Source organism: Haliotis cracherodii, unplaced genomic scaffold, assembly GCF_022045235.1.
Source record: "Haliotis cracherodii isolate W230 unplaced genomic scaffold, xgHalCrac1.p SCAF_2, whole genome shotgun sequence".
In the NCBI taxonomy this organism is placed as follows: domain Eukaryota; kingdom Metazoa; phylum Mollusca; class Gastropoda; order Lepetellida; family Haliotidae; genus Haliotis; species Haliotis cracherodii.
In genome coordinates, this window is record NW_027266275.1 from 3,432,288 (window position 1) to 3,503,407 (window position 71,120).

Sequence of the window (71,120 nt, forward strand, 5' to 3'; positions counted from 1 at the left end):
ACCACAAGACCACGGAGGCGGCAACATAGGAATTTGTTCAAAGCAGAATGAACATCCAATTACATCCAAAGTAAGAGCCAATACCAACAAGAAAACAATAAGCTTCTGTTATCTTATATACCTTATCAATAGCATTTGAAAGGCATCTAAAAGTGATACACACGAGGAACAGAATTTATGGATGTCAATTTCTGTATTTTGAGGAATATTCACCCGATGAAGGAGTGAGCATACACTCCAGAACGTTGCGTTCCTCATAATAAAGATGTTGACTCCCATGAATTTTCTTCCTTACGTTATTGATAGTGTTGCAGTACAGAAATGAAAAACGTTTCATAAAAACACAAGAGAATAGCATGTTTTAGTCAGGGACAGTTATTATAAGTCTAATATTCTCATGTATCTGACAAATGGGTATGAACGGGACTATCCATTTCATCACTTGGGTAACAAGCATTTGTTAGAGGGAGAACTCATCCGTGGAAGTTGTGACTTTAAGGTGTCTTATACATGGGGTATGATCGTTGAAACAGTTGAACAGATGCTGTTTTTCTCGTGCGTCTTGAGACAGATCACAACAACGTGTTTACGTGGCTGCCAGATGCCTAATGTCCAAGTCCACTCAGGTTCCGCATGTTACAGCTGGCACCGCATGTATCACAGCAAAGTAGTGCATGGCGCCAGGTGCGATAACTGTGAGGAATTGTATCTTAAGGGTTATTTATTGACAATAGTTTGATTAACACCTTCGATATTTCCTTACATAGAAAATATGTCACTTTCAAACTTACAAATACCAGTACTCGACTATTAACATGGATACTCCACTCAGACACAGAATACTGACCCCGCCACGACCAAATCTTTGTTTTGTCCCTTTAATTCTGAGTGCCAGACAGGGACACAACAAGTATCAACATTTAACGGTTTTTTGGTCTGAAGCGGCCGGGGACGCTCTCTCCACCGCCCCCCCCCGCTCTCTCCACTCGACCACGAGGGCGGAATCAAATATATAAATGTATGTAGTACATTATATACTACGTAGAACACGTTTACATAATCTGTATATTAGTGTATAAGTTTGATGGTACAGTTAAAACATTTGTATGTGAAGTTTTGAATATGTAATTGAACAAATTCATGTAAAGTTCCTTTGAAACGTTTTACCAGTTAAGAAGAGTACTTCTCTTTCTATGTTATATATGGGGAACTAAGGAGAAGCAAACAAGTGGATATATATACTCACACGCAAAAGAAACGCAAGTGGTTTTAAGCAAATAGGCAACAAACACGGAACAATAAATTGATACTAGTTTTAGCATGTAGTGAAGCCTGATGGTGTTATCAATATTTTTGGTTGCATTTTGGAAGCCCCGAGTAAACACGCAACATAAAAAACGAATCGCCAAAACGCACCATTTCAATGAATATGTTGGTATCATGCACCCATTTCTCGCAAAAATCGAAAATGCACAAACTGTCACGAACTGTAGTGGGTATAAAACTGTGGCCGATTCTTGGACCTACCACTCCTTGGTCAACAATGCCACGCCTAACTCAAATTCAGATAAAACCTGGCTATCGGACGTTTGGAAGCTGGAGAGTCTGTCCAAGATGCTTTCTGTCATTTCAACGTTAACATAACCACAATTTACCGTCTCCTGCATCGATACAATGCTACACAGACCACAGATGACCTTCCTCGGAGCGGTCGTCCTAGGGTCACCACACCTCGACAAGATCGGCAGATTACCCGTCAACACCAGTGACATCCGGTCCTAACTGCAAGTGAAAGTGCTCGACAGACCATAGGAACACATAATCAACACATTAGCCGGGACACTGTGATCCGACGTCTCCGTTCCAAGAACTTTAGATGTCGCCGACCAGCACGTCGTCCTGTCGTCACGGCATCGACAAGCACGACTTCAGTGGGCACAGGGTCATCACAATTGGCGTCATCGTCAGTGGAGGCGTGCTATCTTCTCTGATCAAAGTCGCTTTTGTGTCTCCCATGCAGACGGAAGAGTCAGAATTTGGCGGAGTCGAGGTGATCGTTTCGCTGACAGAAACGTTGTTGAAAGGGATCCATGGGGTGGACCTAGCGTCATGATATGGGCAGGGATTGGACTTAATGCGAGACTTGGACCCATGTGCTTTCTGAATGTTGGTCAAGGTCGGGGACACGGCGTTACTGCTCAGCGATATATCGACCAAGTGATCAGACCCCACGTTTTTCCATTTTTTGCACAACATCAACAACACATTTTCCAGCAGGACAACGCTCGTCCCCATGTTGCCAGAGCTACCATGGTCTTTCTGCAACAACCCATTATCCTTGTTCTACCGTGGCCAGCCCTCAGCCCTGATCTGAACCCCATCGAACACTTGTGGGATGAGGTTCAAAGGCGTCTGCACAATGTGCGCCCAGTCCCTACAACTGCCGATGAACTACGCACAGCTGCTCTGGGTGTGTGCAGGAGGATCCCTAGGGCCTTCTCAAATCGTCTGATTCACTCAATGTACAGGAGATGTGTGGCAGTGATCAATGCTAATGGTGGTCATACCAGGTATTGACTGACATTTTGGGTATTGACCCGAAACTGTGTAAGCAATTAACATTTGAAAAAAACAATCATGTCATCTGCCTTTTAATCCATTAAACTGTCTTCAGTCAAATTATTGTCAATCTTGCCCCATTAGTATTTCTTGTCTTTACTGTTGAAAATAAATAACATGTATACTGCAAACTCGACTTGCGTTTCTTTTGCGTGTGAGTATATATTAAAACATATATGTTTGAATTATGTTCAAAATTGTTCCTGACGAATGTACAGTTTTTTCTTTTTTTTATTCCATGAATTTTAGAGACGCGAGAGATATTGGTAGAAATTACAAATGGCTGTTATTTGTTCGTAACATACTCGATTCTACTGGATCGAACTTTCTTTGGCTGTCATGGACCTTTCTATCACCTTCTTGGTAAATGCGACTATGCTTGTCGTAAAAGGCGACTAACGGGATCGGGTGGTCAGGCTCGCTGACTTGGTTGATGCATGTCATCGATCCCAATTGCGCGGATCGATGCTTATGATGTCAATCACTGGATTGTCTGGTCCAGACTCGATTATTTACAGACCGCCGTCATATAGCTGGAATGTTGCTGAGTGCGGCGTTAAACAACAAACAAACAAACAAACATATTTAGATCTATGCATAAAGATTCAGAGTGGCAAAACACTCTCCACAAGACTGTATGACAAGAGGGATGACTTCAACTTTCCAACAGTCAACTTTCCCTTCATGTCGAGCAATATTCCAGCAGCTCCAGCCTTTGGTGTTTACATTACACAACTTTTGAGATACAATCGAGCATGCCTTTTTTACAAAGATTTTAAAGAGCGTTATACGACTCTTGGTCAAAAGTTGTTTGACCAAGGTTAAAACATTCAAGGCACCAGTAAAGCTTTCAAAAAGTTTTATTGTAGATATGTGGAGGACATTTCCAAATTTGACACATCAGTTACCAAAATTATGTCCGATGCAATTCCCTATTTTGACTTGTACCATATGTTTCCGTGTTTTTTCAGGTGAACAATTGATTTGCCTTTGCATGTGTTAATAACGGGTGCCCCTGGTGGGTCAGACTACGCTCACCTTTGCGCGAACACCTGGTATCATCACTATTTGATGGTGATTCATAAACACATGGTTATGATATAGTCGGAATCGTACAATCGACTCTGCTTTATGCAGAGACTTCTATTGGATATGGAAAGGGTTTTGTCGCTTTATTTACAGGGTATTTACTATTATGGACATAATAACACATGATAAAAGTCAGACCCATAAAACCATTTTTAGTTTAACTCTTATCAAGAAAAGACAAACAACCGCGTTGGGGAATAGGTCAATATCTAATTGACAATAAATTATTTATGTGTTAAAACAATGTAAAAGTACCTCCAAATCCCGAAAACGGTTGTCATAATTGTTATTGAGCCAAGCAACCAAGCAAGAAACCCTGGGGTTATCTTTGATTCAAACCTGACCTACGAGACACACATCAACAAAGTCTGCAAAAAAGCATTTCTTAACATCAGGAATATCAGTCAAGTGCGACGCTATCTTAACACCAAGACAGCCACTACAATTGTACAAGCGTGCGTGCTATCACACCTTGACTACTGCAATGCCCTCCTGGTAGGATTACCAAAACACCTGATCCAAAAGCTTCAGCGGGTACAAAACTGCCAGACTGATCACAAGAGCCAAACGCTGTAAGCACATCACACCGATTCTCAAAGGTCTACACTGGCTTAAAGTAGAATAGAGAATACGGTTCAAGGTTCTCGTTCTTGTGTTCAAGGCACAGCATGGTCTTTCTCTAAGCTACCTGGAGGATCTCATCATACAATAGCAGCCAACAAGAACCCTACGATCTTGTGATCAATCGTTGCTTGAAGTGCCACCATCAAGAACAATCTCATACGGGGATCGCTGCTTTGCAAGGGCTGGTCCTCTTCTTTGGAACGCCCTGCCCAAAGAACTCAGAATGCTCAGTGAACTTAACAGTTTCAAAATATCTGATAACACACTTCTTCAGCAAAATATATACAGCCAAACCAACTGTGCGAGCTTCAAGAGCGCTTTTGAGCAGTCAGTCTGGAAACTAGCGCTATATAAATACCAAGTTAATAATAATTATAATATCCTAGTCTATGTTTGATTTTATTTGTTTCGGTTTTATTACTTTAAGCTAGCTGCTACAACTAAAGCTCGTGCGAATTTACAGTGCAAGTCCTTTACAATTGTGATATAACGCTCATCATATTCCCAGCATCACACCAGGCACGTTCTCTTACTCGGTTAGTTACTCATGCTGGTGGAATTCCAATAGTTTACATCACCACCATTCACATTGTACTATTTCAACAACATACGTATTTACCGCCTGACGTGACATGTATCACGCCTTGATCATATGACGTTATATGAAACAGTTTGTCCGTCTGACCTGCCACATGAGTGAGTGAGTGAGTTTAGTGAGTGAGTTGGGTTAAACGCCGCTTTTGACAGTATGACAGTTATATCATTGCGTGTCAGCTTAATGTGGGAGGAAAGCCCGAAGTGATGCAGGTCTCAGACGTTTACCACTTCGGTGAAACCCACGAGCACACGTATGGTGCTGACAAACCTAGAAACATAATCGGGGCCAACCGGGATTCGAACCCACAATCATAGGTTTCTGGCGTGCCCAAGGGACGCAACTCAGCGAATCGCGGTGCCTTAGACGACTGTGCCACCCGTGCCCCCGAGTGAGTTTAGTAATCCGCTGTATTGTGTAGTGAGTTAGTTACTTATAAAGTCTCTTTAAACAGTATTTCTGTCAGTCCAAAGTTATGCAGGTTGGTGAAATCCCACGAGCAGGGGCTGACAAATCAAGGATCATTTCAATCCTGGGATTCTAACCCACGAATAACACATCCTGGTACAGCTAAGGGAGGCAACTGTACACAGCGAATTGCGGCGTATTTGACAGCTGGTCAAATGTGTGCCCTGTATACTCGAGTGAGTGAGTGAGTGAGTTTGATTTTACGCCGCTTTTAGCAATATTCAAGCAATGTCACGGCGGGGCTTCACACAGTGTACCCTTGTTGGGTATCGAATCCGGGTCTTCGGTGTGACGAGCGAACGATTTACCCACTAGACTGTATACTCGATGAGTAGGGCTTATGGCATAGCACAGGGAGGAGGGATATGTTTTCACCCCTCGTACGTAAATCGTTTGTAAAAAAAAATTAAATCTGCGCCCCACTGTTACAAAACGAATATATTTCTTAACATTTACCTATATTAACAGCAAACGATCTGCACTTGTACACAGCAGACGTAATTCAAAATTAACAAAGTAATGGTACTCTCGTGTCGCTGGATTTTCTGGTTCATTGATCACTTGATTGTCTGATTGGTTTACAGGCTGACGTCACGTGGCAGGAGTACTGCTGTGCTGCGTCAGGCACTAAACACATTTTGTTATGCAAATTGTTTGAATGGCGGGTGCTACTGGTAGGGCAGGACATGTACCTTTTTCGCAATCACCTGAAGTCATCACTGATTTTCGGTGGTCGATTCCCTTTCCAGAACTATTTGCCCTTTACGCCAAATAGTATCTGTTCCGGCAGAAAATCTAGTTATTGGTTATGCTCTTGCATTGACAATTTATAATTAGATATGATGCCAATATATATTTGCATTGTGCAATGCAGAGTCTGCAAATTCAATACTAGTATTTTATTGGTTTTCCTCAGGTAGTACAAAAGCTTTGATACATTATTCATCTGTAAGCTTCCACATTTGCTCTTCCGAAAAGCTTATACCGCTTATCCAGCTAAACATAGAATTGCCCATATAATTGTTGCAATGAGTTGGTAGAATGTCGCATGCAGTTTGTATTCCGCTGGAGATCAGTTGGTGTTTAGTAAGTTGGGAATAGAAATACATTGTTGGATTGTCCTATGTTTTCTATCAATTGCAAAAAACGTTTTAAAAATCTGCCATTTGAAGATGGTATCCGGGCCGGGAAGCTTTCTCTACCCAGGCTTATACGTAAAGAGAGCAGTCATTTCATTTCACTGTTTTCTTTAGGACATGGACAGCAGACTCTGGGTACAGAAAGAACTCAACTGACCCTTCAAATTTATTTACAAAACCACGCATCGACAGCATGTCATGTCGTCACGTGTTAACAATATTTACAATGAGCACTGGATGTTCATCAGTGAAGACATATCTTCAATTCAAGTCATTATAAGAGTGTTTTCATCCTGCTAGCATGATCGCTGGAACGCACAGCACTCCATACTAAGTCCACGAGCAATCTGGGTGACCTCGTGGTCATGTGACTCGTCCAAATCAGCAGCTGAAAGATCGTCGTGGTCCTCGAAGTTTTGTCTGATGAAGTTGTTGCACTGCCGGACTTGTCTCCACTTCTGTGTGGCCAGTCGTAGGTAGACCTGACGGACACCTTCAGCTACACACTTCCTGTTGAGCAGAAGTAACCCATGGCCAACATGGCCGCCATTGGCTGCATCTCTCACGATCTTCTCGGTCAGTTCCAGGATGTTGGCATCTGAAATGAGAGACAGGAGCTTATTAGTACTTTTATGTGTGTAGTCAGCTAGTTGTATAGGTTATCATGATGACAATAGCAGTTCTTTATAAATAGTATAGCTATGTTAATTTATGTGGTACGGATATGACGAAATGACCATTTTAACCAAAGAATTTCATTTAAGAAACAATTCCTTGAAATGAACACATGTACATACCTATGGCCTGGACTTGTTCGAGGAATCTATCCTGCATTTCAATGAGACTGAAGAGTTGGAAGGAGGCAGACACTGGGTCGTCCTTCAATGAGGCAGCAGCAGACGACAATTTAGTGGCAGACGGTGAACAGATCTGGTCGGCACAGGAGGATGCCATGGTCGGAAGTTAGTTTCATTTACGATTTAACCAGAAAACAGAAGATCTTGGGACTCGTAGCTTGCTTTAGTGGAGATTATGAATGGTATGCATCAGACATTCTGCCTCTATATATCTGCCTGTGTACACTGAGGCATGGAGTAGTCTGTCGGAGTAGTGGCAAGCTCAGTTCTCCCATAAATGGGTATGACAAGTATTATCCTGGCTAATCCTACCACTTTGACCAAATCTCACCGTCTCACTGAGAGTGCTGGGCAAGAAACTGTTTGATTGACAGTAAGACTAAAGTGATTTATAACATGTTGTTACAGTTATACAGCTATCCACTGTCGACACTTTGTAGTCACTGATTGTTTGATTGAATAATAAGGGTGATATGTATTGATATAATTTTTATTTCCGTATTGAAATGATTTCTATTTTCGTATTGCTTTGATTTTGATTTTCGTATTGAAAAGATTTGTTGTTATAACAAGTGTGCGTGAAAATTGGTTGTTGTATTGGGGCTTGAGGACGTTGTCTAAACATCCATCAGCAGGTAGGCTGTTTTAATGGTCGCAATGTGGGCACACAAAGTGTATAGTGATTACACAGGTGGCGATGTTGATTAACACTCCGTTAATTACCCGACATCAGGTGAAAATGGCGAAACGCTAAACAGTAATAGAGTACAAGCTGTGATTTGTTGATCGAACACAAAAGCATGAATGACAACTTCTTTGTTAACATGCAGGAAGTTATGTGCAGGTGCCTTAAATCATCGTAGTTGCACTTTACTTTCAACGAAACTGATATAATCATCATCTTTACATACTTAATCTATTTTCATTAATTCACAGCATACATTAATTCCTTTGATCAATTATATCATCATTGGTGTGATAATATCAACATATCCTAACAATCCATTTCTAATAAATCGGCAACAATTCCTTTCCTATGATAATTCGTTACATTTATTGAGGTGGTGTTATCCAATCAAACAATCAGTTACTATAAAGACTTTAGTGTCGACAGTGGATACCTGTATAACTGTAACAACATGTTATAAATCACTTTAGTCTTCCTGTCAATCAAACAGTTTCCTGCCCAGCACTCTCAGTGAGACAAGAATTGTGAGATTTGGTCAAACTGGTAGGATTAGCCAGGATAATCCTTGTCAATCCCATTTATGGGAGAACTGAGCTTGCCACTACTCCAACAGACTACTCCATGCCTCAGTGTCACACAGGCAGATATATAGAGGCAGGATGTCTGATGTATACCATTCATAATCTCCACTAAAGCAAGCAACGAGTCCTAAATTCATCTGTTTACTGGTTAAATCATAATTGAAACTTAAAACCATGGCATCCTACTGTGTCGACCAGATCTGTTCACCGTCTGCCACTAAATTGTCGTCTGCTGCTGTCCCATGGAAGGACGACCCGGTGTATGCCTCCTTCCAACTCTTCAGTCTCATTGAAATGCAGGATAGATTCCTCGAACAAGTCCAGGCCATAGGTATGTACATGTGTTCATCTAAAGCAATTCTTTCTTAAATGTAATTCTTTGATTAAGTTGGCCATTAGGTCACATCCCTAAATTAACAAAGCTTTAAGATTGATAAAGAAATGCTATTTTTAACATGATAACCTATATAGCTAGCTCATTGGCTTATGCATATATATCGCTGTCTCCATTTATGATATAGTGTGAACTATTATTTACACATACAATTTACTAATTTACAATTTACTGATAAGCCCCTGTCTCTCATTTCAGATGCCTACATCCTGGAACTGACCGAGAAAATCGTGAGAGATGCAGCCAATGGCGGCCATGTTGGCCATGGGTTACTTCTGCTCAACAGGAAGTGTGTAGCTGAAGGTGTCCGTCAGGTCTACCTACGACTGGCCACACAGAAGTGGAGACAAGTCCGGCAGTGCTACAACTTCATCAGACAAAACTTTGAGGACCACGACGATCTTTCAGCAGCTGATTTGGACGAGTCACATGACCACGAGGTCACCCAGATTGCTCGTGGACTTAGTATGGAGTGTTGTGCGTTCCAGCGATCATGCTAGCAGGATGAAAACACTCTTATAATGACTTGAATTGAAGATATGTCTTCACTGATGAACATCCAGTGCTCATTGTAAATATTGTTAGACACGTGACGTGACGATCATGCTAGCAGGATGAAAACACTATTAAACTTATGTTGAAGATTCTGTCTTCATTGTTTGAAATCTAGTGCGTTTTGTTGATATTGTTAATGCCAAGTGATGCCATGACACATGCTGTCAAGAAGCTCATCTGGAGCTTTGTAAATAAACTGCTGAACATTGAGAGTCTTGTTGTTGAGTTACAGCACCACACTTTAGTTCTCCTCAGATCCTTCAGACGATGAAGTGAAAGCCAGTCAGGACCTTTAAATAAAACAGGACGCCATACTTGAGCCATACTTGAGGCAGTCCTAGAATCTAGTCATTCAAAACCGAGATGATATGTATATCAAATGATTACAAATTCAGTCTAAAGGTTATTTTTTTAAATTTTCCTGTTATGTTACCCGGACTCTATTCAAATGAAAGTATTAAACATCAAGCCCAGAGAATAATCAGTCTCCATTATCCGCTGAACAGATTGGGCGAAAAAGGTAAAAATAGTGGTGAAACTAATCTGAAAGGATCATTGAAACATCTCGTCTGTGAAATGAAAATAATATACAGGTGAGTTCCGGTGAGTAGGAGGGAAGTGGAAGGGAATTGGCTTTTTGATTCGACATGAACGATATGTCATCATCGATACACCTGACGCTCATGTTAAACTTCTTGGCCAAGTTACCTTGTTTCGACTCTGCCAGTTCGAGGAGAAAACCTGATTTACATGCAAAAAGAAACAGATCAGCAAGAAGGGGAGCCCAATCGGTGCCCATGGGGATGCCCTGCCAGAACGTCAGTCAGTCATGAACACAAATGCCATTTAGAAAAATGTAACAAATGTTATATTTGGGATAAGACCTTCTTAGTAAAGTACAGATTCTCATACATTTTGGGGTTGAGTCCCATCCGGGATTTGAACCCACATTGCCCAGAATCAGGTACCCCTCTGAAAAGTGTAAATTGGCATGTATCCCATGGCCAAAAGCTATGAACACATGAATGCCATTGTCAGAGGGGAACACAAAGAATGTGATTTAGACTACCAGTTGTCAGACTTTCATTTTGTGGAAGTCTTGGTGGCTGAGTGGATTAGATCACTGAGTTTCTGTGCTGGCGACTAGGTGCCTCACTCTGCGCCTTACTAAGAAAGCATTATCCCAAATATAATGTGTCAGTCAGTTCTGGATAATCGGTCCCAAGGGATAAATATTGTGTCCTTCCTTGTCAGGGGTTAGGTCCACTCCCTGGCACAGTGATGACTTACCATTGTACTTTGATGCCCGTAAGTAACCCTGGGTAGAGCTGGGTTAGGTCTTGCAACACTAACTGACTTTGACTATACCAATGAATTGACAAATATTAACTCACTCACACAAGAGATCATCCATAATCCATGGAAGTTGATCCATATACGGGATGAGGAGAAAAATAAGGCACATGTTTTGAAAACAACTTGTTTAATAAAACATTAAAACAGAGGTAAATGATGAACGTCAGTCTGTCTTCACTTTGTCCTGAAACAATGGAAGGGCAAGTCGGACCCACTGATCGTGCCATCGCACCGACTGAAAAGACTTCACATTGTTTCTCAGTTTCCTCAATTCTGATTGGTTGTCTGGAAAACCCTTCAGGAGATCCTGTGAAGGGAAGATGATTATTTTTGAACATTTCAAAAAAATTTAATACCTGTAAACACAGATATTACACAGATATTTTTACTTTTATTTGCGGATGATATTGCTCTCTTTTCATCAACAATCAAAGGACTGCAGTGTCAAATTAATGAACTTGAAAGTTACTGCAATAAATGGAAGCTAACAGTTAACAGGAGTAAAACAAAAGTTTTGGTATTTAAGAATGGAGGTCATTTAGCAAGTAAAGAATATTGATCCTTCAAAGGACAAAAAATAGAAATTACAGGATTTTATAAATATCTTGGTGTTTACTTCAGTAGAAACTTGTCATGGCATAAACATTTGTATCAAGCTGCTTTACAAGCAAGAAAGGTCTTTGTAAGTATCCATAAGAGTTTGAAAGTTTTAGAAACCATTTCTGATCAATCTTTTTTTTAAATATTTGATATAGTTGATATAAAGATACTCCCTATTTTGTTGTATGGGGCAGAAGTCTGGGGTTTACAGCACTATGATGCCATAGAAAGGATTCATTTATATGTTTGCAAAAAGTATTTAGGTGTTAAAATAAACACTTCCAGCTTGGTGGTGTATGGAGAATGTGGAAGATTCCCTCTCTATGTATATTCAAATATAAAAGTTATTAAATACTGGCTGAGACTTATTGACATGCCCTCATATAGATTGCCAAAAAAGTGTTATAATATGATGATAGTTTATGATAATAATGGGAAAAGAAACTGGGTTACAGGTGTTAGAGAATTACTTTTCAGTTGTGGCTTTGGTGATATTTGGCAAAACCAAAATGTGTATTCCAAACCAATGTTTATACTTTCATTAACCCAGAGATTAAAGGATATTTATTTACAATCTTGAACTGCATCATTGACTCTAACAAACAAATGCTTTTATTACAAAATGTTTACATCAGAAATAATAATGGAAGATTATTTATCAAAAGTTAATGTTAAAAAAATTCGAACGGCTTTTTCACGTTTTAGATGTTCTTCTCACGACCTTTTAATAGAAACAGGGCGCTATGTAAACATTCCTCGTGAAGAAAGAATCTGTAATCTATGGAGTTTAAACTCAGTAGAAGATGAATTTCATTTCTTACTTGTATGTCCAGTGTATTTACACCTTAGAGAAAAATACCTGCAAGCTTATTATTACAGGTACCCTAATATTATTAAATTTGTTACATTGCTGTCAAACACAAAAAGAAGTATCTTACAAAATGTGGCCATGTTCATATATTATGCCTCTTTATACCGACAGAACCTTATGAAAGAATAATCTTAGCTGCTTGGTATTAGGAAACTATTGTGTATATACATTAAGTACATATTTATAGATATTTGCCATCTGAATAAACTACAAACAAAAGAGTTAGAAATGGTATTAAACTACTAGGCTGTCATATGATATTGTGGGACGTGATATTACAAATGGTTAAGTATAGTTATATGTATATGAAATGATATGATGTGACATGACATGATGTGATATGATATGAAGTGATGTGGTGTGATATGATGCATGAGGGGATATGATGCAATATATTATGTGTATTATAGAAATTGTGTAAATACTGTTTTTTAGTGTACATATTATATGGCTTGCGGTCTTCCAGTGTGGAATAAATGTTGATTGATTGATATGAAATAAATTGGCATGGAATGACATGGCATTATATGGTATGATATGATAAGATATGATGGGACAAGCTATGACATTGCTAATGTGTTGTGTGATATGACATGTTGAAATGTGATACAATATAGTTGTGATATATGGGACGATGGTATGTATAGTATGTTATGATAATGTTATATGAAATAAAACTATATAGTATGATCTTATAATAATGATACAATATGATATGATGTTATAGAATATGTTGTATGATATAACAAGTTGTGATATGGTAATATAGAAATTATGAAATTACAGGGTATGGTATTGTACTGAATGTGTGAAATTATGTGACTGCGTTGAAATGCGAGGTGGAATGACGTGAAGTGATCTGGTGAGATATGTACATAAATTGTATAAAACTGTATATTCTTCAACTTGTACTATATGTCTGTGGCCTCTTCAGTATGTGAAATAAAGAAATTCGCTTGTCGTAAAAGGCGACTAACGGGATCGGGTGGTCAGGCTCGCTGACTTGGTTCATGCATGTCATCGATCCCAATTGTGCGGATCGATGCTTATGATGTCAATCACTGGATTGTCTGGTCCAGACTTGATTATTTACAGACCGCCGTCATATAGCTGGGATATTGCTGATTGCGGCGTTAAACAACAAACCAATCACTCATTTAAACATTTTTTATCAAGTATATAATAATAATATTAATATAATTCACGTTAACTGAGTCACACGACATTTGAATTAATTGTTTCCAACAGGTGGAATAAATCTTCCGACTCATATGTTATACACTCAGGGGGGATCAATACAACACCCAACTATATATATTATCATGATTCCCAGCATCACACCAGGCACGTTCTCTTACTCGGTTAGTTACTCATGCTGGTGGAATTCCAATAGTTTACATCACCACCATTCACATTGTACTATTTCAACAACATACGTATTTACCGCCTGACGTGACATTTATCACGCCTTGATTAATCATATGACGTTATATAAAACATGAATACACAATGCCATTTAGAAAGTGGTCAAATGTAACTAACGTTATATTTGGGATAACACTTTCTTAGTAAAGTACAGATGCTAGTACTTTTTAGGGTCCCGTCCGAGATTCGAACCCACACCCGCCAGGGTGAGGCACCTAATCGCCAGCACACAACGTCAGCGATCTAACCCACTCAGCCACCGAGGCTCCCACAAAAATGGAAGTCCGACAACTGGTAGTCTAGATCACGTACTTTGAGTACCCCCCTGACTAGTGTAAATTGGCACGGCTCCCATGGCCGAAAGCTATGAATACACAATGCCATTTAGATAGTGGTCAAATGTAACTAACGTTATATTTGGGATAACACTTTCTTAGTAAAGTACAGATTCTAGTACTGAGTCCCATCCAGGATTCGAACCCACTCTGCCAGAGTGATGCACCTAAACTCCAGCACACAAAGTCAGCGATCTAACCCACACAAAAACGAAAGTCCAACACCTGATAGTCTAGATCACATACTTTGACAAGTGTAAACTGGCATGGCTCTAACCCACGAATAACACATCCTGGTACAGCTAAGAGAGGCAACTGTACACAGCGAATTGCGGCGTATTTGACAGCTGGTCAAATTGTGTGCCCTGTATACTCGAATGAGTGAGTGAGTGAGTTTGATTTTACGCCGCTTTTAGCAATATTCAAGCAATATCACGGCGGGGAACACCAGAAATGGGCTTCACACAGTGTACCCTTGTTGGGAATCGAATCCGGGTCTTCGGTGTGACGAGCGAACGATCCACCCACTAGACAACACCTGTATACTCGATGAGTAGGGCTTATGGCATAGCACAGGGAGGAGGGATATGTTTTCACCCCTCGTACGTAAATCGTTTGTAAAAAAAAATTAAAACTGCGCCCCACTGTTACAAAACGAATATATTTCTTAACATTTTTCTTTACCTATATTAACAGCAAAAGATCTGCACTTGTACACAGCAGACGTAATTCAAAATTAACAAAGTAATGGTACTCTCGTGTCACTGGATTTTCTGGTTCATTGATCACTTGATTGTCTGATTGGTTTACAGGCTGACGTCGCGTGGCAGGAGTACTGATGTGCTGCGTCAGGCACTAAACACATTTTTTTATGCAAATTGTTTGCTACTGGTAGGGCAGGACATGCTTACCTTTTTCGCAATCATCTGAAGTCATCACTGATTTTCAGTGGTCGATTCCCTTTCCAGAACTATTTGCCCTTTACGCCAAATAGTATCTGTTCCGGCAGAAAATCTAGTTATTGTTTATTCTCTTGCATTGACAATTTATAATTAGATATGATGCCAATATATATTTGCATTGTGCAATGCAGAGTCTGCAAATTCAATACTAGTATTTTATTGGTTTTCCTCAGGTAGTACAAAAACTTTGATACATTATTCATCTGTAAGCTTCCACATTTGCTCTTCCGAAAAGCTTATGCCGCTTATCCAGCTAAACATAGAATTGCCCATATAATTGTTGCAATGAGTTGGTAGAATGTCGCATGCAGTTTGTATTCCGCTGGAGATCAGTTGGTGTTTAGTAAGTTGGGAATAGAAATACATTGTTGGATTGTCCTATGTTTTCTATCAATTGCAAAAAACGTTTTAAAAATCTGCCATTTGAAGATGGTATCCGGGCCGGGAAGCTTTCTCTACCCAGGCTTATACGTAAAGAGAGCAGTCATTTCATTTCACTGTTTTCTATAGGACATGGACAGCAGACTCTGGGTACAGAAAGAACTAAACTGACCCTCCAAGTTTATTTACAAAACCACGCATCGACAGCATGTCATGTCGTCACGTGTTAAGAATATTTACAATGAGCACTGTATGTTCATCAGTGAAGACATATCTTCAATTCAAGTCATTTTAAGAGTGTTTTCATCCTGCTAGCATGATCGCTGGAACGCACAACACTCCATACTAAGTCCACGAGCAATCTGAGTGACCTCGTGGTCATGTGACTCGTCCAAATCAGCTGCTGAAAGATCGTCGTGGTCCTCAAAGTTTTGTCTGATGAAGTTGTAGCACTGCCGGACTTGTCTCCACTTCTGTGTGGCCAGTCGTAGGTAGACCTGACGGACACCTTCAGCTACACACTTCCTGTTGAGCAGAAGTAACCCATGGCCAACATGGCCGCCATTGGCTGCATCTCTCACGATTTTCTCGGTCAGTTCCAGGATGTAGGCATCTGAAATGAGAGACAGGAGCTTATTAGTACTTTTGTGTGTGTAGTCAGCTAGTTGTATAGGTTATCATGATGACAATAGCAGTTCTTTATAAATAGTATAGCCATGTTAATTTATGTGGTACGGATATGACGAAATGACCATTTTAACCAAGGAATTTCATTTAAGAAACAATTCCTTGAAATGAACACATGTACATACCTATGGCCTGGACTTGTTCGAGGAATCTATCCTGCATTTCAAAGAGACTGAAGAGTTGGAAGGAGGCAGACACTGGGTCGTCCTTCAATGAGGCAGCAGCAGACGACAATTTAGTGGCAGACGTTGAACAGATCTGGTCGGCACAGGAGGATGCCATGGTCGGAAGTTAGTTTCAATTAGGATTTAACCAGAAAACAGAAGATCTTGGGACTCGTAGCTTGCTTTAGTGGAGATTATGAATGGTATACATCAGACATCCTGCCTCTATATATCTGCCTGTGTACACTGAGGCATGGAGTAGTCTGTCGGAGTAGTGGCAAGCTCAGTTCTCCCATAAATGGGTATGACAAGGATTATCCTGGCTAATCCTACCACTTTGACCAAATCTCACCGTCTCACTGAGAGTGCTGGGCAGGAAACTGTTTGGTTGACAGTAAGACTAAAGTGATTTATAACATGTTGTTACAGTTATACAGCTATCCACTGTCGACACTTTGTAGTCACTGATTGTTTGATTGACAGGGAGACTAAAGCGATTTATAACATGTTGTTACAGTTATACAGCTATCCACTGTCGACACTTTGTAGTCACTGATTGTTTGATTGACAGGGAGACTAAAGCGATTTATAACATGTTGTTACAGTTATACAGCTATTCACTGTCGACACTTTGTAGTCACTGATTGTTTGATTGAATAATAAGGGTGATATGTATTGATATAATTTTTATTTCCGTATTGAAATGATTTCTATTTTCGTATTGCTTTGATTTTGATTTTCGTATTGAAAAGATTTGTTGTTATAACAAGTGTGCGTGAAAATTGGTTGTTGTATTGGGGCTTGAGGACGTTGTCTAAACATCCATCAGCAGGTAGGCTGTTTTAATGGTCGCAATGTGGGCACACAAAGTGTATAGTGATTACACAGGTGGCGATGTTGATTAACACTCCGTTAATTACCCGACATCAGGTGAAAATGGCGAAACGCTAAACAGTAATAGAGTACAAGCTGTGATTTGTTGATCGAACACAAAAGCATGAATGACAACTTCTTTGTTAACACGCAGGAAGTTATGTGCAGGTGCCTTAAATCATCGTAGTTGCACTTTACTTTCAACGAAACTGATATAATCATCATCTTTACATACGTAATCTATTTTCATTAATTCACAGCATACATTAATTCCTTTGATCAATTATATCATCATTGGTGTGATAATATCAACATATCCTAACAATCCATTTCTAATAAATCGGCAACAATTCCTGAAATGCAGGATAGACTCCTCGAACAAGTCCAGGCCATAGGTATGTACATGTGTTCATCTAAAGCAATTCTTTCTTAAATGTAATTCTTTGATTAAGTTGGCCATTAGGTCACATCCCTAAATTAACAAAGCTTTAAGATTGATAAAGAAATGCTATTTTTAACATGATAACCTATATAACTAGCTCATTGGCTTATGCATATATATCGCTGTCTTCATTTATGATATGGTGTGAACTATTATTTACACATACAATTTACTAATTTACAATTTACTGATAAGTCCCTGTCTCTCATTTCAGATGCCTACATCCTGGAACTGACCGAGAAAATCGTGAGAGATGCAGCCAATGGCGGCCATGTTGGCCATGGGTTACTTCTGCTCAACAGGAAGTGTGTAGCTGAAGGTGTCCGTCAGGTCTACCTACGACTGGCCACACAGAAGTGGAGACAAGTCCGGCAGTGCTACAACTTCATCAGACAAAACTTTGAGAACCACGACGATCTTTCAGCAGCTGATTTGGACGAGTCACATGACCACGAGGTCACCCAGATTGCTCGTGGACTTAGTATGGAGTGTTGTGCGTTCCAGCGATCATGCTAGCAGGATGAAAACACTCTTAAATGACTTGAATTGAAGATATGTCTTCACTGATGAATATCCAGTGCTCATTGTAAATATTGTTAACACGTAACGTGACGATCATGCTAGCAGGATGAAAACACTATTAAAGTTATGTTGAAGATTCTGTCTTCATTGTTTGAAATCTAGTGCTTTTTGTTGATATTGTTAATGCCAAGTGATGCCATGCTGTCATGAAGCTCATCTGGAGCTTTGTAAATAAACTGCTGAACATTGAGAGTCTTGTTGTTGACTTACAGCACCACACTTTAGTTCTCCTCAGATCCTTCAGACGATGAAGTGAAAGCCAGTCAGGACCTTTAAATAAAACAGGACGCCATACTTGAGGCAGTCCTAGAATCTAGTCATTAAAAACCGAGATGATATGTATATCAAATGATTACAAATTCAGTCTAAAGGTTATTTTATAAATTTTCCTGTTATGTTACCCGGACGCTATTCAAATGAAAGTATTAAACATCAAGCCCAGAGAATAATCAGTCTCCATTATCCGCTGAACAGATTGGGCAAAAAAGGTAAAAATAGTGGTGAAACTTATATGAAAGGATCATTGAAACATCTCGTCTGTGAAATGAAAATAATATACAGGTGAGTTCCGGTGAGTAGAAGGGAAGTGGAAGGGAATTGGCTTTTTGATTCGACATGAACGATATGTCATCGTCGATACACCTGACGCTCATGTTAAACTTCTTGGCCAAGTTACCTTGTTTCGACTCTGCCAGTTCGAGGAGAAAACCTGATTTACATGCAAAAAGAAACAGATCAGCAAGAAGGGGAGCCCAATCGGTGCCCATGGGGTTGCCCTGCCAAAACGTCAGTCAGTCATGAACACAAATGCCATTTAGAAAAATGTAACAAATGTAACAAATGTTATATTTGGGATAAGACCTTCTTAGTAAAGTACAGATTCTCATACATTTGGGGGTTGAGTCCCATCCGGGATTTGAACCCACATTGCCCAGAATCAGGTACCCCTCTGAAAAGTGTAAATTGGCATGTATCCCATGGCCAAAAGCTATGAACACATGAATGCCATTGTCAGAGGGGAACACAAAGAAAGTGATTTAGACTACCAGTTGTCAGACTTTCATTTTTTGGAAGTCTCGGTGGGTGAGTGGATTAGATCACTGAGTTTGTCTGCTGGCGACTAGGTGCCTCACTCTGCGTCTTACTAAGAAAGCATTATCCCAAATATAATGTGTCAGTCAGTTCTGGATAATCGGTCCCAAGGGATAAATATTGTGTCCTTTATTGCCAGGGGTTAGGTCCACTCGGACCCACTGATCGTGCCATCGCACCGACTGAAAAGACTTCACATTGTTTCTCAGTTTCCTCAATTCTGATTGGTTGTCTGGAAAACCCTTCAGGAGATCCTGTGAAGAGAAGATAATTTATTTTGAGCATTTCAAACAAATTTAATACCTGTAAACACAGATATTACACAGATATTTTTACTTTTATTTGCAGATGATATTGCTCTCTTTTCATCAACAATCAAAGGACTGCAGTGTCAAATTAATGAACTTGAAAGTTACTGCAATAAATGGAAGCTAAAAGTTAACATGAGTAAAACAAAAGTTTTGGTATTTAAGAATGGAGGTCATTTAGCAAGTAAAGAATATTGATCCTTCAAAGGACAAAAAATAGAAATTACAGGTTTTTATAAATATCTTGGTGTTTACTTCAGTAGAAACTTGTCATGGCATAAACATTTGTATCAAGCTGTTTTACAAACAAGAAAGGTCTTTGTAAGTATCCATAAGAGTTTGAAAGTTTTAGAAACCATTTCTCATCAATCTTTTTTTTAAATATTTGATATAGTTGATATAAAGATACTCCCTATTTTGTTGAATGGGGCAGAAGTCTGGGGTTTACAGCACTTTGATGCCATAGAAAGGATTCATTTATATGTTTGCAAAAAGTATTTAGGTGTTAAAATAAACACTTCCAGCTTGGTGGTGTATGGAGAATGTGGAAGATTCCCTCTCTATGTATATTCAAATATAAAAGTTATTAAATACTGGCTGAGACTTATTGACATGCCCTCATATAGATTGCCAAAAAAGTGTTATAATATGATGATAGTTTATGATAATAATGGGAAAAGAAACTGGGTTACAGGTGTTAGAGAATTACTTTTCAGTTGTGGCTTTGGTGATATTTGGCAAAACCAAAATGTGTATTCCAAACCAATGTTTATACTTTCATTAACCCAGAGATTAAAGGATATTTATTTACAATCTTGAACTGCATCATTGACTCTAACAAACAAATGCTTTTATTACAAAATGTTTACATCAGAAATAATAATGGAAGATTATTTATCAAAAGTTAATGTTAAAAAAATTCGAACGGCTTTTTCACGTTTTAGATGTTCTTCTCACGACCTTTTAATAGAAACAGGGCGCTATGTAAACATTCCTCGTGAAGAAAGAATCTGTAATCTATGGAGTTTAAACTCAGTAGAAGATGAATTTCATTTCTTACTTGTATGTCCAGTGTATTTACACCTTAGAGAAAAATACCTGAAAAGTACCCTAATGTTATTAAATTTGTTTCATTGCTGTCAAACACAAAAAGAAGTATCTTACAAAATGTGGCCATGTTCATATATTATGCCTCTTTATACCGACAGAACCTTATGAAAGAATAATCTTAGCTGCTTGGTATTAGGAAACTATTGTGTATATACATTAAGTACATATTTATAGATATTTGCCATCTGAATAAACTACAAAGAAAAGAGTTAGAAATGGTATTAAACTACTAAGCTGTCATATGATATTGTGGGACGTGATATTACAAATGGTTAAGTATAGTTATATGTATATGAAATGATATGATGTGACATGACATGATGTGATATGATATGAAGTGATGTGGTGTGATATGATGCATGAGGGGATATGATGCAATATATTATGTGTATTATAGAAATTGTGTAAATACTGTTTTTAGTGTACATATTATATGGCTTGCGGTCTTTCAGTGTGGAATAAATATTGATTGATTGATATGAAATAAATTGGCATGGAATGACATGGCATTATATGGTATGATATGATAAGATATGATGGGACAAGCTATGACATTGCTAATGTGTTGTGTGATATGACATGTTGAAATGTGATACAATATAGTTGTGATATATGGTACGATGGTATGTATAGTATGTTATGATAATGTTATATGAAATAAAACTATATAGTATGATCTTATAATAATGATACAATATGATATGATGTTATAGAATATGTTGTATGATATAACAAGTTGTGATATGGTAATACAGAAATTATGAAATTACAGGGTATGGTATTGTACTGAATGTGTGAAATTATGTGACTGCGTTGAAATGCGAGGTGGAATGACATGAGGTGATCTGATGAGATATGTACATAAATTGTATAAAACTGTATATTCTTCAACTTATACTATATGCCTGTGGCCTCTTCAGTATGTGAAATAAAGAAATTCGCTTGTCGTAAAAGGCGACTAATGGGATCGGGTGGTCAGGCTCGCTGACTTGGTTCATGCATGTCATCGATCCCAATTGCGCGGATCGATGCTTATGATGTCAATCACTGGATTGTCTGGTCCAGACTCGATTATTTACAGACCGCCGTCATATAGCTGGGATATTGCTGATTGCGGCGTTAAACAACAAACCAATCACTCATTTAAACATTTTTTTATCAAGTATATAATAATAATATTAATATAATTCACGTTAACTGAGTCACACGACATTTGAATTAATTGTTTCCAACAGGTGGAATAAATCTTCCGACTCATATGTTATACACTCAGGGGGGGATCAAGACAACACCCAACTATATATATCATCATGATTCCCAGCATCACACCAGGCACGTTCTCTTACTCGGTTAGTTACTCATGCTGGTGGAATTCCAATAGTTTACATCACCAACATTCACATTGTACTATTTCAACAACATACGTATTTACCGCCTGACGTGACATTTATCACGCCTTGATTAATCATATGACGTTATATAAAACATGAATACACAATGCCATTTAGAAAGTGGTCAAATGTAACTAACGTTATATTTGGGATAACACTTTCTTAGTAAAGTACAGATGCTAGTACTTTTTAGGGTCCCGTCCGCGATTCGAACCCACACCCGCCAGGGTGAGGCACCTAATCGCCAGCACACAACGTCAGTGATCTAACCCACTCAGCCACCGAGGCTTCCACAAAAATGGAAGTCCAACAACTGGTAGTCTAGATCACGTACTTTGAGTACCCCCCTGACAAGTGTAAATTGGCACGGCTCTCATGGCCGATACACAATGCCATTTAGAAAGTGGTCAAATGTAACTAACGTTATATTTGGAAAACACTTTCTTAGTAAAGTACAGATTCTAGTACTGAGTCCCATCCAGGATTCGAACCCACTCTGCCAGAGTGATGCACCTAAACTCCAGCACACAAAGTCAGTGATCTAACCCACACAAAAACGAAAGTCCAACACCTGATAGTCTAGATCACATACTTTGACAAGTGTAAACTGGCATGGCTCTAACCCACGAATAACACATCCTGGTACAGCTAAGGGAGGCAACTGTACACAGCGAATTGCGGCGTATTTGACAGCTGGTCAAATTGTGTGCCCTGTATACTCGAGTGAGTGAGTGAGTTTGATTTTACGCCGCTTTTAGCAATATTCAAGCAATATCACGGCGGGGAACACCAGAATTGGGCTTCACACAGTGTACCCTTGTTGGGAATCGAATCCGGGTCTTCGGTGTGACGAGCGAACGATCCACCCACTAGACAACACCTGTATACTCGATGAGTAGGGCTTATGGCATAGCACAGGGAGGAGGGATATGTTTTCACCCCTCGTACGTAAATCGTTTGTAAAAAAAAATTAAAACTGCGCCCCACTGTTACAAAACGAATATATTTCTTAACATTTTTCTTTACCTATATTAACAGCAAAAGATCTGCACTTGTACACAGCAGACGTAATTCAAAATTAACAAAGTAATGGTACTCTCGTGTCACTGGATTTTCTGGTTCATTGATCACTTGATTGTCTGATTGGTTTACAGGCTGACGTCGCGTGGCAGGAGTACTGATGTGCTGCGTCAGGCACTAAACACATTTTTTTATGCAAATTGTTTGCTACTGGTAGGGCAGGACATGCTTACCTTTTTCGCAATCACCTGAAGTCATCACTGATTTTCAGTGGTCGATTCCCTTTCCAGAACTATTTGCCCTTTACGCCAAATAGTATCTGTTCCGGCAGAAAATCTAGTTATTGTTTATTCTCTTGCATTGACAATTTATAATTAGATATGATGCCAATATATATTTGCATTGTGCAATGCAGAGTCTGCAAATTCAATACTAGTATTTTATTGGTTTTCCTCAGGTAGTACAAAAACTTTGATACATTATTCATCTGTAAGCTTCCACATTTGCTCTTCCGAAAAGCTTATGCCGCTTATCCAGCTAAACATAGAATTGCCCATATAATTGTTGCAATGAGTTGGTAGAATGTCGCATGCAGTTTGTATTCCGCTGGAGATCAGTTGGTGTTTAGTAAGTTGGGAATAGAAATACATTGTTGGATTGTCCTATGTTTTCTATCAATTGCAAAAAACGTTTTAAAAATCTGCCATTTGAAGATGGTATCCGGGCCGGGAAGCTTTCTCTACCCAGGCTTATACGTAAAGAGAGCAGTCATTTCATTTCACTGTTTTCTATAGGACATGGACAGCAGACTCTGGGTACAGAAAGAACTAAACTGACCCTCCAAGTTTATTTACAAAACCACGCATCGACAGCATGTCATGTCGTCACGTGTTAAGAATATTTACAATGAGCACTGGATATTCATCAGTGAAGACATATCTTCAATTCAAGTCATTATAAGAGTGTTTTCATCCTGCTAGCATGATCGCTGGAACGCACAACACTCCATACTAAGTCCACGAGCAATCTGGGTGACCTCGTGGTCATGTGACTCGTCCAAATCAGCTGCTGAAAGATCGTAGTGGTCCTCGAAGTTTTGTCTGATGAAGTTGTAGCACTGCCGGACTTGTCTCCACTTCTGTGTGGCCAGTCGTAGGTAGACCTGACGGACACCTTCAGCTACACACTTCCTGTTGAACAGAAGTAACCCATGGCCAACATGGCCGCCATTGGCTGCATCTCTCACGATTTTCTCGGTCAGTTCCAGGATGTAGGCATCTGAAATGAGAGACAGGAGCTTATTAGTACTTTTGTGTGTGTAGTCAGCTAGTTGTATAGGTTATCATGATGACAATAGCAGTTCTTTATAAATAGTATAGCCATGTTAATTTATGTGGTACGGATATGACGAAATGACCATTTTAACCAAAGAATTTCATTTAAGAAACAATTCCTTGAAATGAACACATGTACATACCTATGGCCTGGACTTGTTCGAGGAATCTATCCTGCATTTCAAAGAGACTGAAGAGTTGGAAGGAGGCAGACACTGGGTCGTCCTTCCATGAGGCAGCAGCAGACGACAATTTAGTGGCAGACGTTGAACAGATCTGGTCGGCACAGGAGGATGCCATGGTCGGAAGTTAGTTTCAATTAGGATTTAACCAGAAAACAGAAGATCTTGGGACTCGTAGCTTACTTACTTACTTACTTACTTTGGAGATTTAACGTGCGCTTTCCGACTGACGCGTATTTCGCACACGGGCCCGGCCAGGCCATTTAATGTGTTTCCGAAAGGGGCGAGGGTGGTCTGTGCAACCCAAGAGGGGGCTTTAGGGGTTGCTTATATAGAATTTGGGAATTTTGAGATTTGGAATAGATGCCGATGGGGTTGGGGAGGAGAACTAAGGGAGCTGGGTATGGTGGATGATTGTTTGTTTTTGTGATTTTGATTTGGTAGGTTATTATGGTTTTACTATGCGTTTTATTAGTTCCGTTTTTATTAAGAATACGCCTAAGGCCTTGAAGTTTTCTAGTTTATTTTGTGGGTTTAGTATTGCTTCTAGAGTGAGAGCCTTGTTTAGATTGAGGGTGGTTTGTAATGCGGTTCGATGTGTTAGGTAGTGTGTGCAGTGGATGAGTGCGTGTTCTGGGGTTTCTGGTTGTTTGCAGTGTGGGCAGTTACCTGTAGTGTGTTTTTTAAATTTTTTTAGGTGGTTATTTAGGTTGGTGTGTCCTGTTTGGAGTTTAGTGATTACTCTGTCGATTTTTTTTGATGGATGGAGAATTTTTGGTTTGGTTAGTGGTTTGCTGAGCACTCTTTTGATTTGGCTATTTGAGTTTAGATATAGGTTATGCCATTTTTTGGTGATTTTTTGTTTGTTTACACTTTTAATTTCTGATTTTGAGATGGGTAAGTTTAAGCTTATTTCTGGGATTTTGAGGGATAGTTTAGCTGCTTTATCGGCGTTTTCATTACCGTATATTCCTACGTGGGCGGGTATCCACAAGAAGGTTATTTGTTTGCCTGCTTTTGTTAGGTCGTTGGAGCTTTTAAGTATTTGATTTATTAATTTGGGTCGGTTTTTGGTATTTTTGTTTTGGAGGGCTTGTAGTCCACTTAGGGAGTCAGTAAGTATTAGGATTTTTTGGTTGTTTTTGGATTCTTGATTGTGGAGGGCTGAGGCCATGCCCATTAGTTCGGCCGTGAATATTGATTGGTTATTTGGGAGTCGGAAGGATTGTGTGGTTTTAGTTGGTTGTGTGGTATCGACTCCGAAACCCGTGTGTTTGGAGGTCGGATCTGAGGATCCGTCCGTGTAAATGTGACACCAATTTGGCCAATTTTTGTGTATGTATGCTAGTGTGGTAGTTTTAGCTATGTTTGGGTCGGTTTGTTTATTTATTTGGCTAGCTAGTGTTGTGTCTATTTTGGGTATTTTAAGTTTAGGGGTGAAGATATTTGATTGTTTGCAGTTTTGTTTAAGATTTTTAATTTGGTGTTCATTTAGGTAGTTTGTTATTCTTTGGGATATTGGGGTAAGTAAGGGATGTTTACGAGCTAGAGCTTGGTTTTTAGGGCTGATGTTTTGGTTTATTAAGTTTTGGGTGAGAGGGTTTGATTGGGACGCGGCCCAGAAATTTAAGCTTAGCTGTTCCCTGCGTAGACTTAGTGGCATTTCTCCTGTTAAGGCCTGAAGTGAGGTGTAGGAGGTGCCATGTTGGGTGCGTGTAATGAGTTTGAGAGCCTGATATTGTATTGAGTCAAGTTTTTTAGATAGAGAGTTGTTTAGGGTGTTGTATATGGCGCAGCCGTAGTCTAGTTTTGATCTAATTAGGGATATGTAGAGAGAGAGGAGAGTATCTTTGGAGGCTCCCCAGTTGGAGCCAGTGAGGCATCTTAGGGTGTTTAGGTCTTTACTGCATTTAGTTGTTAGGTTTTGGATGTGAGCATCCCAGGTGAGATGTTCATCGAAAATAAGTCCTAAGAATTTGGTTTGTTTTTGAAATTTGATTGTTTGATTGTTTAGCTGGAGGATTGGGTAGGCGGGTTTCATGTTTTTATGTTTGAATACTATTCCTGTTGTTTTTTCTGAGTTAAGGGAGAAGCCCCATGACTCGTAGCTTGCTTTAGTGGAGATTATGAATGGTATACATCAGACATCCTGCCTCTATATATCTGCCTGTGTACACTGAGGCATGGAGTAGTCTGTCGGAGTAGTGGCAAGCTCAGTTCTCCCATAAATGGGTATGACAAGGATTATCCTGGCTAATCCTACCACTTTGACCAAATCTCACCGTCTCACTGAGAGTGCTGGGCAGGAAACTGTTTGGTTGACAGTAAGACTAAAGTGATTTATAACATGTTGTTACAGTTATACAGCTATCCACTGTCGACACTTTGTAGTCACTGATTGTTTGATTGACAGGGAGACTAAAGCGATTTATAACATGTTGTTACAGTTATACAGCTATCCACTGTCGACACTTTGTAGTCACTGATTGTTTGATTGACAGGGAGACTAAAGCGATTTATAACATGTTGTTACAGTTATACAGCTATTCACTGTCGACACTTTGTAGTCACTGATTGTTTGATTGAATAATAAGGGTGATATGTATTGATGTAATTTTTATTTCCGTATTGAAATGATTTCTATTTTCGTATTGCTTTGATTTTGATTTTCGTATTGAAAAGATTTGTTGTTATAACAAGTGTGCGTGAAAATTGGTTGTTGTATTGGGGCTTGAGAACGTTGTCTGAACATCCATCAGCAGGTAGGCTGTTTTAATGGTCGCAATGTGGGCACATAAAGTGTATAGTGATTACACAGGTGGCGATGTTGATTAACACTCCGTTAATTACCCGACATCAGGTGAAAATGGCGAAACACTAAACAGTAATAGAGTACAAGCTGTGATTTGTTGATCGAACACAAAAGCATGAATGACAACTTCTTTGTTAACACGCAGGAAGTTATGTGCAGGTGCCTTAAATCATCGTAGTTGCACTTTACTTTCAACGAAACTGATATAATCATCATCTTTACATACTTAATCTATTTTCATTAATTCACAGCATACATTAATTCCTTTGATCAATTATATCATCATTGGTGTGATAATATCAACATATCCTAACAATCCATTTCTAATAAATCGGCAACAATTCCTGAAATGCAGGATAGACTCCTCGAACAAGTCCAGGCCATAGGTATGTACATGTGTTCATCTAAAGCAATTCTTTCTTAAATGTAATTCTTTGATTAAGTTGGCCATTAGGTCACATCCCTAAATTAACAAAGCTTTAAGATTGATAAAGTAATGCTATTTTTAACATGATAACCTATATAGCTAGCTCATTGGCTTATGCATATATATTTATGATATGGTGTGAACTATTATTTACACATACAATTTACTAATTTACAATTTACTGATAAGCCCCTGTCTCTCATTTCAGATGCCTACATCCTGGAACTGACCGAGAAAATCGTGAGAGATGCAGCCAATGGCGGCCATGTTGGCCATGGGTTACTTCTGCTCAACAGGAAGTGTGTAGCTGAAGGTGTCCGCCAGGTCTACCTACGACTGGCCACACAGAAGTGGAGACAAGTCCGGCAGTGCTACAACTTCATCAAACAAAACTTTGAGAACCACGACGATCTTTCAGCAGCTGATTTGGACGAGTCACATGACCACGAGGTCACCCAGATTGCTCGTGGACTTAGTATGGAGTGTTGTGCGTTCCAGCGATCATGCTAGCAGGATGAAAACACTCTTAAATGACTTGAATTGAAGATATGTCTTCACTGATGAATATCCAGTGCTCATTGTAAATATTGTTAACACGTGACGTGACGATCATGCTAGCAGGATGAAAACACTATTAAAGTTATGTTGAAGATTCTGTCTTCATTGTTTGAAATCTAGTGCTTTTTGTTGATATTGTTAATGCCAAGTGATGCCATGACACATGCTGTCAAGAAGCTCATCTGGAGCTTTGTAAATAAACTGCTGAACATTGAGAGTCTTGTTGTTGACTTACAGCACCACACTTTAGTTCTCCTCAGATCCTTCAGACGATGAAGTGAAAGCCAGTCAGGACCTTTAAATAAAACAGGACGCCATACTTGAGGCAGTCCTAGAATCTAGTCATTAAAAACCGAGATGATATGTATATCAAATGATTACAAATTCAGTCTAAAGGTAATTTTTATAAATTTTCCTGTTATGTTACCCGGACTCTATTCAAATGAAAGTATTAAACGTCAAGCCCAGAGAATAATCAGTCTCCATTATCCGCTGAACAGATTGGGCAAAAAAGGTAAAAATAGTGGTGAAACTTATATGAAAGGATCATTGAAACATCTCGTCTGTGAAATGAAAATAATATACAGGTGAGTTCCGGTGAGTAGAAGGGAAGTGGAAGGGAATTGGCTTTTTGATTCGACATGAACAATATGTCATCGTCGATACACCTGACGCTCATGTTAAACTTCTTGGCCAAGTTACCTTGTTTCGACTTTGCCAGTTCGAGGAGAAAACCTGATTTACATGCAAAAAGAAACAGATCAGCAAGAAGCCCATGGGGATGTCTTGCCAAAACGTCAGTCAGTCATGAACACAAATGCCATTTAGAAAAATGTAACAAATGTAACAAATGTTATATTTGGGATAAGACCTTCTTAGTAAAGTACAGATTCTCATACATTTTTGGGTTGAGTCCCATCTGGGATTTGAACCCACACTGCCGAGAATGAGGTACCCCTCTGACAAGTGTAAATTGGCATGTATCCCATGGCCAAAAGCTATGAACACATGAATGCCATTGTCAGAGGGGAACACAAAGAATGTGATTTAGACTACCAGTTGTCAGACTTTCATTTTGTGGAAGTCTTGGTGGCTGAGTGGATTAGATCACTGAGTTTGTCTGCTGGCGACTAGGTGCCTCACTCTGCGCCTTACTAAGAAAGCATTATCCCAAATATAATGTGTCAGTCAGTTCTGGATAATCGGTCCCAAGGGATAAATATTGTGTCCTTCCTTGCCAGGGGTTAGGTCCACTCCCTGGCACAGTGATGACTTACCATTGTACTTTGATGCCCGTAAGTAACTCTGGGTAGAGCCGGGTTAGGTCTTGCAACACTAACTGACTTTGACTATACCAATGAATTGACAAATATTAACTCACTCACACAAGAGATCATCCATAATCCATGGAAGTTGATCCATATACGGGATGAGGAGAAAAATAAGGAACATGTTTTGATAACAACTTGTTTAATAAAACATTAAAACAGAGGTAAATGATGAACGTCAGTCTGTCTTCACTTTGTCCTGAAACAATGGGAGGGCAAGTCGGACCCACTGATCATGCCATCGCACCGACTGAAAGGACTTCACATTGTTTCTCAGTTTCCTCAATTCTGATTGGTTGTCTGGAAAACCCTTCAGGAGATCCTGTGAAGAGAAGATAATTTATTTTGAGCATTTCAAACAGATTTAATACCTGTAAACTTCCCTTGAATCCATGCTTGATGACCTTTGTAGTAGAAAGGAGACATTGCTTGGGTGAGATCAAGCAATATCTACATTGCTTTGCAGACCATTGTGACGTCATTGGTTCCCATGACATCACAATCAAATGACATCACTAATGGCTCTGCTACTGAAGCTGTTAGCTGTACTTTTTACGCTTAAGACACTGCTTATTACTGTCTACGGGTGGCCCAGTTGTCTAAGGCGCTGCGATTCGCTGTGTAGAGTTGCGTCCCTTGGGCATGCCAGAAACCTACGATTGTGGGTTCTAATCCAGGTTCGCCCCGATTATGTTTCTAGGTTTGTCAGCACCATACCCATGCTTGTGGGTTTCTGGGGGGTTATTCTGATCAACAGACAAACCGGTGGAAGCAGTGAGATGCTTGGGACAGAACGTGACAGAGGAGAACCAATGTTAAACTCTTCCCATGGGACTCACATTTACAATTTATAATACATTAAGTTGTTTTTCCTGTGAGAGATTTCTGTCCAAAAATACTGCCAACTTTATATATTCCATGAGCCATGAGTTACGATAACTAGCAGTGCTAATCAGGGAGAGTCAGCTTCTGAAACTGGAAGCTGTTGAGGTTTGAAATAGAAGTGCTGTACCAGGTACATGTTATAATGTTACCTACCTGTAGTTGATCGGACAACTGCTCGTTGTCGTGGAACACCAGCCCATTCTCTCTGTGCTTCACCAACTCCGGCAGACTGGGAACACAAGACAGTGAAACACTTCAACAGATACTCTCTGTGTATGCTAGTAGTATCATGTTGGGAGTTTAATTAGGGCTACCGAGATATATTTGATGAGATGGAAGTTGGAGTTAGATGCACACACTACCTCAGTCCTATCATGGTATGTCAGCTTAGTGTAAGAGGAAAACCCAACTACACAAGACCTCAGTCCTATCGTGGTATGTCAGCTAAGTGTGAGAGGAAAACCCAACTACACAAGACCTCAGTCCTATCGTGGTATGTCAGCTTAGTGTAAGAGGAAAACCAAACTACACACTACCTCAGTCCTATCGTGGTATGTAAGCTTAGTGTGAGAGGAAAACCAAACTACACACGACCTCAGTCCTATCGTGGTATGTAAGCTTAGTGTGAGAGGAAAACCAAACTACCAGTATGGCCCTTGATGTTTACCACTTGGTTTGTTATTTAGTTCAGCACTCAGCAATGTTCCAACTACATGAAGTTGAATCTGGTGAATCTGGTGAACCAATGATTGGCAACAATCAACGCTATCAGATAGTGGTGTAACGATACATGGAACTATCGATTGATTGCGATTGCTTGTCTCACGATAGTACACAATCGATTGCAACTTGAAACAATCGATACTATTGGCGATAGTTAGCCTAACTATCGATAGTTTTGATAGTTAATTTGTTTGGTACATTTACTTTCTTAAAAAACATAGAAACAACTCCTATGATCATCTAACCTCTGTCGTGCTTTCGTTTGGATTGCACTACTTTGTCTGCTTGATTTAGAATTACGTCCCTTAGCTACTCTTCGCTAGGCAACATTGACAAGATGGCGGACGCCACATGTCAGTTTTTGTCAACTTGAATCGCATTTAGTCATTCAGTGAATGCCAATGTGACAATTAAAGAATTTGACCGTTTGTATAGTCAAAACTAGTCATTCAATCACATTCATTCACACTGCAGTAACCAAAGACTTTACCAGTTACGTGAAGTGAAATTTTGTATTAAAATGTTTTTGAGAGGTCTATTTGAACTTGTTTTCTTCTCATTTCTTGTTTTCTTTACAAATAGTATCAGAAAGTTATAATTATTTTGATGGTGTCAGTCAAAATGCTGAAATATATGCTGCTAAAGCCTGCTATAATTGCAAGTGAAAACTATCGCAATAGTATCGCAATAGTAGGGCCACTATCGCAATAGTATCGCAATAGTTATTTTAACTATCGCAATAGTATCGCCATAGTCAAAAATGCCTCAATAGTCAGCCCTACTATCAGAATAGGATGACATGCTATAAACTAAGTCACTGTACACTTATCCATTAAGTCGCCTTGTACAACCAGCATAGGTTGCTGGGGACCTATTCTAACCCAGAGGACCCATGGGGAGACATGCATAGGTTGCTGGGGACCTATTCTAACCCAGAGGACCCATGGGGAGACATGCATAGGTTGCTGGGGACCTATTCTAATCCAGAGGACCCATGGGGAGACATGCATAGGTTGCTGGGGACCTATTCTAACCCAGAGGACCCATGGGGAGACAAGCATAGGTTGCTGGGGACCTATTCTAACCCAGAGGACCCATGGAGAGACAAGCATAGGTTGCTGGGGACCTATTCTAACCCAGAGGACCCATGGGGAGACAAGCATAGGTTGCTGGGGACCTATTCTAACCCAGAGGAGCCATGGGGAGACAAGCATAGGTTGCTGGGGACCTATTCTAACCCAGAGGACCTGTTGGAGACAAGCATAGGTTGCTAGAGACCTATTCTAACACAGATTACCCGTGGCAAGACAAGCATAGGTTGCTGGGGACCTATTCTAACCCAGAGGACCCATGGGGAGACAACCATAGGTTGCTGGGGACCTATTCTAACCGAGAGTACCCGTGGGGAGACAAGCATAGGTTGCTGGGGACCTATTCTAACCCAGAGGACCCGTGGCAAAACAAGCATAGGTTGCTAGAGACCTATTCTAACCCAGAGTACCCGTGAGAAGACAAGCATAGGTTGCTGGGGACCTATTCTAATCCAGAGTACCCATGGGGAGACAAGCATTGGTTGCTGGAGACCTATTCTAACCCAGAGGACCCGTGGGGACACAAGCATAGGTTGCTGGGGACCTATTCTAACCCAGAGTACCCGTGGCAAAACAAGCATAGGTTGCTGGGGACCTATTCTAACCCAGAGTACCCGTGGCAAGACAAGCATAGCTTGCTGGAGACCTATTCTAACCCAGAGGACCCGTGGGGAGACAAGCATAGGTTGCTGGGGACCTATTCTAACCCAGAGGACCTGTTGGAGACAAGCATAGGTTGCTGGGGACCTATTCTAATCCAGAGTACCCATGGGGAGACAAGTATTGGTTGCTGGAGACCTATTCTAACCCAGAGGACCCGTGGGGACACAAGCATAGGTTGCTGGGGACCTATTCTAACCCAGAGGGCCCATGGGGAGACAAGCATAGGTTGCTTGCGACCTATTCTAACCCAGAGGACCCATGGGGAGACAAGCATTGGTTGCTGGAAACCTATTCTAACCCAGAGGACCTGTTGGAGACAAGCATAGGTTGCTGGGGACCTTTTCTAACCAAGAGTCCCCAATCAACTATTTGTATTCACTGACCATTTAAAATCCACAGCACAAACTGGAAGGCCACAGCCAAACATGTCAACCACTTTCATTGGTAGGTCCAGCCCACTGGATGACGTATGAAGACACACGCCTATGTCCGCCGAGCCTGTGGGAGAAAGTGAAACATAAAGACTATTGTAGACTTAATAATGTTTAACAACTTCCTTATTTTACAGTAATGGCGACATTTCGGCTTAGATCCTCATACCGCTGTTAATCAAGACTATTGCAAAGATTTCTGCTTGACTGAAAAAGACAAGAGTCAACAGCAAACTTCAGCCATGGCTTTTTTTAAAGCTCGCCTGGAATTTCCTATTTGGAATGTTATTGAAGGATCAGAGAAGCCAGGCTTTAGGACGACTGCATGCTGGCCTGGCTGCAAAAATGATTGCAAATGTTTTTATTGTCCACGTGAGAACCATCTATAGATTGCAGCAAGGATACCAGGTCACCAACAGTGAACCGTCTTCTTACACCCTGGTTTCTCTGATACTTTGTAAGTCTTGGCATGTTGCTAGTATCAATACAAGAATGTTGGATACACGTACAGTCAACTTTGTTTATAAAGAAGACGCTTATAATGAACTGACGGATATAACAAACTGGTTTTTTTTATTCCAGGACATTTTCTGTCTATATGTCGAATGTAAGCTTATGATGAATTGTGGTTATAACAAACTAAAATTAGTGGTCCCTTTCAGTTCGTTATAACCCCAGTTTACTGTATGTGGTGCCATTCATCTGAAAAGACACAAGGAAATGCAAGTGAATTTTGATTCTCATGGAAAGCATTCAGGACTTTGTACCATGGTTGTTTGTTCAGCTGCATTTTGTCATTATATCCATATGTGTGTCACTTTTCGGACGTTGACATAAAATTTGGATACAGACTATGCCAAAAATGAGATACAAAAAAAAAATGCATTGGTATTTCAAAGGGAAACTTTCATGAAGTATTTTCAGGAAGTGCTGTTTCCTTTTAGGTTTAATATAGCTTCATGGCCTGGTTGATATAGAAGGATGTGATACAATCTGCTTTGGGGCCTCAGTAATAATACAGCTATTCGCGGCGACGGTTGATATAGCAGACCAGTTGGTTGAAGGCGCTGATTAATGTTAATAAATCATTAGGTGTAGTACCTGCACCCTGATACACAACATTGCACAGCAAACACAAAAGCCTGCCAGTAAACATTCTGAAGAAGTCCCTGCACTGACCATGTAGATATACAGCCGGAGTGAACAGGGAGAAGTTGTCATCACACTTAACTTCAACTAAACTACTGCTGATTAGTGAAACAGTTCACCCAAATAAACACTAGCTAATTAAGCTCTGTCACCTGTGTAAATTACTGTAATTAACACTACTCTCTATGTGTCAACAATCAGACAAAACAAACAACTGACTAGCAATGAGAGTCTGTACAACTCTTAGTGATAGTGGTAATGTTGTGTCATTGTATTTTCAAAGAAGAAAATTAATATATCATGATACATATGTCTGTTATCTCAACATTACGGAACAATATGTTATCATGACTTCAAATTTTATAATTAATGTTTGCTAACTTCACAATGTTTTACATCATGGTTGGTGAAAAAGTGTATCCAAGTTTACATCTGTTTCTTTGCAGTCAAATTTGGCCTGCCTGTTTAAATAACCAGCAGTAATGTGGTGTCACAATATCAACAATATATATTCACAATACTGTGACATAACGCACCACCAATTTACTGCCAATCAGGCAATCACCAAAAAGTCCTTCCTATAGCAATGCATTGCAGCCATTGGGTAGGCTGACATCCAATCAAGCAATCACTAACTACATGGTGTGGAGAGTACATAGCTGTAACAACATGTAATAAATCTCTTCAATCTACGCGACTTCCAGCCAATTAAGCAGTTCCTGTCCAGCACTCTCAATGAGACAAGACAATGAGATTAGGTCAAATTAGCAGGATTAGCCAGGATAATCCTTGTCAATCCTAACTTATGGGAGAAATGAGCTTGCCACTACTCCGACAGGCTACTCCATGCCTCAGTGTCACACAGGCAGGTATAAGAGGAAGGATTTCTGATGCACAGTATTCACATTCAAGCTTTGGATTGGCATTGTTAATTGTCTCTCCTTGAAAATCCATCCCATATTCTAACTTTGAAACCATGGCGACATTCACTTCAACCACCTGTGCCGACCAGATCTGTTCACCGTCTGCCACAAAATTGTCGTCTGCTGCTGTCTCATGGAAGGACGACCCAGTGTCTGCCTCCTTCCAACTCTTCAGTCTCATTGAAATGCAGGATAGATTCCTTGAACAAGTCCAGGCCATAGGTATGTACATGTGTTGTCCTCAAGAATTTCGTTAAAATTGAGCAATCCTTCAAAAAAAAATTATACTGTAAGGCGTAATATTCTTTTTCTTTACACAGAAATATTAACAATTCTTATACTCCTTTCAGATGCCTACATCCTGGAACTGACCGAGAAGATCGTGAGAGATGCAGCCAATGGCGGCCATGTTGGCCATGGGTTACTTCTGCTCAACAGGAAGTGTGTAGCTGAAGGTGTCCGTCAGGTCTACCTGCGACTGGCCACACAGAAGTGGAGACAAGTCAGGCAGTGCTACAACTTCATCAAACAAAACTTTGAGAACCACGACGATCTTTCAGCAGCTGATTTGGACGAGTCACATGACCACGAGGTTACCAAGATTGCTCGTGGACTTAGTATGGAGTGTTGTGCATTCCAGCGATCAAATTAGGAGTATCTGACTGCATCAAGCTAAAGGACATATAGTGCTCATTGTAAATATTGTACAAAACATAGGTGTGTCAATGTGTGGTTTTGTGAATAAACGTCATCATGCTCCAAGCCTGTTTTCTGTTACAGCTGCATTGTTTGCTTGCTCAGTATGATCATTGATTTTACCAAGGACACGTCACAGGTTCTACTCACCGAGCAGGAGTGGATAGTCCTCCGATGTCAGCCATGGGAGACAGAACTTGATGTGAGAGAAAGTCATCTCCGATATCTTCTTCATATAAAAGTCTTTCTGAGGACCTTTGCCTTTAGGGACAGATAACAAATCTCATGAATATTAGATCTCGTTCTCGCTACTGTCAGGACAGCCTTTCATCCGGTCAATCAGTGCATCGCTTACCAAATCAGGAAGTGACAGTCAGAATGTTTTCTAATGATGCAACCATGAAAAATGTAACACAAATTTATTCCGAACAACACAGGCCTTTACGACTAAATCCATAATACGCCCTGTATTAGCCATTCCAGAATGTTATTTTCTAATCGAGAATTATGAAGCGTAGACGCCAATTTGAAACTAGTGCTGTAGAGCATGAGAAAGCAGCTTTCTGATGGGCTAATGTAGACTTGTTGTCAGTCATCCCATTGTCGGATAAAGTTTGGTCTGATGTGACCCGTAATGGGATGTCTTCAGATCTTTGTTAAGCATTAGCAAGCACAACAATCTGATTTTAATGAGATTGGACAGATAACATACATGATGTGTATATATTTCTGAACTTAAGAAGTGCTTAGCATAGTGTTCTATGCTTCCGACATCTCCATGTTATATACAACTTGACATGCTCTACTCTGCTCTAACGGCCACATCAAGAAGATTACCAGGATGTCAAAAAAATGGAAATTTTAAAAAAATAATACAGAGCCTGACTTTGGAGAAATTCCATTTAGAAACGCAAGCTACTACCATCACAGGTGGACCCTTTGTGCCCACATCTTCCCGAAGCAAGGCCGTTTACAGCAAAAGTCCAGTTCCTGGCAAACTAGGCTGGAATTTCTTGGTGCCACCAGTTTCTATTACGGGTTATATCCCTTCTATGTCGCTCCTATTGACCAATCAGATTCCACCTCTCATATCACTTGCATTTGCTTCAAACAAAATGGTGGCGCCCAGTCAAGATGATCAGATTGATAATCAACATCAATATTGTGATTAAACAGGTTTTACTTTGCGAAGTGCATCAAATCATGTGATCTCCTTGATTAAAACATGAAAAGATTTGGAAAATATCTGTTGATGCCGAGTTACCCATACACATGCTTTGCAAATCCAGCGATCAACCGAAATTCGATTTCGTTACACGATTTTGATTAGACTATGCATAGACTCGTTAGTCCAGCCAAAATATAACTCCATAATTCCAGTACGGCAAGGGTGGAAACTGGACTTTCATAGTCAGTTGACTCCCTTGCCTCGGGAAGATGTAGTGCCCACTGCTTTCACATGTCTTACACTTAGACAGGCCATTGAACAGGTGGACACTTGAGTAAACCCTACAGACATTGGTCATGATAATGTGACAATAGGACCAGCTCACCTGTAATCACACAGATCAGGTCAGGTAAGGGCAAGGACCTCGTTGATACGGCCTCTTCGTATTCTGCATTTAGAATTGACAACAGGCATAGATATTCACTTTTTCCAGTTTTACAATGTCATAATTAAGATCATTCAGAACACATGATGTTTGTTTACAAGTGGCAAATAACAGTTCTGGAGTATTTGCCAACTTCACGCTTTCTGGATTCCCCAAACGACTAGATACTTGGAGGGTTTTTTAAATGTATTTGGAAACATTAAGCAAATATACATTTCTTAAAACATGGATATTAGCCAAATTGTTTCAATATCGTTACTTTTCTCAGGTTGTTCATAGGTTTCTCATCTATATATTTTGAATATCGGATGTTATGATACCAAACACACAAGCGTAGTCTCTTTATTAAACAAGAAAACTATGCCCACCATTAAAATAGTGAATATAAACTATAAAAAAACGAATCCTATAAAGCCTTAAGAAGTGAAAGGCACTTGGGCTGTCATCATTACATGTGAAATTAATACACACAATACACGGGCCTTCTCTGGAAAACAATTAATGGCAGACACTATGACTTAGTTGAAAAGCATGCAGCAAGGGCCATAACTCTGCACACACAAAAAGTACAGCGCCATTTTTCAAACACAGTTTTGATAAGTATGTTTTAGATAAGCATGCAAACTTTCATTCATGTAACTTCAGTAGTTTCTGAGAAACTTGTCCCCATTTCACGCAGTTTCCACAAAGTTAAAAAACATGGAGCAAGGGCCACGACTCTGTTAAAAATATATTTACACCAATTTTCTAACTCATTGTGTAAAATTTCATTTCTCTGACTTAAATAGTTTTGCGAAAATTTGACGGACAGACAGATGGACGGACAAACTCTGTTCCCATATTTCCCCTGCCCCACTTTGTGGCAGGGAATAATAATGACATTATTATAATCAAATTTCACTTACTGCTGTAAATTTAGAAACCACCTATGAATACAATGTTAGCATGAACTGCCCTATTTAGGATATAGTAACAACTGACTTTGCATCTATGTTTCTTGAGGAAATATGCACATCCCTATCTAAATGAATGGATAGGATTCAGCAATAGTTTATCAAGGCTGGTTGTATGAAGTTTTCTAGAAGTAGTTTCTTCTAGGTTACCTCATTTGCATATTCATTGAATCACCATAGGAGATAAAGTATGATAAAGTAAGGTAATGACTTACTTTCTAAAGCACTGAGCAGGATACCAAAATCTTCATCCTCTGCAATAAGAAATATCACACCATCATAACATACTTCCTTTATGAGCAATAAACTTGGCATGAAATAAACAAAGGTCGAAGTAAAACTTCATTAAGCTGATATCTGATGTCTTAATTTTGAGAGATTATGAGAGTAAGTGAGTGTGTTTGGTTTAACACTGCTTTGAACAGTATTCCAGTTATATCACAGCTTGACAGCATAATTTGGGAGGAAAGCTTGAAGTGATGCAGGTCTCAGAAGTTTACCACTTTGGTGAAACCTACAAGCACGGGAAAGCGAGCCCACAATCATAGGTATTGAGAGATTCTGACACAGCGATGGTTGAAAAATATCGCAGTTCAACAGTCAGTCAAAAAATAATATTTCACCCAAACCCTGGCAACAAACACACATGGGCAGGTACAACTACTCACCTGTCCAGCTCGTACTGCTGACAAGAAGTGCCGGCCTTGACCTCCGCTCCTCCACACCCAACTCGCCTCTGCTGGTAAATACTGGACCCTCTGGTGACCTGCACAGTACAATGACTGACTTATGATCTCCATGTGTTTCATAAGAATTTCTTTGCACATTGTCATTTGTCAGTCCAGTTGTTTCAGTTGTGACTGGTTGAACATGTCAAGGCTTTCCTGAAACTTGTTAACCAATAATGTTCATTTTGATATTAGATGAACGCTCATCTCTTAATCCCTTTATAATTTTCATAACAAAGCAAACTATTTTTATCTTTGTGTTATGCTACTGCCACATAAAGACTAGACTGAGCCCAGTCAGGTCTTCTTGTTTGTCAAACGATAATTGAAAACAGACAATTTGGGAAAGTAAATTGGAATATGTGTTAACTGTGTTAACATGGATAAAAGTGTCACTCTTCAACCTAGGAACATCCACATTCGCAAAATCTCATTCACATCTGGAAACGGACATTTTACTTACTCCGCAGCAAATACAGGATATTCTCGACACAGTCTGGAGAAAAGGTCATGCTTAGTGGAGACAGAGGTTGCTTGGAATCTCTCTGGTGCTCGATCGTACAGCGTCACTGCTCTGTGAGAATTACACAGACCTTCATCAACGGGTTATCAAGCCTGGTTTAAATGGCCCTTTTTAATACCAGTCCAGAGGACTAGTGTAAACTAGTATGAACCTTATTTCACTCATCCTCAGAGTTTGAAGCTAGTCCTCCTTGAATAACTTAAATGTTTAGCTTGTTTACATTTTCTGTCAGTTAGAGTGAGGCTAGAGTGAATTTCGAAGACTGTGCATGGTGAAAAAAATATATTATAAGCTATCCAGCACAGTTCAAGGAAATGAATATGCACAAAAGTTTAGTTTACCAATGGATTATAATACATATTTTATAGATACAGTAATTTACCAATTATTATGCAAATACAGACATCCATTCACAAATTATTAATTCCAGTACTCAATTTCTAAGGATCCTTACATCATAAATTGATTACACTTTTTGGATGCAGATTTGTAAATTTATGGCAGTGGCCCTCACAACCAGCATCCCACACTCGGAGATTCCCCCCACTCACTTCACACCCCAGTTATCATGGAGGTCCTTCCTCATGGCGTCCGTCACACACAGATTGGAGTGTGCAAATTTTCCAAAGAATCTTTCATACCTGAGACAAAGAAAGGATTGTTTTATTATCAAGTGTAATCCCAATTCGATTGCCAGTAAGACCTATAGAGATGACCAGTGTTTGAAATAAGCACCTGCCCGTTAACCCGTGGCAAGTACATGTACATCTCGTGTCAGGCCAAAAGTTTCAAAGTTGTATGGGTCCTTATGGCCTGCAGTAAATTTGTGTGCGTATTTATTTGTCACAATAAGCTGCAGTTTTCTAAATGAGGGCCTGAAGAGTTCAGTCCGGGCCTACAGCTTCTAAATTCCTGATGGCAGCCTGGCAATTATTTTCTATGTCAAACAGTGGATATAATTGTAAGAGAGTGAGTGAGTATAGTTTTACGCCGCTTTTAGCAATATTCCAGCAATATCATGGCGGGGGACACCAGAAATGGGCTTCACACATTGTACCCATGACGGGAATCAAACCCGGGTCTTTGGCGTGACGATCGTACGCTCTCACCACTAGGCTACCCGACCGCCCCTAATTGTAAGAGAAATATAGATATAACTGATCTTTCCCATTATTAAACATGAAGACTACAAAGAAATAACAAAAGACAACATATTGCTCTAACACGTTAAAGGAAATGACTTTTGGGAAATCTGTCATTTAAGCAGCCATGTTGTGTTTGGGTGTAAAAATGTGCTAAATGGAAGTTTTAACCTTGTGTGCAAACTACATTAATAAAAAAAGATTGTGGTCACTTAATATCTAACAACAAATTGTAGCCTAAATCATGCAAATTTGAAATGTTTCCAACTTGAACAAAAGACTGCCACATTTAACATGCATGTAAGTTGAAAACAACCAAACCTGCTCACCACTTGGAGAAGGCCACCAGTGGATGGGACCTGCCCAGACTAAGGCTGAGGATGGTGTACCCATAGTTGTGCCAGTCCACCACCAGGTGGCTGGATCTCAGCAGCGACACAAGCCAGCAGACGGCAATAGTTGGGATGGCCGGGGGGTTCTAGGAAGAACAGTTAAACACACACCTCATCTCAAGAACTGACTGTAGGCTGTTATACCCACGTGGGCAGAAGAATGACTGTTATCTCCATGAACTGTGTCTGTCCATAAGCTGTTACACCAAACCATCAGAGATATCACAGACAGCATTCCACAGATGCTGCTGGAGGGCTATGGGTTATTCAGCTGTCATCTTCCCTAGGCAAGTGAGTTAACCGACTATAAAAGTTCAGTTTCCACCCTTGCAGAACTAGGCAGGAATTATGGAGTTACATTTTGGCTGGACTAACTAGTCTATGCATTCTTCAATCCAAATCGACATCCGGTTCGTAAACTACCGTGCAGATTTCGGTCAAACCAAGAAACTTAGTTTGGCAAGGGTGGAAACTGGAGCATTACAGTGCGTTAACTCCCTTGCCTCAGGTAGATATTCAGTTGTATGTCGTTATCAGTATTCAGTACCATGAAAAGTTGTGTGCCATAGAAAGTAACCTGTCCATCTCAAGACTGACGGCACTGTTCCATCTAAAATATGAGAACTGAGAAAGCTCCATGTTTTAGAAACTTATCCAATGTTGGCAAGTTAGTTTCAACAAGTCTTGCTACTCAGAAGGAATCTACTTTCACTAACCTGACTTCTGATTGCAAATTAACCATCAAACTGTCACCTTAAATGGCAAATTGAAATGACTAAGTTTGAAGTATTATGATTCATAGTACAATAAGTAACTCGCAAGTGATTTCATGGCATGTGATTGGAGAACCAAGTTATTTTCCTGTGCATTTATGTTTCAATAAAACTAACATAAAATAGGCCATGCCCACTAACAGACTACAGTTTCCTGATTGGCTGATAATATATTAGCCATGGTTTGTATTGCATTATTGGGCAGATCAATGTCACTGATTCCATGTTGTTATCTACAGTTATCTTATGTTTTTGATTAAATAAGCAGTCTGTGTGAATATAGGCGTTGACTAATAAATATAAGAATTGTCAACAATATTATTTATAACACGAAATGCAAAACAAATTATTCCCACCAATATAAACTACAGTTCAATGACCCTGCATGACAAGAGTAATGTAATCAATTTGATTTCAAAATGTAGTTGTTTACACCCTGACCATAACAAATGTACTTTCTATGAATGTGTTCACTGACATTACAGTTAACTGAGTTCATGACATGTAGAATCAGGTAATAGATAGAGAATCTCACCAGAGTGTCTTTTGATATCAAATATATCAACACGAGTTGATTAAAGTGGAAAAATTCCGAGGCTTGACGAGGATTTTTGCCACTTTTATCAACGAGTGTGGATATATTTGATGTCAAAAGACACGAGGGTGAGATTTTATTTATCATCCAACATCATTCTTCCAACTTTTTCAGTTTGTAGACAGTTATAAGCAGTGTCTTCAGTGTAAAGAGTACTGCTTACAGCTTCAGTAGCAGAGCCATTAGTGATGTCATTTGATTGTGATGTCATGGTAACCAGTGACATCACAATGGTCTGCAAAGCATTGTGATGTAATTTCATTGCAGCGATATCTACAGTGTAGATATCGCTTGATCTCATCCAAGCGATATCTCCTGTGGGAGCCAGTTTTGGATGATAAATAAACATATATATAGTACTTGTGTTGTCCAAGCAAACAACATGGGCAGATTAGCTGTTTACCTGAAGCAGTGTATATCCAGACTTGGGCAACAAGAGAAGAGTAAATCCTAGAACACCTGACTGCCAGATGACTTTCAGAAAATAGCCTATGATTCTTGGAAACACTGAAAGAAACAAATTCCATGACATAATGGTTCATCCAATGAGCATCCACAGTTTGTTTGCTTATTGTTAAACGCTGCACTCTGCAATATTCCAGCTATGTGACAGCTGTCTGCAATATTGTAAATAATCAAGTCTGGACCAGACAATACAGTGATTGACATCATGAGTATCGATTTATGCAATTGGGATACGATACATGAATCGACCAAGTCAGTGAGTCTGACAACCAAACCTGTTAGTCGCCTCTTACGACAAGCATGGGTTGCTGTAGACTAATTGTGTAATTCTAATCCATATCTTCATGGGTCACATCAACAGTGAAAAAGCAGGATTTATACAGCTCTTTGAATACTCTGTATTATATTTGTAAACTTTGCAAATTAGTGCAATATGTCAGCTTCGATATATTCATGGCACTCTATCATTGGTAAGTCTTGTGGAACGAATTGTCACAAATATCCTTCTATCTACTTCTTTTAATGCATAATTCGCTTACTGACTGTCTTCATATGAAGAAAAACAGGAACTACTTGCTAGATTGCTCTCTTACATTGCCTTTGCAATATATGATTTTAGTTCAAACTCATCATCATGATCATGGATACAATGACAAGATCAATAGTATCACTGCAGCACATATGCATATCATGATCATGAGAATGACAAAGGCATGGCTTACCTCTGAACAGTGCAGGAGGTTCCATCATGGTGTGAACTGATATGTTCTTGTCATCTGTTACTTGTTTATGTCGATCCGAACCTTCATGTTTAAAAAAATGAAGTTACAAGTACTGAACTACATACATAATGTAGTAATACTGCAGTATACTGAAGTGAAAGCAGTATTTTGCAAGAAACGATTGGTACTACTATTAGGACATGTTCAGTTTTTATCAACTTTGGCCGGGACATTCTTCTATATCACGACCAAATTTGAAGAAAACAACCTTTCAGAACATTTTAGATAACAATCAGTCCATGTCCTAGAGTTTATAATACCCAAAGGGTCTACTAATGAAAGGGTACATCAAACATTTTACCCAAAGTGTCCAGGGGAATTGTTTTTTTCCCAAAATAATCCACTGCATAATCTGCCAAAGCCGTCCAATTATCATTATGCCTCTGAGCCACCTACATGTTTTTGTTGCCGTTCCTCCCTATGAAATATGCATCAACCCACAGGACCATGTAACGAATACTTATAACAAACAAACTTGCAGACAAGGCCGAAGTGCTTGTCTACGAGTTTTTTGCAAATTTGTTTATTATTATTAATTACATGGCCCTGTGATCAGCCTTACGCCCAATACAATATTTTTATTGTGTTCATAAACTGCAAGGTAAATCTTGCAAACATACTTAAAATATGAAACTCAAAATCATGATAAATGTTTTTTAGTTCGTTTCAATGTAAAATCTATACATTATGATTTAATTGAAATTAGATCTAATTCACAGTTATATGGATAGACAAACACATGATAGAATCAGAGTCGAAGTCAAAACTTATCAAAAACAAATGATCTGTTTGTGATCTACCTCCATAGCCCACGATGTCCACCATGTATCCTTCCTTTGCGAGCGATATTGCATGGTACTGAATCCGTGGGCTACGTCCGATGTCCCCGAGTACAACAACGCAAGCTGCTTTTTTCCCTTTAACAACATAATTTAGTAGTAGGTATAGAAATACCAATATAAATGGAAACCAAAACAAAAGTTGGAACGTATATAACATTATTCAGAAACTGAACATAACGTCAAAATACCAGACGCATAAATCTTTCAAAATCGTGATTGCACGAAAACACGTGTCAACTTCAGAATGTAAACTTCCGGGTGTTCCTTACATCAATTCAAATTTATTTCTTATACATAACACCAGATAGGTTGCATTTGAACAATAGAACTACCGAGTCGTATAGACTTATATTCATATTGTGTACCAATTTTGCATAGTAACAGCTTATTACATACATTTAGTTCGCTTTATTTTTGTAAGCGACAAAAGAATTCAAGGGGAGATAAGCGTTGTTCATATATGTGTCAACTATTCCGAAGACCAGGGGCTACAATATTATTATTAAATTTAGAACCAGTTAGTTATTAGCAGGAATGAACAACGATACGGACGAAAGCGAAAGTGATGGAACCAGTACTGAAGGCGAATATACGGTAACTAATTTGTGTTCGGGAACTGACAGTGTGACGGTGAAATCTAGACGAAACTGAAGATCCAGAAAGTGAATGACAGTGCTCAAAATAGCTGACAGTGCTCAAAATAGCTGTCAGTGTCTGCCAGCTAGGATTGTCAAAAGTTCTTTTTAGTTCCCGAAGTTACCCCTAACCCAAATATTTTATATATCTGAAGTACTGTTAAGATATGATTTTTGTCATCTCATTTTTCATGTTTTCACCAAATCCTGACTGCTCACTCCATGCCATTTATAGTTTTAGCTGAAGTAACCACATTGCTGTGCTGCTCACTATAAATCATTTGGATGTTGGCTTCTTGTATAGAGTGTCAATATCCAAATTTATGACGTGTCAGAGTTCACTGGAATGCAGCCATGACCACCACGACTTGGAGGCCCAGTCTCTTAATCCACCAAAACATGGTCATAACGAACTCCAAGGGACCCTTGAAATTGGTTTATAAGTTCTGTTCGGAGCTGCAATAGAATATGTTCACCACTATTTTCATTCAAGTATCAAAGGGCTAAGGGTAGAGTTGGGGGTAACCTACCCTAACCGTAACTAACCTTAAGGATCGTTAATATGTATTATGTATACGTAAAAGTGTATTTTCCAATACTAAATATTTTGTCTCAAGACATATAGTTTTTAAGATACTGTTGGGTGGCTGACTGATTCTATAATGGCACCATTTGTTATTTGTTATTATGGAATTGCTGTTTGCAGGTAGCAGGGTTTGACCTGCCCAAGTTTGACTTCACCAGCTGGAACCCGGAGCCCCCTGCTGGGCTTCAGTTCATGTGCCTGGTGCCTCTTTCCCACTCATGCACCAACTCTCAGCAGAGGAAGGCCACCGGAAAGATCCGAGTATCACAAACACATCGTCGGAAACGCATGAAGATGCATCAAACTGGAAGGACCACTGGAAGAAATATTCATGGTCAGATTCTGTTCAGATTCCCCCTGATTATGATCTGATACTTGTTTGATTAAGCTGTTCCCTTTTAGACTTTCATTCAAATATCTGTCCTTCCACATTAAAGATATAAAACTACAATCTTAAGTTATCCTATTTTGTCAGAGCTGTGTTATGTCCTACCTTGCACACAATTTAATGTAAAAAAAAGCAGTAAAACTTAAAAGTTGTTAAAAGATTGTTATATATTAGTGACTTTAGAATGGAATTTAGAAATTAGTCTTAGATGCAATAAACTATCACGAATTGCTAATTTGAAAATCATAATTGTGAAAAAGGTAAGACGTTTTCAGTGCCCACACTCTACTGCTCAATGTTTTATCATCAAGCATGATATGATGGCAAGTGCTTTCCTTGATGACACAGATAGATAATGGGCAATCCTGTATTTATGGAAAAATAAGAGTTTTAGTATATTTGTTTACCTATGTCATATTTTTTCAGATGAGAAAAAATTAAGAAACGCAGCTTCAAAAAATGAATATAGTACAGGTATGTATTTTGGAATTCATGAATATTGTCAACACTGATATGGAGTGTCCAAAGTGTTGTTGAGTGTTTGTTACAAATGAAGACTTGACAAATGTAAGTGGACACCTTCTTGTATATTTTCTACTGGCCAAGATAGTGTCTACATGCCACTTGTGACTATTATATGTTTATAGGAAGAACAGAAATGACCTTATTGGGTACTATAAGAAATTAACACTTCTTTTCTGAAGGAATTGAAATGTTTAAATGTTTGTTTTCTGTCTTGTGAGTGAGATTGTGATTCTTTGTGTACAGTGATTGAGTTGCTAGACAATGGGGTAGATCCATGCTGTCATGATGAGAAGAGGAGGACTGCCCTTCACTTTGCCTCCTGTCAGGGTCACGAGCTGATTGTGAAGGTGTTGCTGGACAAAGGAGCAGACGTCAACCAGAAGGATATCCTGGGAAACACTCCACTGCACCTAGGTAGGAGCCATTACCTGACATTGCATGTAGGTAGGCATCGCAATGATATCATTGCACTGAGGTAGTTGTCATAATGAAGCCATTGTACTCAGATAGGCATCACAATGATATCATTGCACTGAGGTAGTTGTCATAATGATACCATTGTACTCAGATAGGCATCACAATGATACCATTGTACTCAGATAGACATCATAATGATACCATTGTACTCAGATAGGCATCACAATGATACCATTTTACTCAGGTAGGCATCACAATGATATCATTGTACTCAGGTAGGCATCACAATGATACCATTTTACTCTGGTAGGCATCACAATGATACCATTGTACTCAGATAGGCATCACAATGATACCATTTGACTCTGGTAGGCATCACAATGATACCATTGTACTCTGGTAGGCATCACAATGATATCATTGTACTCAGATAGACATCACAATGATACCATTGTACTCAAATAGGCATCACAATGATGCCATTGTAGTCAGATAGGCATCACAATGATACCATTGTAGTCAGAAAGGCATCACAATGATACCATTGTACTCAGATAGGCATCACAATGATACCATTGTATTTAGGTAGGCATCACAATGATGCCATTGTAGTCAGATAGGCATCACAATGCTACCATTGTACTGAGGTAGGCATCACAATGATACTATTGTACTCAGATAGGCATCACAATGATACCATTGTACTGAGGTAGGCATCACAATGATACTATTGTACTCAGATAGGCATCACAATGATACCATTGTATTTAGGTAGGCATCACAATGATGCCATTGTACTCAGAGAGGCATCATAATGATTCCATTGTACTGAGGTAGGCATCACAATGATACCATTGTACTCAGGTAGGCATTGCAATACCATGGTACTCAGGTAGGCATCACAATGATACCATTGTACTCAGATAGACATCACAATGATACCATTGTACTCAGGTAGGCATTGCAATACCATGGTACTCAGGTAGGCGTCAAAATGATACCATTGTACTTAGATACATTGCTATCAATATGTGTCATGATAAACCACTGTACTATGTCACATGATGACGCTTCTATGCATGAGCATGAGTTAAAGGGCTATCATATCCCAAATGCATTTAACTGTGTTATGTTTTGAAGACAGGTACAAGTTGTCATTGAAAACTAAATCTTTTTTAAACATACAGTCGAAGGATCACTGTATAAACTAGAATCAGTCCTCAGTAAACCCTGTGCGAAACTGCAAAGGTCCCCATATAGCATGTACTTTGTCTCCCCATTTAGATTCCAGGACAAGATAGGTCCCCATATAGCCTGAACTTTGTCTCCCCATTGAGATTCCAGGACAAGATAGGTCCCCATATAGCGTGTGCTTTGTCTCCCCATTGAGATTCCAGGACAAGATAGGTGCCCATATAGCGTGTGCTTTTGTCTCCCCATTGAGATTCCAGGACAAGATAGGTCCCCATGTAGCTTGTGCTTTGTCTCCCCATTGAGCTTCCAGGACAAGATAGGTCTAATGTAGCCAATGTCTATTTCACCATTGAGATTCCAGGACAATATAGGTCCAATATAGTGTGTCTGTTTCACCACTGAAATTATAACGAGATAGGTTAATTTTGAATACTGCATGAATATTTGAATATTTATTTTAACATTTAGTGGCTAGTTCTAAAAATGTAGTGACAAATATTTTGGATGTCTTCTTGTTGTTTGAAACTGACAGCCTCTTGTTCTTCCAGCTGCCTGTACCTGCCAGGTGCCAGTCGTCTCACTCCTCCTCAAGGCAGGTGAGTATCCAGTTGAGTCACAGGATGCATATCACACCTTTAGGCTCAATTTATACATTGTCTTTATTTCAAGCCATCAGACAGCTTGTTGCCAAGCCTTAAATAAAACTACCTTGAATAGATTTAATAAACTTAAATCAATTTGAAAACACTCTGCTTCCAGTCTTAGTTAAGTATGTTAAGTAGAGCATTGATCTCACCATGTATGGAATGGCAAAGGATGATAATGATAAAGATGTAGTCAAATACCTTTGTTCTGGTTGAGACCGCCTCCGTGGTCTAGTGGATAGAGCATCTGTCCGGAAACCGTCTCCCTGGTCTAGTGGATAATGCATCTGCCCAGAGACCGTCTCCGTGGTCTAGTGGATAGAGCATCTGTCCGGAGACCGTCTCCGTGGTCTAGTGGATAGAGCATCTGTCCGGAGACCCTCTCCCTGGTCTAGTGGATAGAGCATCTGCCCAGAGACCGTCTCCTTGGTCTAGTGGATAGAGCATCTGTCCGGAGACCGTCTCCGTGGTCTAGTGGATAGAGCATCTGTCCGGAGACCCTCTCCGTGGTCTAGTGGATAGAGCATCTGTCCGGAGACCCTCTCCCTGGTCTAGTGGATAGAGCATCTGTCCGGAGACCCTCTCCGTGGTCTAGTGGATAGAGCATCTGCCCGGAGACCCTCTCCGTGGTCTAGTGGATAGAGCATCTGTCCGGAGACCGTCTCCGTGGTCTAGTGGATAGAGCATCTGTCCGGAGACCCTCTCCATGTAGTGGATAGAGCATCTGCCGGAGACCCTCTCCCTGGTCTAGTGGATAGAGCATTTGACCAGAGACCCTCTCCGTGGTCTAGTGGATAGAGCATCTGCCCGGAGACCCTCTCCCTGGTCTAGTGGATAGAGCATCTGTCCGGAGACCCTCTCCGTGATCTAGTGAATAGAGCATCTGTCCGGAGACCCTCTCCGTGGTCTAGTGGATAGAGCATCTGTCCGGAGACCCTCTCCGTGATCTAGTGAATAGAGCATCTGTCCGGAGACCCTCTCCGTGGTCTAGTGGATAGAGCATCTGTCCGGAGACCCTCTCCGTGGTCTAGTGGATAGAGCATCTGCCCGACCCTCTCCCTGGTCTAGTGGATAGAGCATCTGTCCGGAGACCCTCTCCCTGATCTAGTGGATAGAGCATCTGTCCGGAGACCCTCTCCCTGGTCTAGTGGATAGAGCATCTGCCCGGAGAGTGGAAGGTTATTGCTTCAAACCCCGGCTTCATCATACCAAAAGATGTTAAAAGATGTTGCTTATTGTTACCCTGCCTGGTTTGGGGCATTAAGGGAATAAAACAAGTACTGGTTGGCTCAAAGTCATTATCCTGTGCCTGTATGGAGGAATCCACTTTACAACTGCAGTACGGTATTTAAGTGGGCTAGCAGTATAAAACCGTCATGCATGTGGCTATGTAAGTGCAATAATCTTGAATGGGGCATTAAACCCCATTTCACCTCACCTTTTTCTTGTTGAAAGTACAAAGTTTTTACTAAAATGTTTTCCTGTCTAAGGTCCAGACCTGGAGCTCGTGAACAAATATGGCACCACGCCAGTGACACTGGCAAAAGCCAAGCTGAAGTGCTTGGCCGAGAACAAGACCTATTCTTCCAAGCAGATCCGAGATGAAGTTGTGCATGTAGGGAAGGTTCATTTGTTTTCAAGATTGATGGATGTATTCTGTGTAATGTGTAAACAGTACTGTTTTGTTGCTAGTAAGTGAATGTAATATTGGCAAAGATGACTATAAAGGGGTATGTCTAATTTTTGTCTATATTCCTATTGAAAAGGGGGCACACTGGTCTAAGGCCTTGTTGCTCACCATGACCATTGCAGGATATGCTGATTGTGGTTCCAAATCCCTGACTCAGACCCTTGCCCATGCATACTGGTTTCACCGAGGTCGTAAACATCTAAGACCTTTGCCACTTTTGGCTGTTGTCTACAGTTAGCTGTGATATGAGAAATATCATCCCCTACATTAAAGTATTTCTCAATGTAAACTAAAGCCTTCGCTCGTCACTCCTAAGACCCGGGTTCGATACTCCAAGTTGGTAGAATGTGTGTTGCTGGAATATTGCTTAAAGCAGTGTAAGACCACACTTGCTCGCTCACTCACTCACTCACTCACTCACTCACTCTAAACAGAAGCAATAACTTCTCTCTGTCCTCATGTACTCTTTAATGGAAAAAGTACAGTTCCATTATTAAAGAATAATTTGAAACCATGGAATAAAATTTATTTATGTGCACTTGCCCTTTGCCCATGTGTCTCCCGACTAATTTGAAAGATTGAATGTTTAAACTGTTAATGTCCTTAACAAACTAATTTAATAAAGAAAGCATTAAGTTTTTGTGGCCTACTAAGTTCACTATGTTTCTGTTTACAAATGCGTATCCTACCACACTGATGGCGTTGTATACGTGTATGTAGTGACTGCTCATGTATGAACCAATATTTCAGGTGTCCGAGATGATGAAGACTTACTTGGATATATCAGGATTAAAGTCGGAGTCGGAGCAAGTAGATGAACTGTGTCAGCAGCTACAACGTACGTCAACACGAGAACAGGTGGACAACATCAGCTCCCTCCTTGCAGACTTTACCAGCATGACATTACAGAAGAGTGACCAGCACCCAGGATGATGCCAATCTCATTAAAGGCAGATCCTAGTGCTCACTACTGCTAAACAAAGATCATTACAGGTCACGTCGTAACAACCTTTCACAACTTTGACCAATGAAATCACTAAGAAGAAGTTGACATTAGCCAATCAGAGAGCAGCTAATAAGAAGTTGACATTAGCCAATCAGAGAGCAGTAAAGAAGAAGTTGACATTAGCCAATCAGAGAGCAGCTTACAGCATTAGTTTCAAACTGGTGACTTCCATTCCAGACTTCACTTGAAAAATATGTTAACAAAGTTCTTGATTCAAAATTTGAAAACTGAACTGAAGAATTTTCTGGAATGTCTAATATATGGTCGAGGTTGTATGGCAATACTTCCCATGGGCTATGCAAAGTCTCTTCCCTTAAAATATTTATCCCAGTGAAGCAAGAGATAGACTGTCGTTCGGAATACCCAATGTTTAGGAAACACATTCCGACTGTCACTTTCCTGATCTGGTAAGCGAAGTTCTGCTTTGTCAAATGAAAGGTTGCTCTGACGTGATCTGTAATAGGTGGTTCTCAGATCTTTGTGTAGCGTTAGCGAAAATTAAGATCTGATTTTAATGATATGGGATGATACTCGTGTGTATGTGTGTGTGCAGGTATGTGCCTGTTTGTGTGTGTGCGCGCATGTGCACAAGTATGTGCAGGTGCATATGCTTGTGCACATGCATGTGTGTCTGCGTGTGAGAGAGCATGAGATGAGTGGTAACACGACCATATGTTAAACAGGCTTTGTGACGCATTTGTCACAGGACCATGCATATCAATACATGTATGTCAAAAATTGAGTTGAAATACCATCTGACCATAAGTATTGATTTTTGCACTACTAGTCAGCCATATTCATGAACACAGGCAGTGATTGATCTAGATAATCACAGAGGAAAATATTTGGCCGAGGTCTACAATAAATGTCCAAATTGAAATTATGAACTACTAATATTAATTATTTTAACTTTGCAAAGGTGACTGATCACAGAAATGAATAAAAAGATTTATTTGCATGCAATTAAAAAATGTTGCTGAATTAAAAAAAAAAAATCCGAATTTTGGAAAAAGTATAATTTCTCAATTTCGGAGCCAGGAGAAAACCTGTGCTATCACACTGTTTAATGCTCTTTCATAACATATGTAATATTCTGCTAACAGTATATGAAAGTGTCTAAATCTAGCACTCAGAAGACCTGATCCAAACTCTCTAGTGTCCAAAGTCAGTGTTTATTACACATACTAATGTGCTGCAACACTGTTTCTGTGGCCAAAAACATCAAGGACAAGAAGACCCCTGTCACCATTAACATGATTCTAACATGACCAAATAGGAAACTCTGTGTACATGTATATGCTTGTTACAGGTGTGTGCTTGTTTGGGGGCGGAAAGTTAAGCCACAATCCTAAAGCAAATGCTACTGTATTATCAGGCTTAAGCACAGCTGCTAGCCTGCAACAGTTCAAGACTAGTTAAGTATAGAGGGATTGCTTGTTTTTTCCCCAATATCTAGATATTTTACACAAACCACTAGTCTGAAATACGCTGTGGACCAGTTGGTAATGAACAATGGTGTCTAACACTGATTATGTATACTTACAGGTGTTTGAAACTATGGCTTTCTGAAACTAGGATATGATTGGATATTTATTATGGCAGAATTTAACAGATAAACATGTTTGCATCCTTCACATTGACTTATGTCATGATTGTACTTTCTGAGCCAAATCAACCCATGGGGATTCCGGGTTAGAAATCAGCCCTTGCAATGTATGCTGGTCGTAAGAGGCAACTCTAGGGATCAGGTGGTCAGACGCGTGTCAACAAGCCCGGCATGGATTGTTGCTCGTGACAGAAATCACTGGATTATCTGCTCAAGATTTGATTATTTACTAGGTGCTGTTATATAGCTGGAATATTGCTGAGTGCAGTGTTAAACAACAAACGCACATGCTGAACCAGTCCCTCAGATTTAGTATAGTTTTATTTTTCTGTTACTTTCAAGTTTAGTTAACGGTCACAGAATTGTTAACATACTTGTACTTGTATGTTTTTGAAATTCATGTTAATGTGATATCCATTTGAAGAAAATCTTATATTTTGGCCTCTATTTATTGTATACTCACTGCCAAAAGAAATGCAAACCATAGAACATAGAGAGAAGTATGTACGTTAAGAAGACATGTTTCCAGTGTGTACCCATTAATGACAAAACTAACAATCAGTCAAGTGATACCACAGTATCTTTATTCTTATCACGATATTCCACGTGATTTCCAAAGTTTACAGGCTAATCCCGCACGAGACAAATGGTGCATCTCAAGTCAAGGATCTATGACGTCATGTGATGCGTTTATGAGCGTCAGTTCACACACCATAACAATGTTTGTTTGTCCATTGAACCAATCTAATATCTCTTAAATATGAGTAATTTTTTAACTTATCCTGCATTACTCCGTATTGCATTTACTGCTGTCTTTGACAGAGTGACGAACTGTGTGAGATCCAGCTGCTGAAGAAAGTTGTCCCAACCAGCTCAGGAGGCAGCGCCCTCTCACAGTCGGCACGTGACCCGGAAGTCATGACGTCACACAAAAACTCATAACTGCTTTGTCACCTCCACGGACGGACGTACTGTGTATCCCTTGTGGAAATTAAAGCTTATTATTTGTTTTTTATATTTTGCGTGTTTCTACATTCATTATATGCTGCTACATTGTTACCTGTTATGGGCCGTGACCTTAGGGTCTTCCCATTCGTAAATTGTAACGTTTATCGCTCGTCTGTGGCTCACGTCACAGTAATTTACGGGCGCAATGTTGTTCCCGCCATTTTGTTTTCTTTCCCGCCATTTTGGCCATTCACCACGTGGCCACGTAATGTCGTGTTCTGCGTTTTGAATTCTCTCTTTGGCTTGGGTAATACATTACATTTATGTATGTTGTTTTGGTGTGCTTAAAGCCTTGCCTTTTCGCTACCTCTCAGCGTAATTGTTTCTTCTCATAAACTTCAATATAATACGAAGTTTTTGAGTTACATTATGTCTCCCGTACTCTGTGGTTTTGCCACATGGTTACGTGTTTGCACATGGTTATGTGTTTGCTTAAAGCTATGCTTTTCGCTACCTTTTAGCGTCATTGTTTGATCTCATAAACTTCATTGAAATACAAAGTTTCTGAATCACATTATGCTTCCCATACTTTGTGATTGGCCACATGGTTATGTGTTTGCTTAAAGCTATGCTTTTTCGCTACCTTTTAGCGTCATTGTTTGATCTCATAAACTTCATTGAAATACAAAGTTTCTGAATCACATTATGCTTCCCGCACTTTGTGGCTTTGCCACATAGTTATGTTTTGCTTAAATTCCAGATTTTCTGCCTCGCTGCACTTGTTGCCGCGGGAACAAATCTGGTCGGGGCCGCCCCTTTCTGCCGTGATTGTACGACGCCCTGTACTTTCACAAGGCAGTGCCGATGTTGCAGTCATTCGTCGCTGTGATCCTTCAGCTCATGCGAGTATCCAGGACACACCTGGCTCAACGTGCTCGTCGACCCCCACCTACGTTGACGGCAGCAGCGCTCAGCGGAGCTTCGCAAGTGCTCCCAGCACCAACGGCGGCTCCCAACGTAGAGTCTGCCTCCCATGGCACGACATACGACCGTTCACGGTCTCCTACTCCACCGGCGGCTCCAGCGCTCCCAACGTAGAGTCTGCCTCCCCTGGCACGACATACGACCGTTCACGGTCTCCAACACCACCACATCAACGCTGATGTCTCCGGCGCCCCCGGCGCCTCTGATGTCCCGGCGCTCCCGGCGCTTCCCGGCGCCTCCGATGTCCCGGCGCTCCCGGCGCTCCCGGCGCCTCCGGCGCCTCTGATGTCTCGGCGCCTCGTGCGCTCCCGGCGCCTCCGGCGCTCCCGGCGCTCCCTCCGGCGCCTCCGATGTCCCGGCGCTCCCGGCGCTTCCCGGCGCCTCCGATGTCCCGGCGCTCCCGGCGCTCCCGGCGCCTCCGGCGCCTCTGATGTCTCGGCGCCTCGTGCGCTCCCGGCGCCTCTGATGTCTCGGCGCCTCGTGCGCTCCCGGCGCCTCCGGCGCCTCCGATGTCCCGGCGCTCCCGGCGCTCCCGGCGCTCCCGGCGCCTCCAACGCCTCCAACGCCTCTGATGTCTCGGCGCCTCGTGCGCTCCCGGCGCCTCTGATGTCTCGGCGCCTCGTGCGCTCCCGGCGCGTCTGATGTCTCGGCGCTCCCGGCGCTCCCGGCGCCTCCGGCGCCTCTGATGTCTCGGCGCCTCGTGCATTCCCGGCGCCTCTGATGTCTCCGCGCTCCGGCGCCTCCGCATCCTCTGATGTCTTCGGCGCTCCCGGCGCCTCTAAGGTCTTTGATCTCATGATCTTCGACGCCTCTAATGTCTCTGGCGCCTCTGACTACTCCGGCGCCTCAAGAGTTACGGAAGAAGCGCCTATGATATATCCGGCGCCTAAGATGACCTCCGGCGCCCAGATCAACAAGCTTTATCAAGCTCAGATCAACGAGCCGACTATCCGATCTTCTACTGCGGCTTAAGGGGCACCATCGGCAATCGCCTCCCCGGCGCCCCTGCCCTCTTCTCTTGCTGCCCTCTTCTCTTGCTGCCGTCTCATAACTCGTCACACGGAGAAGCATGGTGAAACAACTGTCGCCGCTCCTGTCGCACCCGTCGGTCTTCGGGATCGTGACTATCGTTCTACTTCCTAGGTGGAATCTTTTCAACCAATAGACAGTTGGTCTGATTCAACTTGCCCACTGAGACGTTATCCATAATCCCGTCGTTTAAAGCGCTATGATTCCGGAGAGATGACCTGCGGGTTTCCATCGAAACAGAGCGTCATGTGAACAGCGTCTGTATCAGATTCGACGACGACATCCACTTACAAAGAGTTTACTTCGTCGACATCGCCGACACCAACGCTGTTCTACCCTACCCTAGCGCCAGCGTTCCTGAAAGAGACTCTTCCTCGGCGCTCACCGGGTTTTCCACGACGCCCATGGGGTTCCGTGTTTTATCGCAAAACTCGGGTACACCACTTGATCGTCTCTCACGCAGTTCATTGAGGATTGTCTGTGTGTGGAGTTTGCACCTCAGTTCCGACTCCAAGGCGGTTTTCTCGGCTACTGCGCAGTGTGATTTACATGTCACGTGTCAAGTACTCGGACTGTCAACAACTCCGACCGGAATTAGGTCAACTTACCATGGCAAGGGGTGCCATGTATTTCTACAGATTGGTTTCCATGTCTACCTGTACGCTTGGTGCTACCACTCAACCAGGCGCCTGTCGCAGTCCATCCATGCACGGATGTTGGAAACAATAGACCTCCTCTACCAACACGGCTGTCACGAGGAACCTTGTTTCATCAACCCTTCGCTGTAAGAACGATAGCGCCTATAGGCGTTCAAGGGATGGAAAAGATCGCCTTCCTTCGTCCGGTTTGATCTTTTCGACTACGACACCTTCCTATCTTCCGCCTTGACTACCGGACACAGTGTCGATTTGATACTTAAAGTCCCTCGGCCGTCCCACTGACCCCTGTTGCATACCTGCCTCGTATCGTGTTGTCGTCCTCCATCGTCACCTCGATATAAGAACAGGAGTACTTATACGCCGCTTCAGGGATGAAAACGATCTCATTACTTCGTGCAATGGCCATATTGCCTCGACTTCCTACTACCCGGTTACGTCGATGCCCCGGCGGTCGATTGTGAAGCTGGTTTACTTCGTCTACTTGAGGTTGGCTCGCAGGCGATCACACCTTTTTCCGAATCGTACCGACGGTACGCAATCGCAGACCCCTGTTGCTGACTACCACCCCTGCCACCTTGTCAGTGGCTATTGGCCCACACCAGCCCACATTGTGACCACCTGTGATCCAGAGATCAACACCATTGGCACAGCAACAGCCTCGAGATAAAGGCTTATCCAGGACGTCGCTTGCTGACAGTGCTTTCTCGGTCACGCCCTGTTGATCGTGTCCACTGACGACGTCACCGTAGTGTGGTGTTTGCGGACCCAGAGTACTCGCCCCTCTCCCGGCGCTACAAACTCGACCGGCGCCCCCGAGAATCACCATCTTCGGCGTTCCAGGCGCCTCAAGCTCTCCGACGCCTCACGCTCTCCGGCGCCTCGGGCCAGAATATGTCAAACGGTCGACACCCCAACCCTAGATCTGTTTGCCTCATATCTGAATGTGGCCAGCTGTCGTCTTCCATTCCACCTGTGCCGGATACGACCGCTGTGGCAGTCGAAGCCTTCCATCGTTCCTGAGAAGGATTACGCGTGTACGCTTTTCCGACTCCGGTTCTCCCTCCCATGGTTCTTCAGAGATCCAGGCCACTCGACCCCTGCCATTGACTTTGGTCTCGCCTTATTGGTCAGCCAGAAGTTGGGTTATCGACCTCCGAAACATACCCAGAGACAACCTTCTGCTCCATCCACACGGTCTGTTGCCACACCCTCATACCCGCATGTTATCGTCTGCACGCCTGACACACCTGCAGAAAGCCAAGGGCTATTCGGCTTGAGCGACCAAGGCTATTGCTTCAGCCCACCGTCCATCTACAGGGGGACTGTATGCTGATAAATGATGCTTGTTCCAGGCATTTTGTTCTGACAAACACCAGGATCCGATGACAGCGTCACCGCAGATCCTGGTTCAGTTCCTTCTGTACTTGCGTAGCACCCGTCGGTTGAAGGGCTTACCACCCCCACACACCTGGTCGCCATCTACTCCGTTCTGGCCATCCCGGACGATCGGAGAAAGACGAAAATTCCCGACCTACGGGCCTGGCTGCGCTCGTTCAGTCTTGAAGACCTGAAGGCCAAGTTCGGACCGCCTGCGTTGGATCTGAATGTGGTCTTCAACGCCCTTCGAACCACTCCCCTCGTCTTCCTTCTACGACCTTAAGTAGAAGACGGGTGTTTCTACTGGTTTTGACTACTGCCGCTCGAGTCCATGTACAGCACGCCCTCGACGTCTCCCGTGCCCGGTTCGAATGCGGTACCCAGGGCGCCGTTCATCATGGACCGTACTGGGACGTCAGCGTAAAGACTCAACTCCCAGGACAGCCTGATAGATCATTCCTTGTCCCCTCCCCCCTCGTCCAGTGTGGGTGCCGAGGATGAGGATGAGCGTCATTATGCCCAGTAAGGGCACTGAAGGTTATTCTACGATCTAAAGACTGCCGCAAGTCTAGGAAACACCTTTTTCTGCCGGTCTCCCCTTCGTCGCAGTCGTTGGTCAGCCGGAATACTTTTCCCTGTGGCTCCGGACGGTCATCCTTAAAGCTTATGAGCCGCCGGATTGGACCCTCCCCCCAAAGGCTATCACCTGAAATAAAATGAGATCAGGGCGATCGTATTTACACTGGTTCTTCACGGTATACTGTTCCATCCAGTCGTTCAGGGAAGCCTGTTCGTGGCGATCGGACACCGCCTTCACCAACCACTACTTCCGTGATGTAGCCTTGAAAGTTGTCGCCGGCGTTCACAGTTTTGGTCCCTGGTTGTAGCCCAACAGGTCATCTATCTCCGACGCCACTGATTCTCCGATACCCTGAGCGGGGCCCGTCGACCTCTCTGGTGTTTATCACCCCAGACGAGACGGATCTCTTGCGTTCCGCATTCGCTCTTAGGTCAGTTTTAGTTTTGGGTTACCCGACTCATTCTATTGCTGTCACCTATCCGGGTTTTACTTTTTGCATCAACTCTCGTTTCCTGACGACAGGAATGGTAGTAGATGTGGACACCGGCGCCGACGCCAACGCCGCTGCTTCTCTGATACCTGAGCGGTGCCCGTCGACCTCACCGGTGTTCCTTGCCTCCAGCCTAGAGGGCTATCCTGCGTTTCGCATTCGCTCTTGGGATTGGTCGTAGATTTTGCCGCCGACGCCGCTGATTCTTCGATTCCCCGAGCGGGGCCCGTCGAACTCTCTGGTGTTTATCGCCTCAGATTAGAGGGCTCTACTGCGTTTCGCTTTCGCTCTTCGGTAAGTTATATATTTTGGCAACACGCCTCATTGTATTTCGGTTACCTATTCGGGCGTTTCGTTTTTGCATCGACTCTTGTTTCCTGAAGACAGGAATGGTCGTAGATGTTCCGGTCATCACTTGTATGCGGTGCGGATTCATCGGACCTTGACGAGGGTTTAATATGGTTCACATCTGCAGGTATGCCCACCGGCCATGCCGTCTGATAAAGATGCAATACGGAGTAATGCAGGATAAGTTAAAAAATTTAGTAAAATCTAAATATTTTTTACATTTGTATACTTATCCTGCATTACGAAGTCTAAGTGCCCTCCCTTTCGCTACGCTACCTCCCCACGAAGTTTCAGATGTTATGTTTAAAGCAGTTATGTGTTTTTGTGTGACGTCATGACTTCCGGGTCACGTGCCGACTGTGAGAGGGCGCTGCCTCCTGAGCTGGTTGGGACAACTTTCTTCAGCAGCTGGATCTCACACAGTTCGTCACTCTGTCAAAGACAGCAGTAAATGCAATACGGAGTAATGCAGGATAAGTATACAAATGTAAAAAATATTTAGATTTTACTAAATTCTTCACATATGAACCAACATGTATGGTACATGTATTCGCGTTTCTTTTGACAGTGAGTATGTTTCTGGTGTATCCTTTAATGGCATATCTAGCTTGTCCCTGTACAAAGCTGTGTTTCTGCGCAGGGCAGCCCAGTGGTTAAATGATCTCTCATTATACCAAGACCTAGATTTGATTCTACACATAGGTCTACAGTGTAAAACCGTTTTCTGATGTTCCCTCCTGAAAGTGGAGCAATACCTCACACACACTCCAAGAAATGGCTTGTCGTTTGTTTCTCTTTCTCTTTTGATCTTCATACCTTTCAAGCGCTGTCAACAGATTGCCGGCCTTAGAGATTTGTTGAGTTTACCCTGAAGGTATTGACATGACTCAAGAAGAAGCATTTGTATTACTTTTATACATATTTGTTGTGAATTGTAAATGAAACAAATATATAGAATTGGAAGTATAATTGTTCATGTTGTATATTCATTAAATGTATAGAAACAAGGCAAACAATGAGCAGGACTCACTCATACCCCCGACCCGACTCCAACATCAGCTGAAGAACAATATTGTTCAGAAAATCCACTTATCAAAATCAGACTTTGCACTGCATCTCTCCTATAAGTATAGAAAGTGTTTCTTAAATTTGAAAAAAATCCATGTAGTAGTTTTCAAGTGATAGGTCTTAAAAATATTGAAGAAGAAAAACATTCTAAGTTCAAAACGTAAACATTCATATTTTCTCAGAAAATCCACATATCAAAATCTTTATTTGCACTGCACCTCTTCTATTAGTATGGAAACTGTTCCCTTAATCTTAAAGGATCAATGCAGTCGTTTTCAAGTTATAGGTCGCACAAATGTCTGAGTTAAAATATTAAAAATAGCTGTATTTGTTTTCAGAAAATCCAAATATTGAAATCAAACATCGCACTGTACCTCGGTATAACCCCCCCCCCCCCCCCCCCCCCCCCCTTTTCAAGAAAGCTGTATCCGCCCATGTATCTCCATCCCTTTCAGGTCGGGGTCGTATAATCAGATGATTACATAATCAGTACATGAATAACACTCCATCTTGGTACATTGTCAACAAGACACAAGAAGGAAACTAAGGTGTAGAGTGTGGAATAATAATATCAATTCAATTTGCATGTAGACTCAACAAAATTAAGGGAACGACAGAATTTAGTTTTGAAATATCATGGGCGGATCCAGAGCACTGCCTCCCAGGCCGCAGCGGAGAGTCCTTGAGATGAGCGATAGTAACATATATGACCACTCCACTGTCACAGGTTGCCAGAACACTCGAGAACTGAAATAGCGTCATTTCCCTAGTGTGGAATTGTTACGGCAGGAGACCACTGTCCGCATGGAGTGGCCAGCCCGGTCACCAGACTTCAACCCGATAGAACACGTGGAACGAGCTGCAGATGCCCTCTCAAGACGCCCTGTCCTCCCGGCAACTCTACATGAACTCGGCAATGCTCTTACTGAAGAGTGAGACAATCTTCCCTTGGCAACCATCCAGACACTTATTGGGATCGTGAGACGACGTCTGTGACAGCGGACTTGTTTATTAAACCTGTCTTCACGCAATATTGTCTTCGACTATTACAACAGATGCACACAATTTGACGTATTATCTTTTATATTCAAAGTGGTGATCCTTAGCAAACTTTGAATTGTGTATGATTCTCCTATTCGCTGTAACTTGAACTACATTGCTGCATTTGACTTGGGCTGTACATGATGTACAAATTATAAATGAATCAAGGAAAGGCAGTGCCAATTCATAACCAAACAATGTTTGTCACTGGCAGAGTCGTCGAGTAGTATATACATGTTTATTGTCGGAGATACATAAACGCCATTGACGAAAGACATAATACAAGCTGAGTTAAACATCCTTGTGAATATCTGACACACTTCAAAGGTTCTTAGTTCAAACGTTAAGGAGTCCGTTTCATATGCGGGTATGAAACATATTTTGATTAAACCTCAGACATTAATTAGAATTATTCCCAGTCACAAAAACAACATTAATAATCACTGGTGCACAAGGACAATGTATTTAGGAAAGGGGCGTCAGCACAATAAATCTCGGAGCAATTCGCTGTGCAGAACTGAGTCACTGGGGCATGCCAGAAAACGGTGGTTGGTTATACAGGTTCAAATAGATTATATTTCTGGGTTTGTCACCGTATCCGTTTTCGTTGGTTTCTTGGTAGTGGTCTAAGACCTGCATGACTTCGGGCTTTCCTCCCACATCAAGCTGACATGCTGTTAAAAGCGGCGTTAAACCCAACTCACTCACTCACAATAAGTCTTGCCTCATTTAACTTCTCCATGAAAAAACGGTAATGAGATATTCTACATTGCACCGTAGTCATCTTGAGAGTTTTCTGAGGTTCTCAATGGAATTTTGGAATTCTGGAAGTAGAAAAGGTCACCAGTGCATCATGCTTGTTGTAAGAGAGGACAAATGAACATCGACAGATCACTGTTTTCGCCTGTATGTCATAGAGTCCTGATTGCATGGATCGCTGCTCTTGCGATCAACCACTGGTTTTCTTGCTACACTCGATAATATTTTGCAAGGCTTCTTTAGAGATGCCCACGTGATGTTGGCTAATGAAGTAGCTCTAATACGCGATTCAATGTCTGTCATGTATCCGAGTGAAGTAAAAAAAAAACGTTTGAGCATATACAGTCTTCTTATTTAAATGCTATTATTGGTGGGTCCTTAATTTAGGTCGATATGATATATAAGAGACACTCTTTCTCGGTTATCAGCATAATATTATAGCAAACATTGAGATGGTTTATTGATGTCGTTTGTACAAATTACACCAACCTAGCGATTATTTGCCGTGAGTGTATACGTATCGTAAATATCATGTTAGGAACAAAAATTGTAATGTGCGAACCTGTGGCGATTAGCCCGACCTTAATTGCCTTTAAGTAGTGTAGGTCTTCTGCTACCTCTAATTTTGATTTGAACCTCCATCTAACAATTAATTGTGTAGAAGCAGCAGAGATGACATACAATTCTATTTGAATTTATTTGGTGGTGGATTTTAATCTAAAATCATTAATTAGTATTATCAAGATAAGTTTGTATTTTCGGTATCCTGTCATAATGCAGAACTCCCAAAACTCAGAACCGCTTAAAGAACAATTACTACGGTTGATTGCACAACCATTCTAAAATCTAATCCCTCAGTCATAGTAATGGCATCCTCTAGTTTCAGTGAAAAAGACAACAAACAAGTACTTACGTTTGTGTTTTTATATGTGTAATATTATAACGATATTTCATTTGACATTTGACAATTGTATAACAATGACAATTTATGAACATTCATGAATGAAAGCACCATTGCTAGCATGTATTTATGTTCAAAACAGAAGGCATAACACAAACGTGATGATTCCAAACCGATATCATATTATATAATAGGTAGGTTTCTCGACAGGATAAAGCCAACGGATAAAAACGATATCCGTTGGGGTCATTTGCAGATAGAGATGCAAATATCAATGGTCAAGTAGGGACTACTTTCTGTGTTTTCCAAGAAACATGGCGTTGCCCTTGACATTTGGCGATCGAGTCAGAATTAACCATCGGGATTCTGGAGAAACTACTGGGATAATTGCTATCATAATCAAAAGAATAGTCTACTATACTGAAAACCGGTGTCTAAATGTGATTTTTACATTTTACATGTTTTGGCAACTTTGGAGATTATAAATTGCGAAACAATTTAGCAAGGACACTAGCCTAGCGGGATCGGTTTTCAGATCTGCGCTTGTAGTCCTCTGCGGCTTGGAACCTTATCCCCAAACTAGAACAGTTGGATTTGGTCGAAATATGTCCGAATTGTTACCTTGTTTCGGTTTTTTCGCTGTATGTACATCTGACTGCACTTCGTAACGTTATGACAAGACAGGCAGACTCTAAACAAAAGTGACGTCTCATAGATTAGGGTTAGAGTAGCTTCCCTTAGATAAAGAAATGGTACTCCAGCTCCTCACAGCGATAGTCCGTTCGCGGAGCTCAAAACTCCCCACAGTGATAGATGACTACAACCATGCTTGGAGTTGAATTCACAACGGATTGACCGTTATAGTTACAAACAATTTTAAGTGACACTGTAAGTTGTGACACTGAATACACTTACCCCTGCTGAATTACTTTCTTTGTTTGTCAATTTGAATTTCTATTTCATTAAAACTATCATGTAATTGATAAAGTAAGAATGTAAGGGAGAAGTTGGTTGATTTTCCGTTAGTCTGCAATCTCGAACCAATCTGATTATACAAACAACAAAGTAAATTCATCTAGAAAACATGGTCAGTCGTAAACCTTTTCAAAATGAACTATGATGGCATTCACAAACACATGAACAAAAGTATGAACGTGACTGCATTTGGGGTTAGAGGGCAAATTTCAAGATTCTTGTAATGGCCGCGCCCACACTGGTGGCAGCGATGTTACCGAGAGCGTAACGAAGGTGTCACGCGCTGGGAAGGAGCATGGGCAGTTACTCTTGCGGACAGACTGATGGATTGCCGCGAAAGGCATGTTGAAACAATTTGTGTAGGCAGTTGTTGTTTTGCCAATATTTGGAACTATATTGACTGTTGTCACTGTCCGACAATCCGCCAACAGGGGCGTTTGGCGGAAATAGCCGAACGTGAGACTGACTGTCCGACTGACAAATCACTTACCTAGCTTCTGACCTAATATTGTTAGACATGGGAACATTCGCGGAGATGCAAATATCAAAGGTCAAGTATAGGGACTACTTTCAGTGGTTTCAAATAAACATGGCGTTGGCCTTGACATTCGGCGATCGAGTCAGAATTAACCACCGGAAATCTGGAGAACCTACTGGGATAATGGCTATCATTATCAAAAGAATAGTCTACTGTATTGAACATCAATGTCTAAATGTGACTTAGCTAGGGCATTTTACAAGTTTGGGCAACTGTGGAGATGTAAATTGCAAAACAATTTAGCAAGGACACTAGTCTAGCGGGATCAGTTTCCAGATCAGTGCTTGTAGACCTCTGCGACTGGGGTTGTTGGGTTTGGTCGAAATATGTCCGAATTGTTACCTTGTTTCGCATTTTTCGCTGTATGTACATCTGACTGCACTTCGTAACGTTATGACAAGACAGGCAGACTCTAAACAAAAGTGACGTCTCATAGACTAGGGTTAGAGTAGCATCCCTTTGATAAAGGGCAGTTACTCTTGCGGAGAGGCCTATGGATTGCCGCGAAAGGCATGTAGAAACAATTTGTGTAGGCAGTTGTTGTTTTGCCAATATATAAGTTACGCCACTGTCTAAGAGACAGGTTTCATTTGGAATTATATTGACTGTTGTCACTGTCCGACAATCTGCTAACAGGGGGCGCTTGACCGAAATAGCCGAACGCGAGATTGACTGTCCGACTGACAGGATTTCAATGTGTGTGTGTGTGTGTGTGTGTGTGTGTGTCATGATTGTGTTTACATAACACAAGGTGGGATGAATGCACAAAGATAAGTTCTAAAAATTGTTGTCAAAACATAATGACGCGTTGATGTTTGTACATTTATCCTAAATACAAGAGATTTGAACTGCGTAAGGTATCTAGAATTTTGGAATTATTTATTCATAATTTAGGTTTGACCGGTATGCATTATGTAACATAGTTTCCACACCCCAAGCCGACCCCCTACCAGCCATGTTCGTTATTAAGCAACCCATGCAGAGCCTCACTATATCATTGTCTTCTGTGTATTTTGAGATGATATTTTCTATAGTAGAAGAGTTTTTATTTTCTAAAACCAGTATTAATGCAATATTCGTAATATGTAACCAACTGCGTGATCGAGATAGAGGCCGTTAACCGGTTATGTTAGTTAAATATTATTATGCACATTATATACTTTGGTAATACATGTACAGTTAATAACTTTAAGTTGCCGGATAAATCTCGAAAATTTAAAAAATTATGTATGGATGGACGAACGACAATAAAACGTGAGCCTTGATGTGAGCCACAGATGCAGATGAGCTTAGAACACAATGCGTTTCTTCATTCATAACCTTAAATTGGCCTCAATTCTGCTAATAAAATTAGAGTAACCTCCCTTGGTTTCAGACAGTTGCCACTTCCGTCTAAGATTTACAATTATGCATACTCATGAAAACACACTTGGTGTGAACCTTTCCTGCTATAATGGCAGCTGCTAGGTAACTCAATCAATGTGTTTATATATTTTAAACAATATTTACAAGTTGCATCAAATGTTTCGTTAGATATCTCATCTACCAACTTCCGAGAAACAACTTTTGCTGTGACTGTTAGATTCGATCCAGACACGGTCTATTGTGATTTGTTTGTCTTTACACTTCAGTCGTTTATTTATCATATGACGTTGAAGTTACGTTATTTTATGACAGGACTTTTCCCTGACTGCAATGTATGTAATTTGGAACACTATATTTGTTGTTTTGAGGACAATGGCACATTCATGTTTCAAATTGTTGCTCATTGATTTGGTTTTCAAAGACAAGAGAATATTTATGGAGTAAATATGCTAAAGTTTCTTTGGGTGTTCTATTAATTTGGCAGGGGATTTGGAAGCCCCATTTCTTTCTTGTTACAAAAGACATATGTTTATTATAGTTGGGACCTTTGGACCCACCTGTGACAAAAAGGTAGGGTCATTTTAAAAAAGAAGCCAAGGAAACAAGACACTGAGACATGCAGTGTGAGATGCCTGTATCCATCAGTAAACTGAGAAATCCTACAGGAATACAGAAAACAATGATTAGTATGTTCATGATTCATAGTTGAAATAAAAAAAAATCTGAGGACCTGAAATGTAGAATTTCTGAGAGTTGGTCGAGCTTTGCAGCCTAATACTGTTTGCTGTATTATACCTAGTTGAGAAGGAAATAATCCCTGACTTGATTCCAGTGCTATATTATGAAACCTCTTTCACAAACCCTTCTCCCCTTGTGAGGGTATGTAAGACCACCTCACTCAACTATATTTATGTCTACGCCAATTTTAACTGCAGAATATTTGTTCATGTTTAATCTCTTGCTTAACTGGCAACAATCGCCAGTAACTAGGGGAAAGATGTGAATCCTGCTGGGATATAGTCAATATGTGATATCTTGCTAGTTATTGTACTGTCTACTCTTTTGTTGACAGTTTTTAATAATATTGTATAACCTGTTCAAGTCACATTATGTCTGAAATATTGCTAACGTGACTTAAAATATAACTCACTCACAAACCCTACATAGGAGGTCACATCAGGTGAAGTATATCTGATTTTTTAATCTTCAAAACAAACATGAGCAGCAGTTCAACAGACATGCCATGAACGTTGTGGATATTTTGCACACACTGTTTCTTTAAAGGGAATATTTGTTAGTGAGGGTGTTCTTTTGTTAAAATGAAAATTTCCAAATCGCGGTGGTCAAGAGATGAAACCACAACCTTTATTTAGATTGGGGCGTCAGAGTTCACTCATGGTAGAGACATATGAAGGTTTTGTAAATCTTTACACAGAGAAGTTTACATTGGAGTAAAAAATCTGTTTTTAATAAGATTGAAAATCTACTAAAACATATGTAGACAGCTTCATGCTGTTTGTCTCTGGAAGTTTTAGCCCAGACTCTGTATGTCAGTCACTATGAGCAATTTCACGAAAATTACCTGTACCTTGGCTCCAGGTTCCAGTTTACTGTAAGGTGTACCCAGCCCATTTTGCTGAAACATCATGTGCATATTTCATTTGATACATCTCAGTTGTGTTTGTTTACCTGATTGTAATTGTTATTAATGCCAGCCCTTTGTTTCCACATCGTGATGTAGCAGCTTGTATACATCCATCACTTTCCGCTTCAGTGTTTGTCGAAAACGTCCTCGCAGTGACCTAGAGGAAGACTGCGATGACTGCCTTCCAATATCAAAACGCATCAACAAACTCCATATTGAGTAAGTACTTGTTCCCTTACCGGTAGTTTCCATGAAGTGTGTGCTTATGTAAAAACAAATGGGAAATGTTGGGTTCTGCATTAAAGAATGGAGAGTATTATTATCTGGGACATATGTATCATGAAAAAAGGAGAACTATCAATTGAATGCATGACGATAATGTGAGTTATTCTGCTGACCTGGTGATGGTTTGTTTCAGATCGGCCAGACGAAGTCAGGAGGAAGGGTTAGCTAAAGGAGATACAACTCAGGTTTGCGCAAATAGTTGATATGGGGGAAAATTCTAGACTCAGTTACATAGACACTTGGATGAGGTACAATTGTTTTGTGCAGATTATGGAAACATTTTGTTAAAAATTTCAAAATCCTCTATATACTTAAGGCCTTTTATTAACTTTAGGATTTATCATCTGATATTCTGGCAATAAATTTTTTATATGGTATGTTGAAAATTCAATGGTACTTTGTTCCATAGATTATTACTTCTTATGTTTGTGACAAACACAAGACTTGAAAAGATTGTTGACATGTTTATGCATAATCCAAAGATGATCTCTTGAATTTGAAGTAAAGGTATTCCTTGTACATGTTCAGGGCTTCAGTGGAGAAGGAACATCCTCTGCAAACTGTGATCCTCATCTGTTGCCATGGCAACAAGCTCATCTAGTCAATCAAAATCTAGTCTGTGGTCCTGGAGCCAATCAGAGCCAGTTGTCCATTCCTGGGTGTTCAGTCCCCAACCATCAAACACGGCCATCGCTGAATCCAGAAGAGGCAAGAACGAACAATAATGATATATTACACAGTTCAGATAATGTTGGTGCAGTCTGTGATCAGTGCCCCATCAACATGGAGGACATCGCTGGCTACGACCCGGAACTGAAAGAGGGAGAGAACCCACACTACTTCCGGGTCAACAGTATTCTCTACGATGCTCACGTGTCTCGCGTCACACGGACAAAGTCATTCCATGAGCTCAATAGCTAGTGTTGCATGTCTTCTAGTGCCTCTCATCATGTGTCAGGGCTAGCTCCACACCCTAGTGAAGGAGGAGGAACTGGTAGTTTTGTTGAATGCTGTATTCGCCATGTTAACTGACCAACTTCAAGACCAACTTGTCAGGATATTTTTTTTAAGCGCCCCATACCGAGACCGAACACTATGCCAGTCTTTATTTTGTCATGTGTATTACATCATGTCTTACAATAAACAGCAATGCAGGAGGGGAGTATAATTGCCTGGTGTCTATTATCAAAAATGTTTTAGTTCATCAATGTTTGCACGAGGTTTGTTCTCTACCGCACAATCACTGACATAAATTTGACTTGTAAGGTTTTAAGAAGCACCCCCTTTATCATTTTCTAAGCACTCAGGGTGCTTATTATGGCGAGTATGGTACCTCTGTTTAACAGTGTTTAGTTTATATCTGGAAACTAATTCAGAAATTATTTCAAAAAGGGGTTGTCTAGGGATTAGACTGGGATGATTTAATTTGGGTTTGCAGGAAAGACGTTAAATTGTAGAAAAGGGAGTTGATGACACAATCTTCAGAGTAACAGCTCTATGTCACAATGTTTACCATTATTCCTCTGGTTTGTGAAAGACTTGATTCAGTTTTCCTCCCCTCTGATGAGTGAACCTGTATCAATCCCAAATGGTATTAGGTGTTGAGGTTGTGTAAATGTAAGATGTGTATTAGTTCTTCAAAAGAATATTAGGAATGTACAGCCATTGCTACTTCTACTAATTTCAAAATACTCTTATTGTATTTCCCAGTACTTGTTTCACTGTTTTCTTTATACTGGCAATATTAACTTTGTGATAGTTTGTTGAGTAAATGGTTATGGATATTTTGCAAGGTGGAATAATAACACTAACTATCCTAATGTGTGTGTCAGTACATGTATTGCTTCTTCAATATGTGATATAAAGAGTGTATGAATACTTGAATATGAATTGTAACCATATTTGTAAAGCTGTATGAAGTATAAGTTCCGTCTCTATGTGATACTTGCCGCGGTGGCAGTTCTGGCGTCCGTGATGACTCACTCACATTTATGTCATTTTTTTTTTTGCAATCCCATCCAAACGAAACCTCACTCGTTCCCAGCCTTTGAAATTCGTCCAGGGACTCCGATAAACCTTTTTTCGCTAGTGCTTCTTGAACAAAACAAAAATGTTTACTGTTTACATTTTCTCTCAGTTCTATTCAGTTCGGATTTGTAGCAAAATTAAGTATTGAGAACTGGTTCAGAGTTATAGCCTAGTGTGTCTTACAGACCCCG

At 40.8% G+C, this 71,120-nt stretch overlaps 10 protein-coding genes and 1 pseudogene across 10 annotated transcripts in view; 7 read left to right on the plus strand and 4 right to left on the minus strand.

Annotated features, from left to right (window-relative positions):
• Positions 1–6,830: 6,830 nt before the first annotated feature.
• On the minus strand, positions 6,831–7,488 carry LOC139468463 (uncharacterized). The gene is made up of 2 exons (XM_071250430.1): positions 7,332–7,488; positions 6,831–7,132 (listed from the first exon to the last, which is right to left on the minus strand). The coding sequence occupies exons 1-2, from the start codon at positions 7,486–7,488 to the stop codon at positions 6,831–6,833; spliced, it is 459 nt and encodes a 152-aa protein (XP_071106531.1).
• Positions 7,489–8,834: 1,346 nt separating this feature from the next.
• On the plus strand, positions 8,835–9,554 carry LOC139468462 (uncharacterized). Its single transcript, XM_071250429.1, has 2 exons — positions 8,835–8,991; positions 9,253–9,554. Exons 1-2 carry the CDS (start codon positions 8,835–8,837, stop codon positions 9,552–9,554), a joined length of 459 nt encoding a protein of 152 aa, XP_071106530.1.
• Positions 9,555–10,265: 711 nt separating this feature from the next.
• On the plus strand, positions 10,266–12,565 carry LOC139469289 (uncharacterized; annotated as a pseudogene).
• Positions 12,566–15,850: 3,285 nt separating this feature from the next.
• Positions 15,851–16,508, minus strand: LOC139468464 (uncharacterized). Its single transcript, XM_071250433.1, has 2 exons — positions 16,352–16,508; positions 15,851–16,152 (listed from the first exon to the last, which is right to left on the minus strand). Exons 1-2 carry the CDS (start codon positions 16,506–16,508, stop codon positions 15,851–15,853), a joined length of 459 nt encoding a protein of 152 aa, XP_071106534.1.
• A 1,104-nt stretch (positions 16,509–17,612) lies between these two features.
• LOC139469297 (uncharacterized) lies at positions 17,613–18,221 on the plus strand (the record flags this gene model as incomplete). Its single annotated transcript, XM_071251435.1, has 2 exons — positions 17,613–17,658; positions 17,920–18,221. Coding segments are annotated over 2 exons (348 nt in total), but the record flags the coding sequence as incomplete, so codon positions are not given.
• Positions 18,222–24,184: 5,963 nt separating this feature from the next.
• On the minus strand, positions 24,185–24,842 carry LOC139468485 (uncharacterized). The gene is made up of 2 exons (XM_071250469.1): positions 24,686–24,842; positions 24,185–24,486 (listed from the first exon to the last, which is right to left on the minus strand). The coding sequence occupies exons 1-2, from the start codon at positions 24,840–24,842 to the stop codon at positions 24,185–24,187; spliced, it is 459 nt and encodes a 152-aa protein (XP_071106570.1).
• Positions 24,843–27,876: 3,034 nt separating this feature from the next.
• On the plus strand, positions 27,877–28,473 carry LOC139469299 (uncharacterized; the record flags this gene model as incomplete). Its single annotated transcript, XM_071251438.1, has 2 exons — positions 27,877–27,922; positions 28,172–28,473. Coding segments are annotated over 2 exons (348 nt in total), but the record flags the coding sequence as incomplete, so codon positions are not given.
• Positions 28,474–30,025: 1,552 nt separating this feature from the next.
• LOC139468661 (chitobiosyldiphosphodolichol beta-mannosyltransferase-like) lies at positions 30,026–45,470 on the minus strand. Its single transcript, XM_071250784.1, has 13 exons — positions 45,177–45,470; positions 44,317–44,397; positions 43,533–43,636; positions 41,699–41,847; positions 40,779–40,868; positions 40,168–40,278; positions 39,645–39,742; positions 39,192–39,230; positions 37,964–38,026; positions 36,561–36,671; positions 33,595–33,709; positions 30,888–30,963; positions 30,026–30,171 (listed from the first exon to the last, which is right to left on the minus strand). Exons 1-13 carry the CDS (start codon positions 45,373–45,375, stop codon positions 30,028–30,030), a joined length of 1,380 nt encoding a protein of 459 aa, XP_071106885.1. The 5' UTR covers positions 45,376–45,470; the 3' UTR covers positions 30,026–30,027.
• On the plus strand, positions 35,768–36,366 carry LOC139468828 (uncharacterized). Its single transcript, XM_071250965.1, has 2 exons — positions 35,768–35,936; positions 36,065–36,366. Exons 1-2 carry the CDS (start codon positions 35,768–35,770, stop codon positions 36,364–36,366), a joined length of 471 nt encoding a protein of 156 aa, XP_071107066.1.
• Positions 45,471–45,679: 209 nt separating the features above from the next.
• LOC139468621 (ankyrin repeat domain-containing protein 54-like) lies at positions 45,680–54,148 on the plus strand. The gene is made up of 7 exons (XM_071250737.1): positions 45,680–45,812; positions 46,560–46,773; positions 47,254–47,301; positions 47,596–47,766; positions 49,512–49,559; positions 51,098–51,222; positions 52,048–54,148. Exons 1-7 carry the CDS (start codon positions 45,753–45,755, stop codon positions 52,228–52,230), a joined length of 849 nt encoding a protein of 282 aa, XP_071106838.1. The 5' UTR covers positions 45,680–45,752; the 3' UTR covers positions 52,231–54,148.
• Positions 54,149–66,987: 12,839 nt separating this feature from the next.
• Positions 66,988–71,120, plus strand: part of LOC139468622 (uncharacterized) — a 5,076-nt gene continuing 943 nt past the window's right edge. Inside the window, exons 1-4 of the mRNA XM_071250738.1 lie at positions 66,988–67,073; positions 68,746–68,835; positions 69,035–69,086; positions 69,430–71,120. The exon at positions 69,430–71,120 is cut by the window's right edge and continues 943 nt beyond it. Of these exons, the coding sequence (XP_071106839.1) occupies positions 67,060–67,073; positions 68,746–68,835; positions 69,035–69,086; positions 69,430–69,822 (549 nt within the window). The 5' untranslated portion in view covers positions 66,988–67,059 and the 3' untranslated portion in view covers positions 69,823–71,120. The remainder of the gene's footprint in view (positions 67,074–68,745; positions 68,836–69,034; positions 69,087–69,429) is intronic.

Coding starts and splice junctions, on each gene's coding strand:
- LOC139468828 (XM_071250965.1), top strand. CDS start 35,768: ATGGCGACATTCACTTCAACCACCTGTGCCGACCAGATCTGTTCACCG. Junction 35,937..36,064: donor TGAACAAGTCCAGGCCATAG/GTATGTACATGT, acceptor TACTCCTTTCAG/ATGCCTACATCCTGGAACTG.
- LOC139468621 (XM_071250737.1), top strand. CDS start 45,753: ATGAACAACGATACGGACGAAAGCGAAAGTGATGGAACCAGTACTGAA. Junction 45,813..46,559: donor GTACTGAAGGCGAATATACG/GTAACTAATTTG, acceptor TGCTGTTTGCAG/GTAGCAGGGTTTGACCTGCC. Junction 49,560..51,097: donor CTCACTCCTCCTCAAGGCAG/GTGAGTATCCAG, acceptor TTCCTGTCTAAG/GTCCAGACCTGGAGCTCGTG.
- LOC139468464 (XM_071250433.1), bottom strand. CDS start 16,508: ATGGCATCCTCCTGTGCCGACCAGATCTGTTCAACGTCTGCCACTAAA. Junction 16,153..16,351: donor CGAACAAGTCCAGGCCATAG/GTATGTACATGT, acceptor CTCTCATTTCAG/ATGCCTACATCCTGGAACTG.
- LOC139468462 (XM_071250429.1), top strand. CDS start 8,835: ATGGCATCCTACTGTGTCGACCAGATCTGTTCACCGTCTGCCACTAAA. Junction 8,992..9,252: donor CGAACAAGTCCAGGCCATAG/GTATGTACATGT, acceptor CTCTCATTTCAG/ATGCCTACATCCTGGAACTG.
- LOC139468463 (XM_071250430.1), bottom strand. CDS start 7,488: ATGGCATCCTCCTGTGCCGACCAGATCTGTTCACCGTCTGCCACTAAA. Junction 7,133..7,331: donor CGAACAAGTCCAGGCCATAG/GTATGTACATGT, acceptor CTCTCATTTCAG/ATGCCAACATCCTGGAACTG.
- LOC139468661 (XM_071250784.1), bottom strand. CDS start 45,375: ATGTTATATACGTTCCAACTTTTGTTTTGGTTTCCATTTATATTGGTA. Junction 44,398..45,176: donor GGACATCGTGGGCTATGGAG/GTAGATCACAAA, acceptor TTAAACATGAAG/GTTCGGATCGACATAAACAA. Junction 39,231..39,644: donor CAGCAGTACGAGCTGGACAG/GTGAGTAGTTGT, acceptor TTCTTATTGCAG/AGGATGAAGATTTTGGTATC.
- LOC139468485 (XM_071250469.1), bottom strand. CDS start 24,842: ATGGCATCCTCCTGTGCCGACCAGATCTGTTCAACGTCTGCCACTAAA. Junction 24,487..24,685: donor CGAACAAGTCCAGGCCATAG/GTATGTACATGT, acceptor CTCTCATTTCAG/ATGCCTACATCCTGGAACTG.